The following is a 72,089-nucleotide window of genomic DNA, read 5'->3' on the forward strand; positions in this document are numbered from 1 at the left end:
TAACCCTATCAATATTGACTCGTAGATCTACCCGTTTCCCCCTCCATGTGCTGGCGGCAGCGCCGTCCGTGAGGGGGGCCACACCCAGAGACGTGTGCTGCCTCTTCAAACATGCCACCACACCGTACGACATGCATGAGGGCCCGGTGCGACGCTCCGGTGACATTGCTACCCCCCCCCCCCCCCCCCGCCCTAGGGCCCCCATCGCAACTAACCTTGGAGAGGTTGACCACGAGACCTAGCCCTTTGGCTTTCCCCATACGGGCTTTGATTATAGGACCTCTCCACCCGGTTGTGTTAGGTCAGCCCATAGGAACACTTGGGAGCAACGTCCGGGCCAAACCCACAGCAAGATCCCCTCCGTGTAGACCTGACGCGGTCGTTTCCCACCTCTAGGTGCCGGCGGCGGCGCCATCTGTGAGAGGGGCCACATCCCGGAGACGTATGCTGCCTCTTCAGACATGCCACCACACCGTACGGCATGTATAAGGGCCTGGTACGATGCTCTGATGGCATTGATACCCCACCAAGGCCCCCGTCCCAACTAACCAATGGCATCGGCTCTTGGGATCTCGTTTCTGAGCTCATCGTAGTATTTCGGATTGATGGCGGCGGCTCGTTTCCGAGCTCATGCGGCGGCTCTTGGGATCAGTGGAGTATAATGTTTCGCCTCTCTCATAATTCGGATTGATGGGTGAACTGATTTGGTGCATAAACTTGCAACCAACACTTTAGGGTTCAAAATCCAGTAAAATCCCTAAACAATTGCGGCATGCCCCCGCTTCAGCCGCCCACGTCATAAACTCGAAAGACTTTTGGAGTAATTGGTATAAGCATAAATTCAATATTCATCAATCACTATGATGTGAGAAATGCAGCACACATTGATTAGCTGAACTACTGTCACACACACTACCCTTCTCTTGGTGTCATCTCACTGTGTTGGATACTTCTCCAAGTTCATATCCGACGGACGGATGAACCATGCATGGTTCACGGGAGAAACAGCTCCATAATGCATGCATGCGCCTAACGCCCAACTGCTACAACTCTACTTTGGATTCCCTAACTTGCTTGCTTTCATGTTCGCCACTACCAGCTACTCCCTCCGTTCCAAAATAGATGATCTAATTTTATACTAACTTTGTACTAACTTTAGTATATCCAACACATATAGTATTTAGGAACGGAGGGAGTATTAGTTTATCATCTACCCACTCCGTTGTCCTTTCTGCTCTTCTCTTCCCCGGGTACCGTGGTGCAGAATCAATCAACACACTAATTACCATCACATATAGTATATCCAAGCAGCTGCTAGAACTGAATCAATCAATCATGCCCAAAGAACCCTCCCTAGGACTCACTGCCATTATGTTTACATATTCTTCACCTTACCACATGCAAAAAAAATAAAAAACTCCGTAGGCACTCCATGCAGCTACACTATTCATTGTTTTCTCTATCAGAAAACGAAAATTCACTGGCGTGCTCGTCCGCGCCTGCTCACGGTATCTCGGGGCGTTCGTTCGCGCTGGGATATGGATGGTCGCCGTAGTCAGAGGCGGGTACGCGGGACAGTTAATGCGTATGATCGTTTGGACGGTGAGCGTGAGTGCGTGACGGACGTCCAGGACATAGCAACGGGGTTAAGGTACTGTACCAACGTGTGTGCCGTAGGTGCAAACAGCAGACTACGGAATTATAAACGCAAGGATAGACATCGTGACGACAGCAGCACACATTGATCACTCGCAATCTGTACTATTCAAAGTGCCAAATGGCTACGGAGCCCTCAACAACACAACAGACTACAGATTTCTAAATGCAAATCTGCTCCAAAGTTGCATTCTCAACAACATGGAGCACAACTTATACAAATATATTAAGTTGGCTAAGCAAGCTTGCACGTCATTCATTTGAAGTATTGGGCGTCCTTGCTCTCTTTGCTTGACACCTGTTTACCTATATATGTACTGGTTCAACACTGCTTTTTGAATTCTTTTACGCCCTTATGATTTACGCGGTGATCATCACTATTTTCGTCAGAGCATGATTAATAATATAACCAGCTGCTGCCTATAGTATTTTGCCATGCCATCTGTAGTCAATGAAATAGTTAATATTTAATTTTGCCATGTCATCTGTAGTCAATGCAATATTTTTTTTACATATGACCCACCTTTCACTCATAAAATTTCCTGAAGCGCGTGCTACAGTCGGTTATAATATACAACCTGCTTCCCTTCTCTCTCCTATTCTCTCTATTTCAACTCAACAAAAACATTAAATTTAAATCCTTACTATTGTCATGTCATCTATAGTCAATGTAATAGTCAATATGTACAAGATTTCCGCAACAGAGAGTGGCGTTTTCGTACATGGGTGTGCGCGCTTCTGGTTTTTAAAATGTGTTTTAAACATATTTTTAAATGTCAACAAATTTCAAACAAAAACTTGGCGTGTACATTTTGATATTGTACAAGCTTACAAAGTTGTTTCGTGAAAAACCGACAACTTATGTGTTGCGTGTGAAAAAACTAAAATCCGGTGTTAAAAAATGCTTTTCACAATACATCATTTTGTCTTTTTTACACAAGCCACAAAAAATGTTGGTTTTCTCCGAAACTTAATGTGCACTTTGAAATATTCTTCCGTGTGCAGGAGCGCGCACTCCCAGGAGCACCAACGGATTTCCGCAACAAGGTAGTACTATATTTTTAACATATGACCCAGCTTTCACTCTCATAAAATTTTTTAGAGCGCGTGCTACAACCTGCTATAAACGTACAACATGCTTCTCTTCTCTCTGTTCCAACTTAGCAAAAACATAAAATTTAAATCCTTACACCCCACCTACATCACCTTATTATACTTATTCCCTCTCTCTCAGTTTATAAGGCGTGCGCGTACCCCTAGGTCGTCAATTTGACCAATCTAATAGAAGTCATATATTATAAAAAAACATACCATTATAAACTTCAGATGTTCTATTTTCAAACAGTATAACTTTTGTGTTATATAATTTATAATACGGTGATAAAATTGGCAACCTAGGTATACGCGTAGGACTTGTAAACTGAAACGGAGGGAGTACTCTTATTGCCACAAAGTTTCCCAAAGTTGCGTCATATATGTCTTTACTTTTTTCAACGCATATTACAATATTTTTTTTATGGCCACCATTTTGCAAAGTTTTGTTTTAACCTTGCAAAATAAGTATTTGCTTGCATGCTTTAGGCTGCGATGATTCTCTTCAGTTTGTTAATCGTAGTGATTAATTGGTGCAACCATATACTTCTTTTTATTTGTTCTGTTATTTCTGGAAAGAAAAACAACAGATTATGTGCTTCAACTATAGAAAATTTGTAAATGACAAAACATTATAGTTGCTATAATGCTATTTCCTATGGTAGACGGTGAATAAAGACTCTGCCTCTAGTTCCTAGCACATTAAATACATTGGAAATTTGTTAGCAATAATGATAGCATTACTTGATCATACTTCCCCACTTATGGACCAACTTATAGCTATTCTGCCTTGATTCCTCTGTCTGCCATGAACTAGACTTAATTCATGAAGGAGGCGACGTTAAAGGATATAAAAGGAGTCCTGTCAGTCCAAACTCAATTTCTACATGGATCTATGAATATAGGAGTATATATTGTGCTGAATTCTACTAACTAAGCTTCATTACGGTAGACTACAAGCTAATTATCAAAGTACAAGCACCTGGCCACATAATGCAATTCATCAAGACATTTGTGGCCGAAGCCGAAGAGATCCAGGTAAGGCAAACACCACCGTAGGATGTTCGGACGTCGACTACCATTTCATATTGGAGGGTTCGGTTAGATATGCACTAAAGGATCACCTAACTCTATTGGGTTTGCATGTGTTAAGAGAGATTTAGTCGATAAAATGCATTTTTTAAGTTCGGTTCATTCAAAACCAAATATGCAGTTTTTCACCGCGTGGGATTTTGTCTTCCACCAGGCATGGAGTTATGGTTGATTGAAATTGTATTGGCTTCTATTCTAACTTCTGACGAATACACATCATTTCTGAATTTTTGATGATTTTTTAGCAAATGAATGCTATCCACCGAAGTCATTTCAGTTTTAATGGTTATGTTATTTTTAGTTCCTCATAACTGCTGATAAGCTTCATGTTATTATATTACATATATCCAAACGTTTCTTTTCCATCATTTGTACTATTACCTTCCAACCAGACAATGTAACCCACCACTTTCTCATCATAGACTTACCATCTCCTCCACCCTTCGTATTCAATGCTTGCTTTACTCATTTTTTTTAAAAAATATCAACCAAATAAACCAACAACAGACCTAAGGACGGGCGCCGCGTGGCGTCGCTCCTCCACCTGCTAGTTAGGTTTATTGCAGGTGTTCTTCTTGTGTCCACCAACACCACAGTACGAGCATTTTGCTTCTTTCCTGTCCTTGCGAGGAAGATTACCCCTTTGCGGACACGTAGTACTCTTGTGACCTGCTCCACGGCATATACTACAGAAACGAGTACGCTTGCTTGTCCCACACCCATCAGTATCTTTTTCATCGGGTGGCTGTTTGCATTTTATGCACATTGCGCCTCGGTCATCATATGGAGGCTTGTCCCTGCTGATAGTCGGCCGTCCTAGTTTACGCTTTTGTTCTGGAGGCCGTAAGCCAGCAAAATTACCAATTGCACTTCCCACCGCATCAGTCCCTTCACCACTTGCAGTTTGATGTAGCAGAATTATTTCCTTTCCTTTTCCTTCATCCTATTGGATTTTCTCATAGAGCCCCATCCTATCGTGCACAGTGGCCATAGGTGTCAGTGTATTCATTGCTCTCTTCAGTATATCCATTGCACACTCATATGTCTCTCTGCATTGGCATCACCTAGACGGACAACATCAAGCGCATGGGTGTATAGATTTGTGTGTCTAAATGTTATTGAGTTGACACTAATATTATCCTTCTGGATATGTGCGAGATGATCTTGCAGCACATCCCTTGCATCCTTTGTCCAGCGCTTGAGAACGTGCTTTGCTGGTATCTGATCCATTCCAAGGAAATCAAGGCCCTGTACACAGTTCTTTGTATTGGTAGTTATGTTGTAGCAAGAATGCACGCAATATCAGATGCATGCCGTGCAATGCTTATTTATATTAGCTTCAGCACGTGGCAGCACAGCAAGCCCGCGTGTTCAAAAGTATATAACTCTGAACCATTTGTCGTGCTTCTCCGGGTGGTCTCGCCGCGCTATGTTTTCCATCTGGTTACTTCTTCTATCTTGTATTGGTCTGCTTCATACAGGACTTCACCAAATTTCTCAAGCATAGCTCTTGTGTATACACTGCTAGCGTGCATCTCAAGTGGTGTGTTCATTCTCATAACTGGTGAATTCTGTTTATGAAACGAGGCACAAAACCAATGTTACGCAAGTTCAGGTAGCAAGTACAGAAGCAATGTTGAGAATGCAAGCTAAATTATGAACGAAAGTAACAAACATAGTCTTGCGCTAAGGCACACCTGTTAGCAAGGTTTGTGGATGTTTGTCACCCATCATGCGGATAAACTCAGTGAACACCCATTGAAATGTTTCTGCTGTCTCATCCCTTACAATACTCCTACGAATATGACACTTTGGAAGTGGTTGTTGACTCCAACAAACAGCCCGAATGGCATATCATACATATTTGTATGGTATGTTGTATCGAAAGTTATTGCATCTCCAAAGTAATGGTACGATGCTCTGCTTGCCCCTGTTGACCACAACAGATTTCGTATGCGGCTGTCTGTGTCTGGTTGTACTCTGTAATACAAACCAGAATCTTTGGATTCCAACTCAGCAAACACTTCAATTTTCTTTCTGACATCATCATCTGATTGACCTCGGCTAATCTGTCCACAAAGCCCCCTTAATGCCCTCTTGCTGAAAGGCACGTTGCTCATGGAGCCAAAAAAATGATTAAAGAGTATGTGCAGAGATGATATTGGAATGAAGTACTCACGGAGCAGCCGCAAACTACTTCCTGCATACATTTTCTTCTCTTGATGTTCAGTCTGCTATTTCCGTATCTAACCCCCGAAACCAATTTTCTAAGAATATAGATTGTAATAGTCGCATGATTGTCCAACGGAATCAAAGTTATCTCCAACGGCATGTATTACGATGGTGTCCCTCACTTTCGTGGTGTCCTCTTCTTTTCTGCATAGCTAGTTAATGTTTTTTCAAGTGCACTTATTGTCCCAGCGTAGGGGGCGCTCAAGAGGTGCACGACCGACAGGGACTCTGTTCAAATAGAAGATGTGTCACTAATGCAGAAATTACATTCTCCTACACAAGTATTAAGCCAAGCCATACAAACATTGCACAAGTAGTAAGAATAATGCTTTAGCTTTTGGAGCAATGTGATTTTTTTTACTTCTATGGTAAATGAAGAGTGATTTGCTTTATTAATGCAGCAGTTGATACCTCTTGTCCAGCCAGGGTCCTCAGGGTCTTCTTTGCTGGTCGACTGCTCCGAGCTCGGCGCTGACAAAGTGAGGCCTTCGCTGCTGCTGTTCAGACCAGAGTTCGGGTGGTTGTGCAGACCAGAGTTCGGGTGGCTTCAGCTTCCATTATTGCCTCGCCGCCACCAAGATCCGGCAGGGGAATCTGCAAGAGGAGCGCCAACAGCAGCAAGTTCAGAGTCAAAATGAAAGCGGACAGTAATAGGCATCGCGAATCATAGAATAAGGAAGGTACCTATCAACGGGATCTGACACAAACTCGAATCTGCTGGGTATCGCCTCCGCCGGCGCTATTGCTCTGCTTTCTATTCTGCTAATGGGGGGCCGGTGCTAGCGAGAAGTGTCTTTTTTTTTCGTTGCTCGCTTGGGGGAGGTGGGGGATGAGAAGGACCCCAGGTGCCACGTACGCACATCACTCCAACAGATCGCCATTTGCCTGACGATCCGGGAAGGTGTGGACCGGTAGTCTCGTCATGTACTGTTGGAACATGTAAACCCTGCCATGACGGGATCGTTATGTCAAGCGACGGGGATCACCGTACATTACTGTTCCAAGCTACGTACGTCTGCTTTGGCCCTTCGCTCGCATTCAATGCCCCGTAACACTTGCCATCGTTTGATTCGTACACTTACCGTGAGCAGGCGAGGCCGTGTGCACCATCGCCGTTCTCGTCAGAAAAGCTCATTAATGCCAACGATATATAACACACGAGTACTCGTCTTTGCCTGATATAGGACAACACATATTAGAGCCTTTGGTTAGCTCCACTACCATAGTACCATCAAGGGCCTGCACTGCATGACGCATGCAATTGTAATGTAATGAAGCTGAGCAGCAGGATGAAGAGCTATCAACAGCGCCGGTTAGTCTCCCTCACACCTGCATAGTAAATGAATTAAAAAAATTACTCTATGCATGCATATGGCCGTCTAATTAAAGAATGACATAACCGATTAGCAAACAGGGCGCGCTCCAAGGGTCGGAGCGTAGAATAAGCACAATGCGCTCTGGCTCACTTTAGCGCATATATATGGATCATACTAATATGAATTGGGAACTAAATAAATGGACTTACGAACTGAATACCAAAATAGTACAAAGGAACAACATCTCGTCAGTCTACTCCCGGCTAGCTATAGCTAGGCAGCCGGATCGATGGAAAACACCGGCCGGCGAGGAGGTAAGGGCAACTCGTGTATTTTGCATGCATTGCAATGTGATGTGATGTAGTACATGGTGGCGGCCATGAGGAAACACAACTCTTGATGTGATGTAGTACAAGGTGGGCACCGGATACCTACTTTGTGACGCAGACTAGCTTTGTTCTGGATGCTGGTTAGTGTTTACCTTTTGACTTTTTTTCCGTTATCTTGATAATGGAATCGGTGCTGGCCGGTGATTGCTTGCAAAAAGGGTTACTCCACCAGACAAAAGACGGAAAAGACACCAAGGCCATTTTATATAGTTCTAAACAGCCACAGGTTTCCTTCACCATTCCCTCGGCTTGAGGCCTCCTTTCCCCAAATTCGGCTGCAAAACCACCATCTTTCCTCCCCCCGGTCTTGATCTAAACATGTACCACCGTCATGCCAAGCGCCACCGCGACAGCCCCGACGAAGCGCTCCCAACCCCCAAGCAGCCCCTGACGACGACCACGACCCACTCTTTCGCCTCCTCCTCTTCCCCTGGCGTGCACTTCTTCGTGCGCGCCACCGACTCCAAGACCATCGTGATGCACACTGCGCGGGCCCATACCGTCGCCGTCGTGCTCGATAACTTTGTCGACTGTGGCTACGGCCCGGACTTGCACCTCCTCTATGCGGGAAGGCGGCTACAGCCAGAGGCCACCATCGCGTCGCTCGGCCTCCTGCCCGACTCCACTCTCCACCTCAACAACGGCATCACCGACACCCCGCATCACTTCATGGCCTGGCAGGTAGCGTCACGCATTGCCAAGGCCACCACCAGCTCTATTGAGATTCTCGACATGCAGGTAATGGAGTACATCGCTTTCTTTGATCCCAGGTGCCAGCGAAACCGGCATCATCGTGCCGAGGATTACATCCAAATATTCCTTGAGTCGGGCGCTGCCATCACGCTTGTTGACCTCTACCTCTCAGATGTCTCTTTATCCCACACGCAGGCCGAGCGTGCCATCAGATGCTTTCTCAGCATGGACCCTGCATCCTTACCGTCTACTGTAACCCTCATGACGGGCTCGGACCCTGCATCCTTACCGCCTAGTGTAATGTTCGCGACGGTGCCTGTGCTGCTCGAATTCTGCCGCTTGCTTTCTTCAGCCGCGGGAAATGGGGATTCCCTCTACAAGTCATGCCGTTACACACTTGCATCAATACTCTGCTTGCCCTTCTCCATGCTCACTTCCACGAAATCGCCAACCAGGGTCAGAGTCCTCCCGTTTGCCAGAGAAGTAGTTGAACTGGTGCTGAATGGACTTGCGTCAGAGTCCATGATGGTGTCAAGGACAGACCTTGAAGAGCTCTCAAACTTCTTTAAAGTGCTGTGCCCAGTGATGCCCGACGGGCTAATGCCAAATAATATTTACAACATCTCTCATAAGCGTGGTGACACATGGATATGGGAGTTACACGAAATGTCTATGAACTTGTTGAAAATATTGGATGAGTGTCTCTGGAGGCTGGAGATGAATCTTCCATCATCGTCATCCGAGAGTAGGGGTTTCATAGAAAGTCAACCAATCTGGGCCAATCGATTACATATCCTTGCCGTATTGGAAGAACTGAATTTCATCTCCTCGAAATTCGAGGATGTGGCGCACAGCCTACGGTTCGTGTTGCTGGTACACAAAGCACCTCTCAATGCACTCGTGCGTTGTTCCAAGAGGAACGAGCATCTTCACTGGCTCGTGAAGCATAAGGATCTGCTTTGCTTCGAAGCAAGAAGGAACTTCGTCTTAATGTTGTTTCCTGAGGGGGAGGAAGACTACGGGGTGCCGCATGAGATGTTGATCGACCGGTCACGTTTACTAGATGAGTCCTTCGAGTATATCACATGGGAAATCCTAGCGAGCTTCACAGTGGTCTGTTTATCGAGTTCAAGAATGAGAAGGCTACTGGCCGTGGCGTTCTGAGGGAGTGGTTCTGCATGGTTAGTCAGGCTCTCTTCAGCCCACAGCAAGTTCTCTTCTTGCCTTGTCCTAATGATCAACGGAGGTTCTACTTGAATGGAAGTAAGTTCCCTCGGTATTACCTTACCATTTTATATCCAGCTATACTGGAGTAGCTCGCAGGTTGACCAGTTTCTTTTCTTACATCTGGGGGTATATGTTTTTCTGGATAAATGGTGATTTTACCAACTCAAGATTTAGCATCGAACGGATAGAAAGCATGATGAGTAATATACCGGGTATACTAATCACTCCATGTTTAGTGTATTTTTTTTCTTGGAACTTGCATTCGGTATATATGACTGCCCACTACATACGGGTTCCCCAGCTCGCTTTGACGGATCTAGGTTCAATTCCCCATAGTATACAAGGGCCATATTCTTCTATAATGTCGGATGTCCTTGAAGGGACATATTCTTCTCAATTTAGAAGAACCAATGATCGCAATCGGTCTTTTAAAACAGTCGCTTAGTATTTGGAAAATAATGTTACTATAGAAGGTCTGCGAATCATATGGCTGCTTATTGGGCTACATTTTCACAAAAATAATGGACGGTTGTTATTTTACCAAATATGTACCAGTTGGCACGCAGCATGCATGCTACCGATCGCAATCGGTCTTTTAAAACGTTATTGACACTACACTGGTGTCAAAAACGTTCTTATATTATGGGACAGAGGGAGTAATTAACATACAAAACCACTAGACCACTTGTTCGAGTATATTAAGGAGATGCTGCACTAACTTTAGCGTGTCTGTCCCTATTAGCACATATGTATGTGCTGGTATAAGTTATCCCAGTGTGCCCTAGTCTAGTCATGGCCAACTTTTATAGCGCATGTCAGGTGTGGAGAAGTCCATATATAGTGCCGAGGGTGTAGACAGTTTTTGTAAAACAATTGTGCCAACTGTTTCTTCCTTACTGTTAAAAAAGGTTTATTCATATCTAGCAAGTAGTCTTTTTTAATATCCAATGTACAGATACCTAAATAATCTAATAACAAAGATATCCAATGATATTTGTTTTGTTAGGGCATGTTAAATGCTTTTAGACCGGAGGCTCTAGATGAGCCCAACTTTAAACTTGCAAAGCCCTCAACCGGCAAGGACACAACAACCAACACACTTATCACCAAGAAAAAAATGGGGGTTACCCCCCAAACGACCGATACATGCATTGTGCTAATAGAACAGCTCACAGGACAAATACAACACATGAAAAATTGAAACAAAAACTTAAACATATCCTGAAACATCAAGGTCGTCATCCACCAGAACCACTCGCATCAATGAAGCCACACCAATCTTAGGGGAGGCATAATTTTATTAGGAACAAGCCCCGGTCCACTCTGATTGGATGCCCCTAGACCAAATGCCATTAGTCTCCGCCGCAGAAAAAGGTTAGTGACTTCTCGTCTTGGATCAAAGAATGCAAAGTAGTTCACCCTAGAACCTAAATGAGCCATTTTCGACTACGTTGCCTAGGGAAGGGAAGACAAACCACCCATCACACAAATCGTGCTATACTCGAAACCAACCTTCGCCCACAGCATAGTCACGCGGAAGACGAACATTGCCAGATGAATTCGTAAGCCTAAGAAGACAAAGAGCACTGGGCTCTCGCCATCCTTGAAGCACTATTGAAGCCGGCGAGGAGAATAATTTTCTCTCTCACCTTGTCTCAAAGGCAACAAACCAAAGGCTTACAGGGCCTCAAGTTGGAAAGAACACCAGTATCCAGAACCAGTCGGATAAGAAGTAGGGCACTACATCAAAACTCGCAATAATGAAACCACCACCACTAGCCACAAAAGCCATGTCATCTCAACTACCACGATACCCCTGCGGTCCACAAACGGTGCCTCAGGGAGGTGTAATATGTCATAGCACAAGCATCGCCCAAAGCAGGACCAAGGTTTTCACCCATGAACAGGGGAGGAAACCTCAACGGCGCCTCGAAGGAGGGGGCGAAACCTGCAACATCATCATTGTCGTTGTCTCTTTGGCCTATCAAGGGTTTCCTCCCGGCCCTGAGAACCTCACTTGTCCTTTGAGTCTTTGACCACCATTAGGATTCGGTGAGAATGGACATGCCAACCTCCATATTCATTGGATAGGATGAGAAATATGTGGATATCAACTTGTCTTCTAAAACATGACACAATGGCGAGCCCGACGGCCGCAACCTCCATCCATCAGACCCACACCACCCAAGCAAGCCACGGAAACCGACCGAGTAGCCGTGATGTGCATTGTGACGGTGCCGCCATCTCTATATGGGCCGTCGCCCCGGTGTCTCATACGCTTCCCATTAGAGTGAAACAATGAAAGAATCACCACATCTTCCTCAAAGTTGGGAGAGCAGGAGAGAGGGGCAAAGTGGCGGTTTTAGTGTTGGCCGCCGAGTCACCACAAAAGGTCGACACGCGAGCCAAGGGGGTCACTCTAGCACATGTTCAAAACATGAGCTAAATCAATAACCCTTTTATCCACAGATCCTATATCCTTTGATCAATGACTTGCATTTAAAATTCCTATTAAGAGAAAGATTATCATTCTGCTCTCTACCTTGAACCTTGCACGGCGGCACCCAGAGGATATTTCTGTTAGCAACTGTGTGAAATAACACTAACCATACAGGTTAGTACAGAGTTGTCCCTTGTCATTAAAATTATTCATTAGACTGTGTGAAATAACAATAACCATATAGATTAGTACAGAGCTGTCCCTTGTCATTAAAATTATTTTCTATTGGGATTTAAGATAGCAAACCGCTGTTTTATAGCGAGTTAATTCCCCTAGTGCTTAAATACAATAGAGGTAATCTCCCACTGGAATCAAAACCATATGAAAGTGATTATCTGGTTAAACTAACAGTCCCTCCATTTTAGATATAAGGTGTATCAGTTTTTGTGCAAATCAAACATGTTTATGTTTGACCAAGACTATAGAATAAATATCACGTCTACAATAATAGAAAAATATGAAAATACCTTTCGTGACGGCTCTAATGCTACAAATTTGGTACTGTAAATATTTGTAATTTTTTTTCTAAAAACTTGGTCAAACATACACGTGTTTGACGTTTGAAAAAACTAATACACTTTATATTTCGAAACCAAGGGTGTATCAACCAAGTTTTTTACCATGTAGACATATACTCCCTTCATTTCTAAGCGTAAGTCTTTTTAGAGCTTTTAGTATGGACTATATACAGATGTATATCAATATATTTTAGAGTGTATATTCACTCATTTTTCTTTGTATGTACTCCATGTTGGAATATCTAAAAAGATTTATAATTCGTCTATTTATTTTGAAAGGCAAAATAGTACTATACTCCGTTAACCTATTTCCATTGGGGTGATCAAGGACTCTAACGTTGCCGAATTTGCCTGTCAGAGTCAGATATCAATAGTTCAGCTTTTTTTTGTGCAAGCAAGTCCTTGGATACATTTTTGTTCTTTTGAGCCCTCAGCTACCAGTTTTAGCTTTGGTTGTCTAGGCCCTTTTGCCTACTCGATTAAAGAATTGAGGGCATGACTATAAAGAGTTCTAAATATGGACTGCTAACTATTGCTGAAACTTTTAACATGTTTTCAAAATATTATTTGTACTGATATTAGGTTTTTTATTTAAACGTTTTTGTTGTTGCTAATTTACTGTTTTGGTGGAAGCTTAGTAAAGAACATCCACAACTCCAATACTTTATCCTTATAAATTTCATTATGAATACTCGTTGCTGAAATAAAGCCCATATGGTAGATACATTGGTTATAATGAGGATGTAACTAAATATTCTTTAGCAGTGGATTAATTACAACAAAAGTAAACCGTACAAACAATAATTAATAGTTAGTAAAAACAATCCTCTGTTTCTTTTTTTCTACTTTTTGTGGGGCCTTTCTTTGTTCTTTTTAATTGTGGTTCTCATGCATTCAATATCGATGCAAAAATAATAGTTATGTCTGGCAAGCAAGATGGTATTGACTGAGTATGTGCTTTGCAGCATCTGCTATGGACCCACTCCACCTGGAATACTTCATTTTTTCAGGGCGATTAATTGGATTAGCATTGATGCATAAAGTGCAAGTAGGAATTGTTTTGGACCGCACATTATTCTTGCATCTTGCTGGGAGAAGTATTACATTGGAAGATATTGCAACTGCAGACCCTATCACGTATGCAAGCTGTAAAAAGATTCTAAGATGGGTGCTGCTGATATTGATGATTTAACTCTCACATTTTCCCGAGATGTTCATATCTTAGGGACTCAAAGGAATGTTGATATTTGTGCAGGAGGGCAGGATATCTCTGTGAACATCAGTAACATAGATTATTACATTGATCTTCTTATTAAAAATATCTTTGTTGACTCTATTTCTAATCAGCTAGCTAAGTTTGCAAAAGGATTTAGTGACATATTGGCCAATCCGGAACTCAAGAAGGTATTTTTTGGGTGTTTGGATCAAGAAGACTTTGACCGAATGCTTGGGGGAAACAACAACAGTATAAATCTGAAAGATTGGGGATCACATACTCAATATAATGGCTACAAAGAAAAAGATCGCCATGTTAACTGGTTCTGGAAGGTATATCGTGTATCTCTGTATACATGCACTAAGTCATGAATTTTCATTTGGTTTTAGCCATGCCATGAAATGCTTTAATCCGGGGAGTCCCCCCTTTTCAAAAAAAAATGAAATGCTTTAATCATCTGCTCATCCCACAATCTCAATTTCTCATGGGCAATATACAACCTCTGACTTTAATTCCATTTAGACGTAGGACGAAACATTGATACCGTGATCATAGATTAACCCATGTTCTCGATTTCTCATGCGCAACATACCATCTCTTACTTTAATTCCATGTAGATCTAGGAGGAAACATTGACACCATGATCGCAGATTAATAGGTGAGGTATATATTTGTGGTACATGTGCACAAGAGATGTACGGTCACAATCATAATATCCATGTGTCCCTTAAGATCAATTCCACTTTGTGATACCCAGAATTTTGTATGTGTCATCCTGTATATTATGTTCCCAACGAAAATGGTTGAACTCCTTCTATCATTGCTAATTTTTTTCTCCTTTTGGGTCCAAATGTGATTTCGTGACCGAGGCAAGTGGGTGAACAGAGTCCGGCCAGCCTTGGCGGTTGGTACAAATAACTGATGTGATCTTGTGGCACTGAAGTGCCATTGTGAATGCATCGTATTTCTAGCTTATTGGAGTTACACAACAACCACAGTACTCATTCTAAAAAGAGAACTGTTTTACTCAACGAAAAATGTCAATAGCTTGTTACTTGGTACAATTAATCCATGTGCGCTGTTATTTTGTGTAATGAGATGAGTACAACTACCCCTGTCTGTGTCGACTGTTATATTTCACGTGTGTTAAAAATTTCAGTTCAAATTTGTTTATCTTGTATGTTATGATTAGCAAAGTTATCTATTCACACTGCAGGCTGTCGAGAGCATGCCAGTTGAGCAGCAGAGGCAACTTCTCTTCTTTTGGACTTCAGTGAAATATTTGCCCTCCGAAGGTTTTGGTGGACTGAGCTCAAAACTGTACATACACAACACATTTGAGTCAGCTGACCATCTCCCATCCTCGCATACATGCTTCTACCACCTTGGCCTCCCTCCATATCCAACCCTCAAGGTGATGCATAACCAGCTGCAGAAGATCACACAAGAGCATGTGAGCTGCAGCTTTGGTACGGGTTAGATGCTTCGTTGTGGAATCCAAACTGGTATATTTTGTACATATATACTTCCTCTGTCCCATGATGTTATTACATCCGATATACTTGTATATCTGTTTCAATGACATCTTATATTATGGGACAAAGTGAGTACATCTGAGATAGTGCCAATCATATGTATCTCATTAAATCATATCTATTATTAACCACTTGGCATGGTTGGTAAGCTATATAAAAAACAATAAACAATGAATAAAAAACATGTATGTTATTAGAGCTTAAGAATAGTGTGTCATGGCTTGATTTGTATGTATGGAAAGTTAGCGTTCTGGGTTGACTTCTGCTGACTCAACGGTGGATACTAAAGCACAACCCTTTTTGTGCATGGTAATACGTGTCTTATTCATGTATCATAAGGATTCTAGTACAAGCCACATCCTTGAAAATAAAAAAAATAGTACAAGCCACATACACACTGACATGATAAAACTAAAAAACAACAAAACACCAGTCTTTGCACAAAGGAACAACAGTTAAGAAGTAAAATAACAAACAAGACCGAAAAATCCTCTGAGCTTGACACCAACGCCCGTCAACTGCCTCTGACACCACCACAGCAGACAACAAAATAAAAAGATGAGGATCACCTGCATAACCGAGCTCGACGCGGCTCTATCACTGATATGCAGCTTTGTAGACCTTCAAGGTGGCTTTCCAAGGCAAAACCATAATCATCAAGTGAAGGAGACCGGGGCAATACTCCGGACATGCCATCAAACTCCAAATCTAATACCCCCACATGACTAAGACATCGGAGGAGGAAACCATACATGCGTCCATGAACCACGAACCCATCACATGATCCACCATCTTACAGATGTCTTCGATACAGACCATAATTTGCAGCCGCTCCTGGACTGCCTTCCAAGCTCTGGGCCGGCGCTGGAGCGCAAACGCCGTCGCAACGGCCCGAGGAACAAACGTCCACCATGAGGATGCCGCCTCAACCATGCTTCAATACACCTCCCTTATATCTATTCATTTACTTTGTGTTCTATGTACGACATCACGTATGTTTGGTTTCTTTTTAACACATGCATTCCACTTTGTCTAACCCTAGGCCGCGTCTTCTGCTCGAATTCTTTTCTCCCTGTCACCTTTCTCCGCCACCGCCGACTCTTCTACGCACCGTAGTACGGACGTCGCCGATGCTTCTCCACGTCGTACTGCCGCCATTCTTTCTTCTGCACCAACATGTCGCTGTTTCTCCAAGTCGTACTACCGCCTCCGCTTCTTCGCGTCATACTACCACTACTTCTGGACGACGCCACGGAGATGGATGTTGAAGTAGTGGAGATGGAGCAAGCCAATGACTGGGAGAGGGTGGCCAATATGTTTTATTTTCCCCATGGGCGGAGCCAGAGTGATGCTCCATTAATAAAAAGTTAGATCAGGAAAGAAGAGTGCCGTGCATTGTGCATTATCAGCTATTCGGCAGACTATTTGGGACTGAAAGACAACTAATAATGTAGCTAGCTGCATGTCTTACTAAGGACTATTTGTGATTTCTTTATTCTTTCAGTTGGTTGCTGTAACCCGAGGAAAGAATCTGCAAGGAAAAATGGCAGTGAGTGAGTTTTGTATGTTTCTCCATGATTCACTTGTGCCTTTTATATTATTCAGTTGGCTGTCCTTACTCTGCTTGAAGAGGAGGAGAAGAGAAGAGCAAAATCTGGAATAAGCACTGTAGAGTGAAGTGTGTTTTGCGAGAGTTGATGAGGAAGTCTAGTTTTGTTTTGTTTTGTTTTGTGTAATAAGAAGCATTGTCCCTTCAGCCACCAACCATGAAGCAGGAGCTCATGGCATTTGCAATGTCCGTCCGAGCCACAGCCGACCCCGGGCGCAGGCTCCCTGGAGCAAAGGATGTAGCGGAGCCAAATGAATGCTGCTACTTGAATTAAAAGCTAGGTCGGCTAAACAAAACATATATCATGATGTTGGCAGCAAACAAGTTATGGTGTAGCTGCATGGAGGCTGAAAACTATTTGTGATTTCTATCCTAATTCAGTTGCTTGCTGTAACCTAAAGAATTTCCAGACATAATATGCACTAGGCGAGTCATGTATGTTTATACAAGGCAGGTGCTTGGGCCTCATTTCATTGTAGCCTTAGTTCTGAATATTGGTCGTAATAGTGCTATTAGCTCTCAGCAATTTTTAGAGAAGAGAGAGATGACTGGCAGTACGTCGAGAGTGTCTTGTGGCAGTTCAAGTTCAACTGATCGTTTTGGCTGTACCACGACAAGTCAAATTGATAGGCTTCATTGATCGCAACATTGGCACCTGGAACTGTTGTGCCTACTTTATTTTGTACCCTGCCAAGTTGTTGCAGAAGAGGACTGAACGGAGGTGAATGCATGAAGTTGTCCCTACTTAGAGAAAGCATCCTCCAGAAATTTAGACTAGTGATCTAACATCAGAACAAAATCAAGGCTTGAAAAACTCACAGGCATCATAATGAACTTCCGCTTCATGCACAACCAAGGAAGAAGGTTCTACAAACATAGAGTCACAGGCCAGGTGCTATGGTTGCTGCTCTGCTCCCCAAAAGGATTAATGCCATCTGCGCTTAGACCAAACCATACGCTCCTTGCGTCATCTGCAAACTCCTTCCCGTACTTTCTTTCGATTTTTCTCCACTGCGACCCGTCAGCGGGTACTCTCAACTTTCCGTCTTTCTTACAGTCTTCTCTGTGCCATCGCATCGCCTTGGCATGCTCTTTGTTTTGGAACAAATGTTTCAACCGTGGTATTATAGGAGAATACCACATCACCTTGGCAGGAATCTTCTTCCTGGGGCGCTCGCCCTCGACATCACCAGGCTCATCGCGGCTGATCTTATAGCGCAATGCACCACATACCGGGCAAGCGTTCAAATCCTCGTACTCACCGCGGTAGAGGATGCAATCATTAGGGCATGCATGTATCTTCTGCACCTCTAACCCTAGAGGGCAGACAGCCTTCTTTGCTTCGTACGTACTCTCGGGCAATTCGTTGTCCTTTGGAAGCATATTCTTTATCATTACGAGCAACTTTCCAAATCCCTTGTCAGATACACCATTCTCTGCCTTCCATTGCAGCAATTCTAGTGTGGTGCCCAGCTTTTTCTTGTCACCTACGCAATTCGGGTACAACAATTTTTTGTGATCCTCTAACATGCGCTGCAACTTCTTCTTCTCCAAATCACTTGCGCAGTTTCTCTTTGCATCGGCAATGGCCCGACCTAGATCATCAACGGGCTCATCTGATGCCTCTTCTTCAGCTTCTTCCCGCATTGCCGTCTCAGCTTCTTCCCGCATTACCGGCTCAGCTTCTTCCCCCATTGTTGTATCATCGTATTCAGGGAACCCATGGCCAGGATAGCTGTCTCGTCCTCTTCTTCTTCATTGTCTTCCATCATAACCCCTCTTTCTCCGTGCTTGGTCCAAACATTATAGTGGGGCATGAAACCGGACTCCAACAGGTGGACGTGAATGGTTCTTGACATAGAGTAATTGTGACCATTCTTACAGCCAGCACATGGACAAGGCATAAAACCATCTGCCCGCTTGTTTGCCTCAGCCGCAAGCAGAAAAGTATGCACGCCCTCAACGAACTGGGGAGAGCATCGGTCATTGTACATCCATTGCCGGCTCATCTTCATTACACAACACCGAATAGACCAAATTAATACAAGTTCATACATAAAGTTCATACAACACTTAAATGCAACAAACAAATAACTCTCTAGCTAAAGCATTTAAATGCAACAACAAATGCGATCAAGATCGCAACTAAGGTAACAATTGATCCAACAGCATAATGATACCAAGCCTCACTATCGATGGCATATTTTCTAATCTTTCTATTCTTCAAGCGCATTTTCTCCATATTGATCTTGTGATCATCGACGACATCGGCAACATGCAACTCCAATTCCATCTTCTCCCCCTCAATTCTTTTCAATTTTTCTTTCAAGTACTCGTTTTCTCTTTCAACTAAATTTAACCTCTCGACAATAGGGTCGATTGGAATTTCCGATTCACATACCTCCTAGATAAAAATATCTATGTCAACTTGATGGGCATAATTTGTCATAAACACGAAATGCAACAAATAGTTTTAAAAGAGAATATACCACATCCGAATCATAACAAGGACGAGGGCCGACGGGGACGGATATCAAAACCATGGCACTATGTATAACAAACAACGTACGGGTAAGATAATTATTACATGATTAACTATATATCCAAATCACACAAACATCAAATTTTTATATAAAATTTCATGAACAAGAGGCTCACCACAAGGTGGTGCCGGCGACGGGACGGTGCGGGCGATCGACGGTGGTTACGACGGAAATTTAGAAGGCACTAAGTAAACCACACCTACATATGCAAACTAAGTGTTATTTTTGACCTCAAATTGCATATAAATCAAATACTAGCACATATATATATTTCCTTCCAAATTACTAAACTCACAAATTAGTAACTATATAAAGCATTGCAAGAGCTAATCTAGCAATGAGAGATGAAAGGACAAAGTTGCTAACCTTTGTGATCACTTGAATGGATGGGGGCCTTCAAATCTTGACAAATTTTGGGCAAAATGTGTGATGAGCTCGAGGGGAGAAGAGGAAGAACAGAGAGGAGAGGAGAGGGGAAAGGGGGAAGAACAGAGCGAGCTGGACGAAGGGTTTATATGCAGGAGGACCTTTAGTACCGGTTCGTGCCACGAACCGGTACTAAAGGTGCTGGAGGGGGCCCAGACTGACAACATCCTGCCACCATCCTCATTAGTACCGGTTCGTGGCACGAACCGGTGCTAAAGGTTAGCCACGAACCGGTACTAATGAGAGCGGCCCGGCTAGCCATTGGAACCGGCACTAATGTATGCATTAGTGCCGGCTCTATTACAAACTGGCACTAATGTGCTTCACGTTTGACCCTTTTTCTACTAGTGTCAGGGCCATCTCCTCCATCAAGGCCACCAGGGCTAGGTGGCTTGTCCAAAGGGGGAGCAGAATCCACATTGAAGTAAATCAGATACAGTTCTTTCTCAATCTCAATCAGTCTTTCCTTTGGAATCTTGGAAACATCTCTAACTGCAATCTGAACCTTAATTTTTTCATAGAAACTCCTGAAGATCTCATGCCAGTCAACATTAACCAAGATACCAAGAATGGGAGCTACCTGAGAAATGACTTTCCAAGTAATTTCGTTGGCAGGAACTCCAATCACAGAAACCCAGACTTCCTGCAGCTCAGCATAGGAGACTTCCATCCCATCCCACTTGTCAAAGGAAACAGTGACTCCTTTTTTCCTGAGATTTATTGAAGGCAACTCCACCAGATCCTTGACCTTTTTATGTGGGGGAATCTATCCAAGAACTGCTTGTCAGATAATTGCCTCATTTGCCAAGGCCAGTTTGTTTTCTAGATTTCAGAAAAGTTCTGCTTTAGCTCTTGCAGAGTAATAGTTCCCTCCTCAATAACAACAATAGACACATTGGATAGGTTCAACCATTTACTAGCATCATTGTCCTCAGCTTAAATATGGAAGAAACCCAAACCAGAATTGGCACTCCCATAGAAGTGAGTAGCCTGAGGCTTAAATCATTCAACACAGTTATCATGTGGTGCCTTGTTTTTGGCATATGAAGCATCTCCTTGGAACCAAACAAGTCCCAACATAGTGAGAAGGCTCACCACAGTTGTAGAAGATCACATCTTTGAGCTTAGGATCATAATTCACCACCATCTCTTCATTCCTGGCTTGACCACCATCAGTTTTATCAGAACTGCCAGCTCTTTCCTGATGTTCTTTCTGTGAGGAGACACTTTTGCGGTTCTTCTTCTTTGGCTGAGCCAGGGGAGGCTGCTGTTGTTGGGAGCTAGATTGGCCTTCACCATACCCTTGGATAAACTGTGTCCCTCCCAGGAATTGACCAGGTGCAATGTCAAACTGTTGCTGCTGCTGCTGGTGTTGAGGATGCATAGGTTGCAGGCTTTGCATAGGCATAGGGGGAAGATATTGAAGTGGCCACTGGCTGAACTGCTGGAACTGACCTCCTTGCCATGGTGGTTGCAGACCCGGGAAGCCTCCCTGGCCCCCAAACTGCTGCATATGCGGAAAGAAGCCCGCACCAGCAGATCCATTCTACCCCGGCGGCCCCTGCTGCTGTTGCTGTTGTCCCCCCATCTGGACAGGGATTTGACCGCCCGTGGCTGGAGGGGGAAGATGGGTTTGTCCACCAGCGGGGCGATGAACTCCATCACCACGGCCTTGCCCACCTCCACCGCGGCGGCCTCCACCCCTGCTGCCAGCCATCTTCCTCACAATGTCAGCGTACGTCTCTCTGCCCGCGCTCCCTCTCCACAGATCTCTCGAGAAGCTAATCTGCTTAGGAATTGGCAGCCTATCTGATCTTCCCACTGGGTGACAATCCTCAGCAGTAAAATTCTAAGCAAGGAACAACTCCTTCTTAACCTAGAACAGGGAGGAGGAGGACGGAACCCTAACCCTAGGTTTTGGGGAGGGGATCGACCAGAGTTGCCCATATATCTCCACAACTTCATCGTCATCTACCTTAGAAGGCGTTAGACCCGAATACGCTTCCACCGACACATCCTGACCCTTCCCGAGCCCATCCAACGCACCCAGGGAAGCGCGTGCCACCCTCAGACTGCCAGGTGGGCCACACCTCCTCTGCATCAGGCCATCTCCATCGGTCATGGTGAGCGCCCGCCGGCATGGCGGCTTCCTCGCAGAAAGCCGGAAAGGCGACGGCCGGCACAGCGAGGCATCCAGCTGGGGCGCCCTCCTGGCTCCTCCCAGAGGAACCCGCATGCGCCCGACCACCACCTCACCAAGCGGGGAAATCTCCCCCCAAGTCACCACTGAGCTCGTCGGAACGGCCTCCATCTCGCCCGCTGGATCCTTGAGGTTGACGATGCTTCCGCCGCCGCCCAATCCAGGACCTGGTCTGGATCTAGCGACTGACTCTGCCAGAACAGACGATTGCTCTCTTCCTCGTTAATGTATTTCAAAATCCTCTCGACCAGGACCGATTTGGCCTCCTCCGCCCTCGCCGCTGCCCTCACTGCCGCCTTCTCCGCCCTGGCTTCCGCCTTGACCAGAGCCTCTAGCTCCTCGACCGACGGCGCCCCTTCGCGCGCCCCGTGGTTCATCAATCAGATGTGGGGATTGAACTCCGTGGAGCACAACCCCCAGCCCTATTCCTCGCGTCGCGGGGGGTGCCCACGAGGTGAACCTCGAGAGGGAAGCACCAGGAGTCGCGACGCCGGCGAATCTAGCCGTCGAAGATCGGAGGTGGGGTGGGGTAGTGGGGGAGCGAGCCGGAGGCGTCGCGGGAGCGGTCATGCGGGAGCGGTCCAATCTAGAGATGATGAAAAGGTGATCATCAGTTTTTCTTCTTCATCGGCGGTGAGGGAATCGCATTTGTGTACGAGTCTAACCCTGAAAGAAGTCTTGGAGATATACAGCTCAATTTGCTATGGAACCAATCCGACTCAACCTGGAACTTATGGTTAGCCTGTGACGTGCCCTACATCTATACACATATATGCGTCGACAGAGATTTCGATCGAAACCTTACCAAGCGTGGTACGTCCGGCGCCGACAGGGATTTCATGTCGAACGGAGAAGAAGGAGGAGGTGAGCATCAAGGCCAAGGCGGAGGGGGCTCATCAAGATCATGTCGAACGAAACGGGCGTCGGCCCATGTGGGGTACTGAAGCAGCAACATGTAGCAGTGCTGGACATGTTGGGCGTAACGGGCGGTTCCTATTTGGCGCCGCCTTTTTCTTTCCTGTTATAAGTCATCTTGCAAACGGGCGTTTGATGTGCTGCGAGTTGGGCCGGCCAATTTGGCATTTTTCTTTTATCTGTTTAAAGTAAAAAAAGTTGTGTGTGGGAGATGGATAGAACATGAGACCTTTCTGTGCAGAGCGCGCCCACACTTGTACTCCCTCTGTTCCGAATTACTTGTCGCACATATGGATGTATCTAGATATATTTTAGTTCTATATACATCCATTTCAGCGACGAGTAATTTAGAACGGAGGGAGTATTTAATAACTTCTTTCGTTCTTTTATTCCTTCTCTAGTTCTCGTTTCTTTTACTTACTTATTTTTTTCTATTTATTTCTTTTTCTTAAATGCATGATTTTAAATCGATGAAAACTTTCTTTGAAATCCATGAATTTGTTTCCGAAAATCCATGATCTTCTATCCATATCAATGAATTTTTTCCAAATTTGTGATTTTTTTAAAACATTTGAATGAACTTTTTAAAAATATGTGATTTTTTAGAAATCGATTATATTTTTTCGTATTGAACGATTTTTTTTTCCAAAAATGATGAACTTTTTGCAGATTTGATGAACTTTTTCCTAATTGGTTAACACTTTTGGAAATTTATGAACTTTTTTTTTCGAATTCTTGCACTTCTTCAAAATTCATGAACTTGTTTTCAAATTTACATTTACTTTTTTCAGACAATTTATGTTGGGTAATCGCTAACGTCTTGCTAAGTGAAAGATAAACTAGTACAATTTTCTTGAAATAGAGAACAGAAATAATATGGCCTAGTTTATCAAAGTTCCTGTGGTGGGTTGAATTCCCAGCAATCCCTCTTCCTATTGGATTAATATATCTTTTGTTCTTCACCTTTTCTTCTGCAAACGGGTGCTACAGGTGCGTTAGTTGGGCTTGGCACATTACTTTCGTTCCCAACCAGTCCTCCCCAGCCCAGCCTGCCTGTTTCGAAAGGATGGATGTGCGACAACCACCAGACTACTAACCGGCCCCTCAAAAAAAAAAAACAGACTACTAGCCCGCTTGAGCTCTGTTCCTTCGTTTATCTATTTGTTTGTCAATTTTTTTTGTTCTTGTTCTTTTCCCTACTTCTTTTTTTTATTTTTTTCATATATGCGCAGTTTTTTAGTTTTTGAACTTTTTTGAAAAGGTATAAACTTTTTTAAATTAGCTGAACTAATTTATCAAATATGATGAATTTTTTTCAAAATCAATGAACTTCGGAAAATCGAATAAACCTTTTTTCAAATGGATGAACATTTTTTAAAAATCCATGATTTTTTTAAAAAGATGTGTGAACTTTTTTCCAATTAGATGTACTATTTTTCAAAATCGATTAATTTTTTTCAAATCCAATGCACTTTTTTTCCAAATCGATGAACTTCTTTCAAATTCGATCATCTTTTTTCATAAATTGATGAACTGCCTTTTCAGAATCATTGATTAAAAAAAGATAAACTTTTTTTCAAATTCTTCTACTTTTTGATATTTAACGAACTTTTTTTCATTAAAAAATAGACATTTTCCAAATTGTTTTGAATAACTCAAAAATCTCAATGCGGCTTCAGTAGTTGTAAAACAATTCATGTTGCTTTTGTTCACTAGCATTCAGAAGCTCTAGTGGTTGAGTTATGCAATTATAGGGATGTTCCGCCTGAGACTGATTCCCCATACCGCCAATTCCTCAATAAGATGCCAGAGATATTTTCAGGGAATTAGCTCGCTGTTAACACGCAAGTTGAAGTCCAATGTAATTCCAATAGAGGTGAGGTCGTGAAGCCAAAGTCTTGCTTGCTCTGTTTCCTCTGTTATTCTGTTATTATAAAGCTGCTTGCTCATATGGTATTCATGCACAAAATTTAAGTCACATACATTTGCAGTATGCTCTTGCTGCTCTGTCAGGACAAAATCTAAGTCACATACATTTGCAATGTGCTCTAACTTTGTTTCCAAGTTAGACCATCTTGAGTTTGACCGGTTGCAGAAAACAATAAAAAAATTATGCTAGTATCAACAATTCTTAAGTATATTTCTGATTCAATGATCATTTTTTGAGATTCATTACTATTTTTAAAATGTGTGATATTTTTTTTAAATTCATAGACATTTTAAAATTTGTTTGTATTTGAAAAATTCATGGAAATTTCTAGAAATCCGTGAAGATTCTTTATATTCATGAATATTTTACTTGCGGGTGATAATCAACAATATTTTTAACGGACGAATTGTTTTGTAAAACCCATGAAAGATTTTACGAATTCCTGAACATTTTTACATATTCACAAACACCTTTTATAATTAATAAACCTTTTCAAAATTCATTCACATTTTTTCGAATTGCAAACATTTTGAAATTATCATAAACATTAAAAATGAAACATTCTAACAATCAGTAAAAGATAAAGATGAGATGGTTTTCTGTGAAGCCGAGCCAACATACTGGGCTATTGGTGAATCCCGTTTTTCTGTGTATTATTGTAGCTAGCCGTGCAGGATGCTTAATGGCTGGCCCACTTAGCGTTCTTTTTAGCTTCTTTTATTCTTCCTTCCTTTTTTCATATACTTTTATTTTTATTTTTTCATTTCCTTTTGTTTTAGCATTTTCTGTTTCCTTTTTGTTTATTTAAAAGATTCTCTTTTGAGAAAATACATGATTTTTTTAAAATTTGCGGGCACTTTTCTAAAACTACATGAATGTTTGTAGAAATTAATGCTTTGTGGTATCTTGTAGAATAATAATCAAGAAGACTTCCCTTCATATCTTGTAGAAAGACAGTATGGTTACAATATTAATGTGTGTGGTAATATATGCAACGATTTAAAATTAAAGCGAAAATGTGTGACCAAGGGAAGGCATCTTATACTACGAAGGAGAAAATAGCCATCTCTTAGGCGTACCATTCACAAAGTGAAGCAAACTTTATTTTTTCTTAGTCTCTATATTTCATCCAACTCAGCAAAATAAAAATCCACCTCAAACAAAAGACTGAAATTCATTGTGGTTGTGGATACTTTTTTTCTTTCTTTCAATATACTCCCTCTATAAACTAATATAAGAGCGTCTAGATCACTATTTTAGTATTCTAAACGTTGTTATATTAGTTTACGGAGGTTGTACTTGATTTCAATGGCTATTGATTAGCGACATTGGCGGAGAAGCCATTTCAAGCTCCCAATTCCAAATAAATTTTATTTTACTTTGAACTGCAAGTCCAGGGCATTGCCGGGGAAGCCATTTTTCTTAGGAAAATGATTGATCAACTTGTTGTAATTCAAGCAGGCAGCCAAACTTGAACTATATATAAAATACTAGCTTCATTTTCCTTCCTGGGTCCCAGTAAGTATAAATAGCAGCATTTTTAATTTGTGTGCAGTTTCAGTTGTGAGGTGGGAGATTGTTCTTTTTTCCTTTCAACGAAAATTTGAGCATGGATGATATGGCAATATACTATATATAAAATAAAATCATCTCAGATTGTATATCCTATAATGAAACATTGCTAAACCCTAACTGAAAAGTAACAAGACACCCATCTCAAACTGCATGCTGCAGCAAATGGCACCCTCCCCTCCTGTGTTCTTTCCTAACTGACGCTGATGATGGAACTTCATTGACACTCCGACAATGCCAGCATGACGCCGGTCTTCGTCGGACTCCCCCGCCTGCCGGCAGCGTCTGTCTTCCGCCCATAGCCCCAGCCACCGCCAGTTTGCCGTCCCGCCCCTTTCTTTTACGACTGTACCCGCATTTGTTCCAACACCCAGCGACAATGCAAGTCCAGGATGTAACATATGCTCAAGGCTTCAAGAAAGCCTTCTCCTCTCTTCTTTTCAAGAGAAGACGCACTGACCATTCCACCTGTAGTACGTAGCTTCCACAAGTGCTGGCTGGCAAAGGGGCCAGGGCACCCGTAAGTACTCCAACAGGTTCACGCTCAAGCTTTGAAGCAGGCCTTCTCTGGTTGACAAGGAAATAGCTTCGGCATGTGCTGGCAAAGGGGACAACCATTCCACTCCAACATACGGTCGTATTATGCATCTATACCTGCACATATATACCATGTGAAGGTGACAGCAGAGGTATATCTAGCTAGTCTGAAGTTGTGGGCAGTTAAGTACCTTATTACTAAGGAGTAATAGCACGATAACTTGTGCATCACTCACTTGGAGAGCGGTTTTTCCTAACTGGGGCTCCGCGGTACCTTCTATCTCAGCCTTTCATTCGTGCCCATGTTTCATTGAGATATGTGCACATGGTAGTTGGTGCCAGACGCTTAATCGTTAATCTTCTACCGCGAAGTCTACGAATTTTTGGCCTTATTAGGCAACTGTTCACGACATGAATTGACATGCACAGCTACAGTTGTCTTGGCCCGCTCACCGCTTTACTCCCCTGCCTTTCGCACGCGAGCCTGCCAACGCGGGACTTCCCAACGCGCGATGGAGACGCGAGGAAGTAACCCGACCAGGTGGGGGCCCAAATAGGAAGGGGCACACCACGTGCAGTACCCCACGTTGCATGCGATTAGTTTCCTTTTAAATCTCCACGATGCATGCTACTCTTTCCTCTCTAATTTCTTATTAAAGGCTTCATCTAATCTCAGCCCCCTGATTTCAAGGGTGGGACCTCCTTAAATTCCTATTAAGCCTCATCTAATCTTTGCCCCCCGATGGCAGTGGTGGGCCTTTGTAATTTCCTATTAAACAAATGTGCTAATTTTGTGTTAAGCCTCCACGTAATATTGAAGGAACAAGGCCCGCGCATTAGCCATTCCCATCGATTAGAATAGTTTCGCCGGCTGTGCGGATGGACCCCGAGACCGAGACGGGGACAGCGCTGGCAGACTAGGGGTGACGGGACAGCGACGGGTGTGGCACTTAATACCTACGAGGAAATCAATCCATTGTTTATGTAGCCTTGCCTTTTTCAGACTAATCACACTGTGGCAATACTGCACTAGCACACATCTCAATACGGCGACCAACGGCACAGATAAGGGGCACCGCGTAGGACGAGCTACAAAGAAACTTTGCGCTCACTTGAAATGCAAATCATGTCCAGGGCTGCATGCATGCATGGTGCTTTTTACCATGATAAAAGATTGATAAGAGATCTGCATGCAAAGCATGACATGGCAAACGACCGAAGCATGCAGCAGTGGCACCACAAACTCCGAATCAAGTGGACGTACTTGGAGGCTGAGAGACCGAAACAAGGCCAGCATATATAATGCATGTACACGACCAATGCAAGAAGAGCGCTGCACCTGCACGTACGGTACATCAAAGTGAGTGAGTGGCTTTTTCTGGGGAAAATCGTAGGTGCAAAGCAAAGAAGCAAAAGTGTTTGTTACCTTAGGAAGGATTAGTTAGTTAGTCTCTGATTATTGGAATGATTCCTTTCAACTTGCGGCACTGCCTCATTAGCTCCTCGCTGTTTCCACCAAATTGGACATCTAACACTTGCAGTGAGTCTGGGAGGCCGTGACTGGGCAGTGATTTCAGGGCAGGACATTCATTGATGCTTAATTTTTCCAGAGAAGAGGGGAGACCATCCTTGGGTAGCGATTTCAGCGAAGGACATGCAATGATGAATAAAAATTGCAAAGATGTTGGGAGGCCGTCCTTGGGCAGCGATTTGATGGCCTCACAATACTGAATACACAATGTCTTGAGGCTAGAAAGTCTATGTAGCCCTGCCGGGAGGCACTGCAGCTTGCCGCACTTTAGAAAACTGAGGTCCTGGAGGGAGGTGAGGAGCTGAAGGGCATCCTCTTGCTCCTTAGTGAAGCGCTCCACCTCATGAATGTGATTAAAGCTTAAGCTGGTGATGGAGGAGGAGAGGAGGCTGCAGATGGGCACAGAAAGGAAGCCTATGATGTCGTCTGTGTTTACACCCTGAAGTTTGCAGGCTGTGGGCTCTCTGTTTTGCGTCCGTGGGGGCTCCAAACCGGCAAAGAATTTGTGGGTCTCATATACGGCTAAATCTGTGAGGCAAGGAGAGGCCATACGCATGAGGAAAGGAACTTGGGGCACTCAGCTATGTTGAGTGAGCGGAGGCCTTGGAGCGAACTGGCGAGTAGGCTCAGCTCAAAGCAATCCCAGATCCTCAAACTCTGTAGATGGGGAGACGAGAGCAAAAGTCCACCTTCTTCTCCTGCTGCTAACGCTATTTCCTCCTCTCCTCTTGTCACCTGCTGCTGCTGTTGCTCCACCACACCAACCCTTGTTATCTTTTCACAACCAACTATTGCCAACTCGCTGAGATCTGGGAAATGAGAGAGCAACTGTGTCAATTCCTTCTCACCAGAACCACAATACTCGATCGAGAGGCATTCGATTGGTATCTTGTATATGACATCACTCTCACTGTCGGTCGGCGACAGGACATTACTCGGATTTTTTATTTCAAGGGACTTCAGTGATGTTAACTTCTGGAGATGATGCATTGGCAAAGGAGGGCAATGCATCAAGCGCCGCTCGTTGAGATCAGCTAGATTAGAGAATGCTAACATATTCCAGAACATGCCATCTTGACCACCCTTCCCCGTAATACTCAATCTCAATAGTTTAGACCACTGTTCTTTTGAGTAACTCAGCTCCTCAAAACCAGATCCAACCCCCATTATCTCGGCAGAGCATGGACCAAGAGTCCAAGGGATAGGAGGCAATGACAGCAGTTTCGGGCAGTCCATAATCTCGAGCTTCTGTAATCTGGGAAACCAAGTCATGTTTGCAGCTTCTTGCTCTGATTGACAGCGTGAAAATGGCAGCTCCACAAGGTCAGAGCAACCTTTAACAATGAGCACTTCTAGCTGAGAGAACAAACGACAAGTGCTGTTTTCAACCCATTTTCTCAACCTTGGTATCTTAACTAATTCTAGCCTTTTCAGATTTTCAAAGCTTTGACCTGGGATACAACTTTGACGCTCTTCACCAAGCTCACCAACAGACCACAACTCTCCTAGGGGTGGAAGAGTTTTCCAACCTATATCATGCAAACAAAGAGATTCCAAATTTTTAACCGAGAGGTTCCCACCTAGCCACGACGGGCAAGCAGCACCTCTATGCCCTTCAATGTGCAGATCTAGGAGATTGCTATGTGGTTTTAGACTTTCGAGAACCTGTTCTTGCACAGAATTTGCGTTGTCCCCATAAACACCCCATTGCAATATTAGCTTCTCTAAGTGGTTTTTGTGTATCAAGTTTGCTTTGTTCGCTTCTTCCTTTCGTTCAACATTCTCAATATTACGGATTCTCAGCAACCCACCAAGCTCTGCTAACTGTGCTATCTGCTTTAATTCAAAACTGATGTCCTCGACAAGAAAATGCCGCAATTTTACAAGGTTGCTTATTGCTCTGAGAGGACCAAGGTTGACATTGCATTGTTGAAAATTAAGGACCCTTAGATGATAAAATCTTGAGATATTGCTGTTCAAACTTAATTTTGCACAATCTCCTGCAATTATCCTTAGGTAGCGAAGATGGAAAAATCTCCAAATGCTGCGGAACACATCCTCCAACTTATAACCATAAGATGCTTCAGACAAAAGAATAACGCGAAGGGCTTTCGCTTCTGCAAACAAATCACCAAAAGTCTTTGCAAAGCTTCCATGGTATTTTCCAAATAGCATCACAGTTTGTAGCTTTTCAACCTTCAACTTTGTATATAATGCACTCAAGTCGCTCTTAAAATCATCAAAGGTCACTCTGTCGTTGACATCGCGCTCATTTACAATGATAGACAAGTGACGTACAGATAGGGAAGAGTGTACATATCTCACATTAGAACTTGATATGCTAAGACACTCTGATGATGAAACCTTCACTGCCAAGTTATGCAGTAGGTCATGAACAACATAACAATGGCTGCCATCATCTTTTTCGGTCTTCTTGAGAAAACCGCTATTAACCAAGTCATTTAAATATCGCAACCCAACATCTTCAATTGTTTTCCTTCCATCACATGAATCTAAAAAATCAAGCCCTATCCATAAGTGAACCAACTCTTTGCTACCAAACTCATAATCTTCGGGGAACAAACCACAATAGGAAAAACACTGCTGAAGATAGAAAGGGAGGTAATCATAGCTTAGCTTCAGAGCTGGCATAATGTCATAGTCGCTAGTTTGTAACTCCCATTCTTTGCTTTCTAAAACTCTTGTCCAATGGTCCAATGTAAGTTGGTTTCTCAGTAATCTACCTACAGTTTTTGCTGCAAGTGGGAAACCCTTCAAATTGACCACTATTTCTTTACCAACATCAAGCAATTTAGGATGATCTTTCCATGCCTCTTGGTGGCCAAATACATATTTTTCAAATAAATGCATAAAATCATCAGCTCCTAACCGAGTCAGATCTACCGGATAATCAACTGTTTTTACCATTGCTGTTGTCTCTGGAATTCTGGTAGTGACAATAACCATATTACCTCTTTCATGTCCTTTTTCAAACGGAGCTAACAGTTTTTTCCACTCATACTCATTATATGTCCACATATCATCCAAGACGAGCAAAAATCTCTTATGTCTTAACCTCTGCTCAATAAGCTCTTCTGCAACAGCATTTTCCGTTTCACCATTAACCTTAGGGATGTTTTGCACAATCTCTTGTGTCAGCCTATTTGCATTGAAACTCAGAGACACACATACCCAAATCATAACATCAAAAGAGCTCTTCACTTCTCGATAAACGTGTTGTATGAAAGTCGTCTTCCCAATACCCCCCGGGCCAACAACTGGAAGCACGGTGAGCCCATCAGCACAATATTTTCCATTGTTAATGCCATCTATAATGTCATTTTTCTCAGCATCCCTCCCAAATAACTCAACCTCTATTATTGCTGGGGTGGTTGTGGGTCTGTTTCCAGCAATGCTGCCTTGGGTAGGTTTGCGGAGCTCCAGATCAAGGATGTCCTTCACCTCAGCGCACATTGGATCCAGCTGTTGTACAATTTCTGCCATCTTCTTAGACATTTCCACACGATGAAACTTAATTTTTTCTCCAACTACTTGTGGTGCCTTCAAGGATTCTGACATGCCTGTCTGAGTAGCAACAACATGGCCGGCAACATGAGCAGCGCTAGAGACTCCCTTGGGTATGCATCCACTGCCAACAACATGCTTCCCGCCGCATGTGCGGACAACAGATAGGCATCGTTGTTTTGCATCATCTTCTTGGGAGTCAAGATCGTCGCCATTAGCATCACGCCAGCACGGGGAAATCTTGAATTTATTGGCAAAAAAAGCACTGGCAGTGTGCCGCACATTCAGGTTGAGGTTGTGGATGCAGCCCCCGGGATGGTTATCAGCGTCGTAGGTGCTGTCGAGTTTGTCCTGGATGCGGAAGTATTCCAGCTCATCGAGCACGTCGTTCGCCTCGTCCGCCAGCTGCCGCAGTATGTGCAGCTGGTCCCTGAGCGCAGGGTTGGTGATGTCCCTGCCATGCGCGGTGTATAGTATCCCCTGCGCATGAAGCAATTTCCTCTTAAGGGTGCTCATGTTGGGGCCGAGACTGTCGCAGGCCGCCCAGTTCTCCAGTAAGCCATCCGAAACAGGGGCCAGCGCCTTGCCTACCACCCACACTGCTGCGCTGATGGCCGTGTCCATCCTCAACTAGCAAATAGATGTGCTCGAGATAGATGCTGCACACAGGAAGATCGAGGAATGTTCACTTACACTAGCAAATAGCTACGATAGAAACTAATTCTCCCCCAAAAAGGGAAAAATAAGAGCCCATGGGAGATGAAAAGTTCACTTACACTAGGTGCCAGAGAGATGCATGGGATTGCAGTCAATCAGAGATTGTGGAATTAATACAGCAGACGAGTGTATAGACAGAGAATTCGGCATCCAGCCCCCATTTTTAGCTAGCTAGGAGCTGCAAAGCCCAATCATAGACGAGCAACCAAGTTCAGTACACTCACACTTTTTGATCGACATACATACTACTAGGTGATCAATACGTACCTGCCGCTATTACTCGAAGAAGGTTGGTGGTTGGCGTCGGCAGAGAGATGTGCAGTGGAGGAGAGCCGAGCAGAATGGCCAAGGGATTATTTCTGACCAAAGGAAGGAAAAAAGGATTCTGCTTGCAGTTAGTCACTGGCAAGTAGCAGTTCAACAACTGGAGCAAATCACGAGAGCACTTGCCATCTCTGATCTTAAAAGGAAAGGAAAATACATACAGATCCGGCCCGGAGGAAAAGAAAGGTTCTTCACCCACCTACACTAGTTGTTGAGACTTGAGATCTTGGTGCAGAGCAGAGAGGCTATGTTTCTTCTAGCTAGGAGATGCAAAACCCATTGGCATCTGCAGGAGGCAGCAGTGGAACCAAGTTCATGTTCGCATTGGTCCATGACAAACAGTGCAATTTTGATCTCATCATTCAACCAAGTTCAACGCAGGGTGTACGTACCTGCTGCTGCTGCTTCTATCCGAAGATGACTGGCGCAGATGTGTGGGGAGCTGCCGCAGTGAGGAAGAAGATAATAGGCGGAGATGAGCAGGTTGTGTGAAACAAACTCCGAAAAGATGGGGGGTGGGCAATGGCAATGGGGGTTAGGAGTATGCCATCTGTGTGAGATGTTGACACGCACATGTCATGTTGTGTGCACTGCAGGCAACCAAGGACCGGACCGCCGCAGTTATTGCGCTGAATGATTGCTTCCAGTAATTCAGAAGAGGACACCGGCCTGTGATATCTCAGCAGCTGCTGTTTTATCCTCTAGGCATAGTAGTATCTCGCAAGAGGTAAATAATTTCATTCAGATGAGAGGAACCTAAACTGTAGTCCAGAGTGTAAAAAAAGAGTGATGACGAGATCCAAATGGTTCCAGAAACATAGTACTACATACAATCTACCAAGTATGTAGTTACTAAAAAGGAAGCATATTAGTATATCGTCAATTGAACTCTCAACGCAAGAGGTGAATAGATCGTCTCAACCCTTTACTTGTACTTGAGTGATTAAAACATTATGCTTCAAAACCTGCGACTGAATGAAACCACACCACACCACAGCACACAGTCTGGCAAACCCAAACCAAACCAAACCCAACCCTTGTGTCGGTACGGTTGGGTGTGAACATTGGAGACCCTTGGAATGAATAATGACACCAGCGGTCCATGTTGCACAACAAGACAGCTGAACCGACTGCCTCATTCTGAGTCCATGTCTCCTCAGAGAGAGAGAGGACATGTTTCATTCATTCACAGTGACAGGAACCTACCTACCGAGTTGGAAAAGTGTACATAGTGAGTGATAATGATTTAAATGATTCCAGCGGCATACTGTTGGTTAGGTTAGCATCTATAGCATTTGGTACTGTCAATTTAACTCTCATAATTAAGTTTGTGGACCTTGCAGTTGGTTCTCTCAATTATTTGCTTTGCATAATGAAGGACACTAGTGCCATTAGTACCATACAAGAGAGTTGAAGAAGCAATCATGTTTGCTGCTGTGGCACCTCTGCGTCATCAAAATGAGAGAAACCTACGAGTTCAAAGTGTTGAGAATGATTCAAATAATTTCTCCTCAAACATATTGCCAACTGGAGCATAAAAACGTTGTAATTACCCCCCCCCCCCCCCCCACACACACACACACACTCTGTAAATTGTGAAATAAATATGACGCAATCTTGTGTTGTCTCACCACTGAATCTTGAAGACAAGACACATGATTGCTCCGTTGCCGCGGGCGTTTGTCGCCCTGTAAACCTCGTATTCTTGTGATCGTCCGTCGATCCTCGGTTCCAACATTTGGTATTCAGAGCCTCAAGATTCGGGGCAGTGGCGCGCGGTGAGTCCGCGGCGGAGGCCGTTGCGGCGTGGCGAGGAGGCCGCGGAGGTCCTGCGTGGTGGTGCGGAGGCCGCGACACGGCGTGGTGGCATGGAGATGCGTCCGGGAAGACTTGCTCTTGAGTGCGATGGCATCGACGGCGTTTGTCGCCAAGGGACGCCAGGCGTGTGTCGCCGGCGGCGACCGGCGTCAATGCGCCAGGTCTGGTCCGTGGCGGTGCGACCGGCGTCGGTGTGCCAGGTCGGGTCCGCGGGCTGGGTCACGACGACAATTGGAGCAGCAGCGCCAACTCCGGCGACGGCAAGTAGGTTGCACGTCAAAGTGTCGGGCGGAGGCAGCCATGGCGACGTCGACGACGATGAGCCAGAGAGGTCATGGTTTAGGGGAAGAGTGTTAGCAATAAACCGCACAGTGTATGGGCATTCTCCGACTTGTGTCTAGCCATGTGTGTAGCAGCGTGGCTGTAGGGATTAGTTGAGTTTGTTAGATGGTTGTGACTAGCCCGCGTCATGCGCTGAGCGTGGCAGGGGTGGCATGCGGATCGCGCGCAGCCGGGCGAGAGGTGGACAGTGGCGGGTGTGCGTGCGCCTTGGTGAGCCGGCATGTATAAATCTCTCCCCCGTGTACTCTTGTAAGCTGAGGCGAAAGGAAGAAACACAAGAGAGAATAAGGCCCCGGCGTTCGTCGACGGGGAGGGCGTCCATCACAGCGGGCGTTTGTCGCCCGATAAAATGGACTCCTCGTATTCTTGTGATCATTCGTCGATCTTCGATTCCAACATTTGGTATTCAGAGCCTCAATATTCAGGGCCATGGCGCGCGGTGAGTTCGTGGCGGAGGTCATTACGGCGTGGCGAGGAGGCTGCAGAGGTCCTGCGTGGTGGTGCGGAGTTCGCGAGACGGCGTGGCGGCATGGAGATGCGGCGCGTCGGCGGAGGCCGCAGCAGCGCGGTGCTACGCCATGAAGCAGCGTCCCGGAAGACTTGTGTTTGAGCATGATGGCATCGACGGCGTTTGCCGCTGAGGGACGCTAGGCGTGTGTCCCCGGCGGAGAAGGAGCTCAGCATATGTCACTGGACTTATGACGGAGAACGGTGCGACCGGCGTCAATGCGCCAGGTCTGGTCCGTGGTGGTGCGACCGGCGTCGGTGTGCCAGGTCGGGTCCGCGGGCTGGGTCACGACGACAATTGGAGCAGCAGCGCCAACTCCGGCGACGGCGAGTAGGTTGCACGTCAAAGTGTGGGGAAGCTCGGGACGACGACGACGACGCGCGCAGCGTGGCGACGCCGGACGGCGGCAACAGGCGTGGCCGCTGCTACAAGTGCGGTGAACGCGGGCACTTCAAACGCGATTGCCCGGAGATGCGGAAGGCGCCGGCGGCGGAGCGGGCGCTGCTGGCGGACGCTGGAATCGAGGACGACGGACTCCACTAGGCGCCACGGTTTAGGGGGAGTGTGTTGGGAATAACCCGTGGCGAGCCCGGCGTGTGGTGCGCGCGAGCGCGTGCTGTGGACGCGTCGGACTTGTGCCAGGGCAAGGTTGGGTGCGTGCGTGCATGCCCAAGTGTAGGCGTGCGTGTGTGCGTGTGTCAGCGCGTGTGTGCGTGTGTCAGCGCGTGTGTGCGCTGGGTAGCTAGCGAGGGATCGGGAGGAGTGGACCGCGTCGGGCGCGTGCGTAGCCGCGGTGATCGCGTGCATGCGCGATCGGAGTGCGCGAGCCGGTGCGCGCGGGATGTGGCGAGTGGCAAGCGGGAGCGTTCGTGCGCGGCCCGGCATGTCGGAGATCGCGGGTATAAAGTCCACTCCCTCCCCGTGTAATCGCTGAGGCAATCGAGTTCGAGCTCGAGGTGAAATACAGAAAAACCCGTACGTGCGGGAGGGCGTTCGAGCGCCGGAAAAACTTCTGTGTACTTCTTCCTCCCCTCCGGTAGTGTCTCCGATGATCACCGTCGAGTGCCGCAGGCCACGGAGCCAACACTGCTCTACGAGCTTATCATGCATGGCCTGTCGACGGGAACCACCCCGATCGAGGGCGTGAAGTCATATCATCTGCGAAGTCAACAGGCTGAGGCTCGGTGGCGAATGGCCAAGCACCCGCCTGCTAGTGCGGAAATGCACAAGTCATTGGTATGTCAGACGCAGATTTGTCTACAGATGGCGCCAAACATCCCTCTCTGACTGCAACCATTTCAACGAGAAGGAGGTAGCGAGCGAAAGAAATATCGACTGGCTAAATGGAGTGTGCTTTGCTGTCCTAAAGACAAGGCGGGTTGCACATTCATGACCTTAAGGTTAAGAATAGGCCTCTCATCGGCAAATGATTCTTTAAATTAGTGACGTAAGATGGTGTGGCAAACCCTCCCGAAAAGGAAATATGTGGGTTTCAAGGCGGTATCCCACGTATACAGGAAGCCTGAAGATTCTCACTTTAGGGCTGGTCTAATGGACGTGAAGAAATATTTCTTCTCCTATGGATCCTCCTCAATTAAGGACGGATTGAAAATTAGATTCTGGGAGGGCAAGTGGCCAAGAAATGCCAAACGCCGAAAACAGTATCCGACTCTGTAACATTGTGCGCCACAAGTGTGATACTATCGCCAAGGTAATGGAATTATTTCTGCCAAATGTGACGTTCAGAAGAGATTTAATTGAACCCAGACTCCAATCGTGGTACATCCTGCTCCAACGGTTGTCCACGATGCAATTGTCACATGGGTGTGATGTACTTCGATGGATCCGACATGGGAATGGACAATTCTAAGTGGAGTCTACGTATAGTGCGTTAATACAATCTAATGTGCCAGTTGATCATATATAATAGGAAGATCTGGAAGTTGAAGATACCTTTTAAGAATAAAATATTTGCATGGTAACTTCGTTGCGGAGTCATTATTACTAAGATAACCTTATGAAGAGGAATTAATATGGAAGTCCGCAATGTGTTTTTTTTTTCATAATGATGAGACAATAAAACATTTATCATTTCATTGCAAATTGGCTCGGTCTATATGGTTAGTCATCCAGATAGCATCTGGCTTGTTTCCTCCTTGTAGTGTTGCTAATGTATTTGGCAACTAGTTACATGAGATTGATCACAGATTTAGAACTCTTCTTAAGGAGGGAGCACTTGCCATTATTTGTTCACTTCGGCTATGTAGAGATGATATGGTTTTTAACAATAAAAGTACTTCTCTAATGCATGTTATCTACAGATGTACCGGGACTCTTCGTTTATGGTCCTCTCTATAATGTGTGGAAAATTGAGACCTATTTACGGAGCTGTGTATATGATTGAAAGATACGGCGGGGGATACTTTTATCCAACATGAGTGGTAGCATGATCTTAGGATCGGCACACCTTCGCTTTAGACGTTATACGTATATACATGTTTCTTTGTATTTCATCATTATTTGACTGTGTGAATTTTAATTATGCAGAGGCCGGATGTACTACTTAAACCTTTTAAGTAATAAAGTCTCCATTTTCAGAACCAGCTCCACTAGACCGGAGCCGAACTAAACAGCTATTAGTACAAACCCAGTAAGTAACAAACTAGGACAAAGACAGACACACAGAAACCCCATTGATATTTGTTTATAACAAGACGCCAAACTGCAGTAGGTGGCATCATGGGTTCCTTCCTTCCTAACGAAGGTGCCTTCCTCTCTGACAATGTCAGCGTGAGTGCCACCTGAATTTGTCAACAGAGGGCATCCCTCCGTTTCTAAATATAAGCCTTTCAATATGGACTACATACTAATGTATATAGACATATTTTAAAATGTAGGTTCACTTATTGTGCTCTGTATATAGTCCATATTAGAATCTCTAAAAAGGGTTATATTAGGAAACGGAGGCAGTACTAAACAGATCGAACCTGTTATATCCTTCCTCTGTACGTTTTTGGGAAACAGAGGAATAAGAGAAAGATATTTGTTTATCGCCTTCGAGAACATCTCAATCTGCAGTAAATGGCAGTTTGTGGCGACAGCCTTCATTCTCCACAAGCACCCCAGAGGAGGATTGGCTAGGTTCGAGTTTTCATTCATGGGATTTTGGATCAAAGATTGAATGAGTAGGCTCAGGGAGTCAAGATACATTCGGTTCACTGCAGACATGGAGTAGAATGGTGCACATGTCAATAAGCATATCACAGGGTGAGGGATTGCACATACGCATCACAATACATGTATACTTGTGAGCATATTACATCATAGGTTTTCATTACTGAGGGGTTGCCTATTACATCACAGATGTCCAATTTTCGCTTAGGAACAAAAGTAGGAACTCGCAAAAGTCCACTAAATAAGCTTTCCCCACTTTATAGATAATAAGCATAGTCCAAAGCTTCATACAAGGCATGTCCAAAGCAGAAGGAAAGAGCACTACCCCTAAAAGTAAGCACTCATGTCTGGCAGAGTAGTGGAAAGGCGACTCACTAAGGCGCTCAGCTCGGCAGCGGAATGAGATATCACACCCATATCCCGAGCACTACTCAGTGGCCTCTGCTGCTACAAAAAAGAAAGACATGATATATAAGCCATCAATAACATTGCTGATACAGGTATCCTCAGTGACCATTTTGTTAATAATGTCCAAAGCTTCAAGCTCCAACTCACTTTAGTTGGCGATGCTGCCCCACGGTGTCCCCAGACCACCATGTGTTCTTGTGTGTTTCCCAACTATATAGGACACCTCGGAAAATATTGGGCTCTTGAAGTGTGTTAGCTGTGAAAGAAAAAAGTAATGGGACCGATTAGGTAGCGAGCTTAGTAAAAAGAAAACGAAGCTCCTAAAAAGAAGAGATGGGTAAAGAAAACAGTATTAATTTCTCCATAATTATACTGCTGTGTGTATGTTTTATGATGAGCAGTACGTACGTGTAATGAGGGGCTGTTAGGATGGTCCCTGAGAACGTGTCTGAATGCCGCAGTGGCCTCCTTGAAGAAGCCCGGATTGCTCGCACGCATCATATAGACTGTGACTTCCTCAAGACAAGGGAGGCTCCCAATGCTAGAACAGATCTTCTGCATGGCCTGCGGCGTCTCGAGCCAATAGAAAACACGTTCAAGGCTAGGCATGGCTCTCGGTAAAAATGTGAGTGTCGCATTCGTGTGGAGACATCTCAACTTGGGGAACGCACCGGCACCAATGACAAGGTCGGCAAGCTCAATACCGTCGTGATGACCAATTGAGAAATTGAGGTCAATGAGCTCAGTGAACCTCCCCAGGATCTCCATGCCTTGCGCCTCCACAACCTTAAGCCTCAAACTCAGTTGGGTAAGGTGCGGGAGACAAGAAGAATCAATCCACGCAGGCATCCTTGGAAAAACGACACCATAAAGGGTCAGACGCCGGAGGCCTCGGGGAGGCACGTAGTCTTTAGAACCCGCCCACTTAAGTAGCAATACAGCACCCCGTGAATAATCAGAATCAACTTTCACAGCCTGGAGTATCCGCATGTTTCCTATAGACTCCATTAGATCCTTGAACGACTCATCATCAAATTCCTCAAAAGTAGCATTGAACTCTCTCAGCTCTCTCAGCTTGCCTAGTTGTTTTATAGATCTTGGGGAGACTTTGACAAATGATAGATCTTCCAGCGATGTTAGGCTCCCAATCCAATCAGAAACTATACCGTCGAAGCTCAGGCACTTTAGTTGCCCTAGTAGACCAACACTTTGCGGCAACTCCTCTATATGTGTTCTCCTTATGTTCAACGTCTGCAAGAATTTTAGAACCCCTATTTCTGCTGGGAGATCAGTAATGGGTATGTCCAAGAGCCCTAGGTACCTCAGCTGAAGCAACATCCCGATATTCTTGAGATAATGAAGACAACCCTCTCTAAAGGTACACCCTTCCAAAGCCAAGACACGCAATGCTTGGAAGCTTGAAAGTGATATCATCATACCAAGATGACACGTGGTGGCAATAAATAACCTCATTCGTCGCATGTGCATGTTAGCCAAAATGGGAACTTGTCCATGCTCGGATGAGACTTTCTTTTGGGTGATGGCTAACCTACGCGTCTTGCTTTGCGGAAAGGTGCCTTGCTCAGGGTCATGAAATGTAGTAATGAACTTTTCTTCCTTTGACAAGGAAATAATCATATCGAGAACTAAATCATGGACACGACATGCATGTATGGTGTCCTCATACACCAAACTTATTGGTTCGATCAGGCTTCTATTTACAAGCTCGTTAAAGCAACTCTCTCCCGACGCAAACAACCCCTTCTCACAATCCTTATTGATAAAACCTTCTGCTGCCCACTTCCATATCAAATCATTTTTCTCAATTTCAGAATCCTCAGGAAATATGCTCAGATGCAAGAGACAAGTCCGCAAATGGTATGGTAGATCATAGTAGCTAAATAACAATATATTCCTTGTGTTATCGACATGTATGCTATTTCCATGGCGAAAACCAATAGAGTTGTACACCTCAGGCCAATCTGCCCTTGGTTTACCGGCCAATAAACTAGCTATTGTGATGATAGCTAGTGGTACACCACCACATTTTCGTAAAATCTTTTCAGATACCTCAGCTGAGTGATCATATGAGCTTCTGTCCTTACTAATTGATAATCTTTTATTGAATAGTTCTCTAGAATTCTCACTAGAAAGTGGCTTATGCTTGTATACATGGCCTGCCTCTTCAGCAACTTCTAGAATACGAGTAGTTGTGATGATTACACTTCCATGGTTACTATCAACCCAAGCACATTTGATTACTTCCCATGAATTTATAGCCCATATATCATCAATAACGATAAGGTACCTGAGATGGCATCGTGAGATCCATGCACTGGTAAAATAGTGCATGTAAAGTATATAACAGAGAAACAAAGTATAGTAATTCAATTCATGTTATTAAGTTCTGATAATTTAAAATCCAATTTATCTGTACGATAGAAATCTAGTTTAAGTTCTTACTCTGAATTAAAACTTACTCCCGATAGGTGCAAAGTCATTTGGAGGTGTGGACAAATGCCTAGGACCAAAATATTAGCAAAGGACGTGGGTTGACCTTTTTAATAGTCTTTTATTTCAATATCATGTAAGAATGTACATAAAATCCAAATCCTATTGTTAAACATCTCCAAATATGAATAACAATGCATGTCTCATTCTTGTATAGGTTCCACAAAATATTTTCCAACTAAAACATGTACTCAATTGGTGTATTGGCCAATCCAGTGTTTCGTTGTTATTCGAATTTATTTGGGATGGTGTTGAGATAAATTTCGTGAGCATGAATATTATGATACTTGCATGCGATCTACGTACCTCCTGTTGTCAAGCAATGCTCGAAGTTTCCAGATGAGCTGCCACTCATCCATCATTGTTATGTTCGAACCAGAGCTCTCACCAAGTTGAAGTAGAATATCCATCAATACTTTCTTCACATCAGGATTTTGACCCACAGGGACAAAAGCCCTAAGATCAAATCCATGTAGCTTGTCATACACTGCTTTGGCAAGAGTTGTCTTGCCGAGTCCACCAAATCCAAAGATGGAGAGCATCCTGAGCGGCTGCTCGGTGTTGGAAATACCGTCATCACCATCTGTAAGCCTCTTTATAAGATCGTCTCTTGCATCCTTGATACCAACGATCTCTCTCTTATCTTTGAATAGAGCTAGCATGCGAGGATCAATTATGTTTGCGGAAACTTGAATACCAACAATATCATCAACCTTGTACCTGTCACGCCGGGAGGCCACCTCATGGACCTGTTCCTTAATGTCTTTGATTGCATCAGCAACGTGTTGGTGGGTCTTGCGCTTCCTAAACAAACTTACCACCCTATTCACGAACCCTCTGAAGATATCTGGATCCGGAGCTGTCTCAGATGCCTCCATGTGAACGAAGAACCTATCAACGACGTCTTCCATCTCATATGATAATTCCTTGACATCGTCTGCCCAGATGTTGACCTGCTCTTCAAGCTGGTCACGTCGCACCCTCGCCACCTTACGGAGGGCTGCGTCTATGCTCCTCATCTCCTTTTCGAGAAACTCGACGTCTTTCCTCACCCCTGCCTGCAGTTTGTACTCCTTCTTTAGGAGCTGGACCAGCTTGGGGAGCAGGGCGCTCATGGCACCCGTCGCGAGGTCCATGACGATCTCAGTCGACCGCATATCTCTCTGTCAGTTCTTCCCTGCCTTCCTGTTTGTTTAGTTCACAAGTACTAGCTTTGCTTGTTGTTTGTATAGTTTACATGCGCATAAATAGGCAACAATCCAGCATAGTGGGTGTCGATTGTGCGGAGGCTGCGAGGTCGATCGGCCGGCCAGGCAGAAAACATTATAAGGCGTGTCACTGCAGCTGTGCGTTGCTTTGGCTAATTAACCACGCCCCCATTGATTAAGTTAATTCACAATGCCAGCTTTAATTAATTGTGTCACAAAATGGTAAAGTACACTGATTTCTCTAATCATCTGAGTGTGCACACAGCTATCCAAGACTCGACTACAACAGCTATTTTCTGGACATGCTACACATGGTCCCTTGGACTTCACACGCTGTGGAAAAATCCGGAAATTACGAGGGTGAAGGCGAACCTTCCCATGCCAGTTCAATGGCATCATCCTCTGCTCCCTGCTTCATGACAAAACCTTCCGGTAATTTTGGTTTCTCCGCTGACAGTTTTTCCAAGGTAGGGTGGCGAACCTTCCATGCCAGTTCACGGCAAAATCTTCCCGTAATTTTTGGTTTCTCCGCAGACAGTTTTTTCAAGGTCGGTGGTGTTTCTATTGAAAATGAAAGAATCGGAAATCTGAAACATCATGGATATTGTCCAAACAGTTTTTGATCATTTTGCTTCTGGATTTTTTTTTGTAAAGTTGCTTATATAGACCCTGACACCATACTTTTTCTTCTTCATGTCGCCCCCATTATGGACTGTTGCTCTTTTAGCGCCTTTTTTTTTCTCCAACACCATACTACCTGCATACACCCGTCAGCAAATCTATATCTATACTTACTTCTATATCTATACTTCTATAATAAGGCAAGGTGCGTTTCATCGATTTTTTCATCCATTCACCGCCGAAAAGAATTTTTTTCTATCCGAGGTGGTACTAAATTTTTATCGTTTGCCTGGTCCAAAAAAAAAGACTTTTCTAGAATTTCATACATGGGCCACGAGTTGTGTCCCAGCGAAGCCAGCCCACTTATCTTTCTACCCACGCAGCTGGGAAAATTCTATTTTCCGTACAGGGTGACAATTACTCGGAGCTTCGCACAGGACAACCGGTAATGGGCTGGCCCAGTTTTCTTTTTTCTGTGTTTTACTTCTATTTTTATTCTCCTACCCCCATCTCTTTTTTCCCTTTCGAGTTTACTTTTCTTATAAAATTCATATCATAAATTCGAAATTGTCAAATAATGTTTAGAATTAAAAAAATCAAATTATAAAAAATGTTCTGAATTTTAACATTTTGTTGCAATTTTGAGAAATATTCGGAACTTCAAAAAGTTTCCCATTTTATCAAAAACTTTTATTGTTTTTAGAAATTGTTCAAGATTTCTAAAAATAAAATGGAATTTTAGAAAATGATCCAAATTCCAAAAATATTCTTGTTTTAGTGAAATTTTCGCAATTCAAAATAATGTAAAAAGGTACACATTTTGAAAAATCTTATGAATTTTCAATACATGTTCCCGTGGGAAAAAAGTTTACAAATTCAAATAACCTCATGTTTTTATTAAAAAAAGTTGCTGTTTTCAAAAATGTTTGTGAATTTTAAAATATTTTCATGTTTCAAATTTTGTTCGCATTTTTGTACAATTCAAAATAGTGTTAAAAGATATACACTTTTGAAAAATGTTATGAATTTTCAACACATGTTCCCGTGCTAAAAAATGTTCACGAATTCAAACAATGTTCTTGTTTTTATAAAAAAAAGTTGGTGTTTTAAAAAATGTTTGTGAATTTTAGAAGATATTCCTGTTTTACCTTTTGTTCGCATTGTTTTGAAAGTGTACCTAATTATCAAAAAAAAGGATTTAAAAAAGGTTCATGTTTCCTAATTCAGAAACTTCATACCTTAAAGTCTCCTCGATTGAAAGAAAAATTAGATTGAATAGTTAATGGGCCTTCTCTGGCGTCCGATGACATAATAAAACTCTTAAATATCCTCGATCGATGAATGGAAAAGTAGCGGATTGAGTACTTCACACCGGGCATAACCGAGAAGCTAAATATTCCTTTTTCACGTGCACATAGAGTTTTGCTTGCATATATAATTCGCACTAATTTTAAATGTATGCTATTTTTTCTTCCCTTGCAACGCACGGGCATATGTGCTAGTACTACCTATATATGGCATTTACATTTACATTATGGACTTAGTTGATTTTCGTGTCAGACTTGGAGGTTCAGTTATATCTTGGAGGTTCAGGAATTCATTCTACATCCGACAGCAAGCAATTAAGGGAACAAACATTTCGACAGTGCAGTGTGACTGTACCGCTCCGAACATTTCAACAGGTGGGTCGTTCACCAGAACAAACATTGCAGCATACAACACCTTGTTCAGCATCTGCTCTGCTCCCATGGTTTCTGCTTACTAATGTTGTGGATGTCTCTGTCATGGAAACGAAACAATATCCGCTGAATCCTTCTCATGGGCTGCATCCAGCAAATGCTCATAGAATCAATTTCACTTGAGTTGGTGCAGAGGGTTATAGGCCTTGACTGAACCTACTATCACCTTGCTCAGGTCCAATTACCAAGTTTTTTTTTTGTTTGGCACGAAATGCCACTGTCAGAATAGCATTTCTGTACCAACAACTGGACATCGCAACTGGAGCAATTACCCGAGATGTGGTGGGCATGACTACTACTGGAGCCAGCAATTGAAGGAACGGTATGTGCGTCTATGACGAGGAGGGCGGCCGGGAAGTAGAAACGCCGGTGGTGGAGATTCTGAGGCTAATTGGTTTGATGTCAATAATTGGCATGCCAATTATTGGCAAGTCGAAAAATTTGGCTCTCAATTGGTTGGTTACCAATAGGTTCTTGCCTACCTCTCAAAAAGTTGCCAACTTTTGGCAACTTTTGGTTTTGCCAAATGTTGGCTTGCCAAATATTGGCAATGCCAAACTTTGGCAGCGAACCAATTAGCCTGGGGGTGTCAATTTCTTTTGATTTCATGGCAGCATGTCCATGTGTATGGCACTGATCTAGCGTTACTGCGAGGATGGTGATCTATATTGGATTCTTATGTTGTCAGGCTTTTTTTTCCGAAAAGGGGATACCCCGGCCTCTGCATCAGCATGATGCATATGGCCCTCTTATTAATAAAATAAAGTAGTATCAATATGGTTCCAAAGGTCCTCAAAATTGAAAAAAGAAAAAAGAAGCAAAACAAGCTCACACAGAGCCCGGATAAGCTAGATACATCAAACTAGCCACATCAATATGCCACAACCGGCTGGGCAAACTAGATAGGAATACTAAATGTCTATCCTATTACATGACTGCCATCCAAACCGGTTGAAGATATCCCGAGCTACCATCTCCCAACGGATAGACCCAGTAACCAAATGCTCCCTGACCTCCGTCTGGGTGAGTAGCGACCACGAACGAATCAGAGCCGTAGTTCGGAATAAAACCTGCAAAAAATGTATACATGATAATCTATTAAAGACCAAATCGTTTCTGCAGTTCCAGATGGTCCACAGCAAAGCACAAACCCCCACCCGAATATGTCTCCCTAAGTTGGGCTCAATCCCATTAAGCCATGACCCAAATAAAGCATTAACAGAATTCGGTGGTTTGATGTTGAAAGCAATGCGGACCATCTTCCATAGTACCTTTGCAAGCGGGCAATCAAAAAAGAGGTGTTTAATAGTCTCATCCCGATCACAGAAACTACACCTAGTAGGTCCTGTCCAATTGCGCTTCTTCAAGTTATCCTTAGTTAAAATTACTTGTTTATGAACAAACCACATAAACACTTTTATTTTCAAAGGAACTTTGACATCCCAAACATGTTTGGACGTAGGAATGGAGCTCGAATTAATAACATCAATATACATTGATTTAACCGTGAAGCCTCCAGACTTAGTCAACTTCCAGCGCAATTCATCAGGTTGTTGAGAAAGCTGGATATCCATCAGCCTCCTAACTAGATGGAGCCATTGTTCCCAACGATTGCCCGCTAGCACTCGTCTGAACTGAATATTAAGGGGGGTAGATTGAAAAACCGAAGCAATGACCACCTCCTTTCGTTGAACAATACGATACAAGGAGGGATATTGGATGGCCAGGGGTGCGTCACCAAGCCAAGTGTCCTCCCAGAAACGTGTGCTCGTGCCGTTTCCGACAACAAACTTTGTCCTATTAACGAAAGCCTGCTTGACCTTCATGAGACCCTTCCAGAAAGGTGAGTCAGTCGGCCTTACAGAGACTTGCGACAAAGTTTTTGACTGGAGGTACTTGCCGCGAAGGATCTGTGCCCACACAGCATCCGTCTCCGACGAGAGCTTCCACAGCCACTTGCTAAGAAGGCATTTATTCTTAATTTCGAGATTCTCAATACCTAGACCCCCTTGGTCCTTCGGTCTACAAATAATGTCCCACTTAGCAAGTCTGTATTTTCTTTTCAGCTCATCACCCTGCCAGAAGAACCGCGATCTATAGAAGTCCGGTCTCTTCCTAACACCAACTGGTACCTCAAAGAATGAAAGAAGAAACATCGGCAAACTTGTGAGTACCGAATTAATTAGGATTAACCGGCCTCCATAAGATAAGAGCTTGCCCTTCCAGCAGCTCAGTTTCTTCTCAAATCGGTCCTCAATGCACTTCCATTCTCTGTTCGTTAGCCTACGATGGTGGATAGGAATCCCTAAGTATGAGAAAGGTAACTGTCCCAACTCACACCCAAACAATTGCCTATAGGCTTCCTGTTCATCTTTGGCCCTACCAAAGCAGAACAACTCGCTCTTATGAAAGTTTATCTTCAATCCGGTCAATTGTTCAAATAGGCATAAAACCAGCTTCATATTTCTAGCCTTAACCAAGTCATGCTCCATAAAGATGATCGTATCATCAGCGTATTGTAGGATAGAGATGCCTCCATCAACCAGATGAGGCACCAATCCACCTACTTGACCATTTTCTTTAGCCCGTCCTATCAGAAGTGCCAACATATCAACCACAATGTTGAACAAGATAGGGGACATCGGGTCTCCTTGTCGTAGGCCTTTATGTGTCTGGAAGTAATGACCTATATCATCATTAACTTTAATTCCCACACTACCTTTTTGCGTAAATGATTGCACCTGCCTTCGCCAGGCTTCATCAAACCCTTTCATACGCAAAGATTGTTGGAGAAATGGCCACTTAATCTTATCATACGCTTTCTCGAAATCCACTTTAAAAATCACTCCATCCAATTTTTTGGAGTGGATTTCATGGAGCGTTTCATGCAGGACTACCACCCCTTCTAGGATGTTTCTGTCTGGCATGAACGCGGTTTGGGATGAAGCACCACAGAATGCGCAATCTGTGTGAGCCTGTTGGTCCCGACCTTTGTGAAGATTTTGAAACTAACATTTAGGAGACAGATCGGCCTGAATTGCTCAATTCTGACCGCATCCGTCTTCTTAGGTAGTAATGTGATAGTCCCAAAATTCAGGTGGAATAATTGAAGCTGTCCAGTGAATAGATCATGAAACATAGGTAGTAAATCCCCCTTAATAATGTGCCAGCACTTCTTATAGAACTCGGCCGGGAAACCATCCGGACCGGGAGTCTTATTATTTTTCATTTGTGCAATTGCCTCAAAAACCTCCTTCTCCGAGAACGGGGCAAGCAGTATGTCATTATCAGCATCCGAAAGCTGAGGTACATCCTCAGTTCTTGGCTCATCAAGGGACACCGTATTCTCCTCCGGTGGACCAAATAACTGCTTATAATAATCAGTGATATATGTTTTTAGGTTATCCTGACCTAAAATCGTACCCTCGTCCTATTCTAGCTGAAAGATTCGCTTCTTTCTGTGCTTGCCATTAGCAATTAAATGAAAGAACTGAGTATTCGCGTCCCCCTGGACCACTCTACGTACCTTAGCACGTAAAGCCCACTTCAGTTCTTCTTCGCGTAGTAGTTCTTTCAACCGCTTTTCCGCCTCATTTTTAACCTGAAGCTCTGCGGGGACTAAAACATTAGACTCGGCTTTTACGTCCAAGTCATGTACAAGAGAAAGGAGTCTATCCTTTTCAATCTTATACACACCACTAAGATTCTTAGCCCAACCCCTCAAGAAGCATCTCAAATTCCTGATCTTATTCTGCCATCGCTCAATGGGTGTTTTACCGCGAACCTCTTTAGCCCATTCCCTGGAGATTAAGTCTAAGAACCCCTCACGTTCGAACCATGACGTCTCAAATGAGAAGGTGTTCTTATTACCCACGTGGTTCGGCTCCCCCGAGTCCACGAACAATGGGGTATGATCAGATATTCCCCTCGAAAGGGGTTGCACCGTGACCAACGGGAATTTTTGTTCCCACTCCACGCTTGCAAGAACCCGATCAAGTTTTTCGTAAGTTGGGTTTGGCATAGCGTTGGCCCATGTAAACTTTCGACCCGAGAGTTCTATCTCTCTCAGATCCAAGCTTTCAATAATGGTGTTGAACATGAAGGACCATCTGCCGTCAAAGTTGTCATTGTTCTTCTCCTCCCGCCTCCGGATGGTATTGAAATCACCACCAACTAAAATCGGTAGTTGTTCTGACCCACAAATTCGAACTAGGTCTGCTAGAAACTCCGCTTTAAACTCAGGCTGCGCGGCACCATATACCGCCACCAAAGCCCAGTTAAAGCCATCAATCTTAGACCTAACTCGAAACTTTACGGCGAAGTCACCCATCACTACACTACGGACTTCAAGTGAATCGCATCTCACACCTAGTAAGATGCCCCCCGATCTTCCTCGCAGAGGTAAGCAATGCCAATCGAAATCAATACCACCAACTAGTGAGGAGAGAAACTGTGGTGCAAAGTTATCTCTACCCGTCTCTGATAGAGCAACAAAATCTAGCTTCTGCTCAATAGATGTCTCAGCCAGGAATCTTCTTTTAGCCAAGTCCTTAAGACCTCTGCTATTCCAAAAAATTCCTCTCATAGTTCATCATGGAATTTTTTTGTGGTTCGAATCCTAGCACTCCTACGAACTGCGGAGTTGGGATAAATCTTTCGTTTCCACTTACGCTTAGGTTTATTAAGCTCGTGTCCCCGTTCCTCATGACCGGGTTCTGAAATATTGCTACCGTCATTCTATAGGGGCACATCTTCTTCGTTAGCCTCATGGTTAGCGGGTGCGAGATCCTCACACAGGCTATCAAGCACGCTAACTCCTAACGCATTTATCTCATCATCATTCATTGGTTTAACTGCTGCAAGATTACGAATAGTCTCTAAAGCCCGTTCCGCTTCCAGGTCTAAAATATCATTCACCGATTTGGTAATTTCACTATCCGTAGCACCTAGTGAAACACCTAATTGGTTTGCATTATTTATAATGTCCTCATTAGAAAAATGCAATAAGGAATTAGACAAGTCAACGGACATACCCGATGAAAAAGCAGCCTCCTGAAGCTTGGCCGCCCTCATAGCGCACCGCTGCTGCATATCATCAACCTCCGGGACGTCGAGGATGCGAGCACTCATCCGTCTGCCCTCGGAAGTAGGGTCCGGGATCCCACCAAATGCGATCACCTCCTCCCTAGTATAACCTGGTATCGTAACTCCAGGTGGTGCCGAGGTCACTAGCGAAGGCATCTGCGGGCTCCCGATCCCCTTGGACGAGTGTCCCACCGCAGGCAATGGGGAGGAGTGAACGACCGGGGCCTCCTGCCCGCCGTCTCCTCCCGCCCCAACCTGCGGCTCAGACGGAGAAGCCCTCGGAGAGGTGGTCCGCCTGACCACCGGAGCAGAGGGTGGAGACTGGGCCACCTGCCCTGGCGTCCCCCCTCCCGCAGCAGTAGCCACAGTGGTTGCCACCACCGTCGTGGAAGTCGTCGAGGCCGCCTGCCTCGAGGATCCTCCAGCAGCTGGAACCGACCCCCTAGGGGTCGAACCCACCGAAGATACCTGCACCGTCCTCGGGACGGGGGGAGAGTGGACTCCAGGTCCCGCACCCCCTCCCCCACAACCCCTCGGCCCCGCGCTCGCTGACACCGAAGTCACTCCCACGGAAGTCAGCAATCCAGTAGGGCTATCACTGTGCGTGCAGTCCGCATCACCTCCCAAAGAACTCCCCCGAAGAGCAACAGACACACCAACCTCCCTCTCAAACTCCAGTGAAGGAAGCGTGTGCTCAAGAGCATCGTCCGACTCCACCCTATCACTCCAAAGCCTGGGAGGTGCCGAAGCTGGCTCGAAAGAGCCGAAACGCAAAGTAGCCATGGGTACCGCCGGTGAGACTGTGGGCTCAGCCTCCGATCCATTCCCGGCCGACTGAGCGTGAGACCCGTTGGATCCCTCTCGCATGGTCTCATCTGACGGTGCCCCCTTAGTCCCAGCACCACCCTCACGGTCGTGCATGTCAACATCATTGCCGTTAACCGCATCGTCAAATAAGTCGGTGTCCTCAAACTCAATATCTAGCGGGAAGACCTCGCCCTTATAGGTCCAGTTGACCTTATCAGGCACATACTCAATATCCAAAATGCTCACAAGAATCCGGGCAATCCCATTGGCAAGAGTGAAAGCCATGTCTACTTTTTCAGTTTTTCCAACCAGGATGCCCAAACTAGCCACAACACGAGCGTCCTGCAGAGGCTTAGATGGAGCCCCCAAAAACCTCAGCCATACCTGTGTAAGCGGTTTTCCTTTAGGCTCAACCTGTTTCCACTCATTAAACTCCAGAATACACTTAGTACCGGGAACTTTACACAAGCCAAAACTTAACAATTTCTGCAGGTCCTCGACAGATGGGAAATCAACCTTAAAAACTCTGTCCTCAATGGGCACTAACTCCCAAACAAAATCACCGGGAGCTAACTCCTGCAACCTCCTCACAATCTGTGCCTCAGTCACCTCGCCCTGTGTTGCTCTAACAATCCCAGTAGTCGAAGTGTGGTTATCCTCCGGGACCTCTCTCGCCTCCGGGGACTCAAAAAACATGAGCTCAGCACAGTAAACTCCATAGATGTTCAGAGTCGGAGGTAAGTCACGCAAAATCGGGCACTCACCCGACTCATGTGCAAGCTTGCCACATGACTCACACAATTGGGCCACACACTCAGCAATGAAGTGGCCCTTGTCCCCACATCGATAGCAAATCATCCTCTCTTTCTTACGGGCATACTTGGAAGCCCTCTCTGCATCAAACCTGTCGGTAGCCTCATCCACCGTCCCAGCCTCAGAAACATCAACACTGGCCAACTCCTTGACCACCTCCATCGCCTGTGGAGGTAGCTCTGAGGACCGCTGACTCTCATCCGTAGCATCAGCATGAACTGTCACCCTGGGTGGTTGTGGGCGACGAAATCTCCCACGACCCTAGCTCCGACCACCTCGGTTACCATGAAAACCTCCTCTCTGACGATGATCCGGGCCGGATGCCCCCTCAACAAACCCGCCGGCCGTCCCTAGAAAGGGTCTCTCGGCCGACCCGTCACTCTGCCAAGCGTAACCACGCCCTCCTCCCGTCGACGAGGAACCGCGGTGTTGTCCCTCACCGTATGCATCGTATCCGTCGTCCCCCCCACTGGCCTCGGGAAGGAGCATTAGACTGAGTGGACCTGTTTTGCACCGGCCTAGCAACATAGTGCGGTGGTGGTTTTCCCGTGGTTGCCGGCACACCTCCAGCCTGCCGTTGTCCAGCGTCGCGGCCAGCCGGCCCATCGCCAGCAGTGCTCGGCACCGGGGGTCTCGGTCCCCCTCGACCCGCAGCCTGTGTAGCAAGGGGCGGCGCCGCTGTAGCTCTCCCGACCCCCCGGCCGCAGAATTCGCCGCGGGCGCCGAGACCGGAGCCGTCGTCCTCATGCCACCCTTCCCAAGAGCCGGCTGCGGATGGGATGGCCCCGGCGGCGGCGCTCCCCCGAGGGGTGCACCTCGTCCCGCGACCCCAGCCGCACCGCCACCTCCCGCCGGCGGCCTCTGGCCGTTCTGCGTCTGACCTCCACGTCCGGCGGTCGCTGCCGGCGGTGGAGCCACCCCACCCCGACCTGCAGCGCCCGACAAGGGTCGTTTCGCCGGCGGAGGAGCATCCCCTCGACCTGCCATGGCCGGCCAGGGCTGGATGCGCCTCGCTCGTCGATCTCCGCAAGACGGGAACCCCCTCGTACCTGATTTGCGGACCCTAGACGGCGGCAAGCGAGAGAAAGACACAACGCGATCGATGTTCATGCATGCGCCTTCCACAGGCCGAATCGACCGGACGCCGCACTCCTGGGCCACATACCCATTGGAGGCCGCACGTTCCAGGCCCGCATCTGCACCCCCATGATGGGCCTCATGCCCATACATGTTCTGGACACCGGCCCACACCCTACCGGCCCACTCAGAGCCAAGTAGCGAATACAAACGATCGGACCTGGCCGCCCTGATCCCGTCGGCCGCCCTGGTCGCCGGCGGCGGAGGTGCTGGATCTGGCCTCCCTCCCTTCTTCCTCCTCTTCCGAATAACCATGTTCCAATCCTCTTGAGGAAAATAATCGGACAAAGTAATTGGTTGAATGCGTACCTTAGGCAAAGTCCCTTTCCATGGTCGGATCGCCGTCACCGCCGTCCTCCGGTGTATAATCCGGCGAACCACCTCCACTCGATCGGTAGAACGCAGACCTAGCCGCGCCGGATCCTCTCCCGGCACGAGTTCATCTACCAACGCAGCGACATCTTCCTCCGAATATCCAGGATTGAACGCCTCGCAGATCACGTCGGATGGTGTTGGCGAGTAATCCGGCACCGGATCGTCTTCGTCCTCCTCATCTTCCGAGTCCGCTAGCGCCCAGAAACGACCCCCCACGCGTGCTTCGATCAGATCCGGCGACTTCCGCCGGTGGCCGGCGACGGTCGCCACGGGATCGCGGCGAGTCGCCCCGCGAGTCGCCCGCATCACCCCGACATGCCTCATAGACGAAGAAGGCCGGCTCACTGCAATGGCCGCGGGCGCCTCCCACATCGCCTCGTGCGTCGTCGTCAAATCGATCACTTCGATCTCCTCTCTGTGAACCTCCTGCAAACATGACAACACATGGACATCGAAGTCATCTAAAATAAAACGCATCCCTACCTCGATCTGAACGTCCGCCGCCAGGTAGTCGCCGGCAAGGATGTCGTTATCCATATCACGAAGTGACGTCCAGCGCGATGACGGAGAATGCTGTAGCCGTCCCTCGATCCATCCGCGGATCGGATGGGAGAAACAAACCACCCACTGATCCGCCATGACCCGAATCTCGTCATCCCCGGTGATGTCCTCTGAGATCACCGGCGGAGGTGATGGAGTCTGCCGCGCGACTGGCGGCCGAAGCGCGCCGGTCAGCTGTGTGCCCGGCAGCCGAAATGCGCCGGTCGGCTGCGCGCCCGGCGGTAGCGCGTCAGGCGGCCTTGCGTCGCCGCCCAAGACGTCTCCTTTCATCATTATGTTGTCAGGCTGAGTTTGTATTAACCTAACTAATACTATGCCTTTTTCTCAAAAACATTTGAATCATCTGAATGACAGTTAAAGAGCTCGCAGGTTTTCTCTCATCTAAATAACAAGACAGCAGCGGCAGAGACATGACAGGCTGTGACTTCACATGGCTTTCGACCATATATAGGTGTTACAATATTATGGTCAGGATGGACCATGTCACACCGAAATATTATTGTAAGTACATTATAATATTTTGTGGTACATGCTAAGTTCTCGAAGCAAAGTATGCAGTGTGCAGCATGTGCTCCACTTGGAAATGCTGGCTTTTCCTTCAGGCATGCTACAACCTGCATATAGATTACGCGTTTGTCGTATCTAAAGTTGGTGAGTTAATCTCTTGAGAGTCCAGTTGACAATATACTAGTAATATGTTTCCTTTCTACATACTATACTGCCTCATCTTTTGGGAGTTGGTAAAGCCACTCCATCCTTCCAGAGTTAGCTTCAGATACAGCCACTTCATCTGCTCTCCAGCCAGGCCACATGCATCCAACCCCCAAACGTTAACCTCTTCGCCCTCCAACCCTCGAGCTACATGTGTTAGTTTCTTCTGAATCATTTTGATTTCTTGACACCCTGTCCATGTGACCATGTGCGTGGCGCAAAGTAACCATGGATGCGAGGATGGTGTTATACATTAGATTATTATGTGTCGTCAGTGTGAGCTTATCCTTCCCCTGAATGAAGGGTTTGGAGTTGCAAGCTTCAGTTCAGTTCACAAGCTTTTATTCCAACTTGTGAGATTTAGTTATTATCCAGAGTGAAGAGTTTGTACTAACCTAACTAATATGTCGCTGTCTTCGAAATCATTTGAATCATCACTCTTTACATTTAAAGAGCTCGCTGGTTTTCTCTCATCTGCATAAGACAGCAGCTGAGCAGAGACATGGCAGGCTGTGACATGAGCTGGTCTGATTCAGCTTTCTTCTTCTGTGTACCGTTGGTTTGCTAATTGTGAGGATGAACCATGTAACGCCTATATATTACTGTAAGTACATTACATTTTTCTTTAGGACCTGCTTCAGCTTTCTTCTTCTGTGTACCATTGGTTAGTACTCCCTCCGTCCGAAAAAACTTACCCCAACCTTGTTCCTCAAATGAATGTATCTAGCACTAACTTGGTGCTAGATACATCCATTTGAGAGACAACTTTTTTCGGACGGAGGGAGTACTAGACAGGCAAGTTCCTCCTCTTCAAGGTACATAGAAAACAGAGTTACTCTGTACGACAAACCTCATAAAGTTCTTGAAGCAAGTAAAGTAATAATGCAGGACTGAAAACATATTTATTGTGCATAAAGTTCTTGAAGCAAGTTAAGTATGCAGCTTGCAGCTGCACTCCACATGGAAATTCTGTCTTTTTCTTCAGTCCTGCTCCCTCCTGCATATAGAATACGCGTTTGTCGTACCCAAAGTTGGTGAGTTAATTTCTTTGAAGTACAATTGGCGATATAATATGTTTCCTTTGTACACACTATACGCCCTCAGCTCTTGAGAGTTGGTGAAGCCCGCGCCCTCTGACCTAGTGTTGGAGGTGTCAATTTCTTTTGATTTCATGGCAGCATGTCCATGTGTATGGCACTGATCTAGCGTTACTGCGAGGATGGTGATCTATATTGGATTCTTATGTTGTCAGGCTGAGTTTATTCTTCTTGTCCACCATCTGGTAGCATTTGGGTGGGTGGGTGGGTACGTCAAGCTCAGGCTTCAAGAAAGGGTTTGGTTGTCTATATAAACGTAGCATAGTGTCCATGAACTGATGAACATCCAACACTCATAATTCCCCCCAAAAAAGCACATCCACAACTCAATTGATATAGAAAGGCAGAGAGGTAGCATCTATGAATTTATGCACTGCACTAGCGAGCAGGGTAGTAAAGGCCACATCAGCAGCATCTCATGCTGTTATCAGATGTGATGCAGAGCTTCGCCGTGCTAGAAGAGTAGTTGATGCTACTGGCAGTGATGATGCAGCAGCATTGGCAGCTCTAGATGCTTCTGTCCGATGTGATGCTGCATCTTTGGCAGCTCTACAAGCTGCTACCCGCTATGAAGCATTAGCTCAAGGAGCTAATGCAAACCATAGCGCAGACGCAACTACACCAGCTCAACTAGCTCGAGAAGCTGCTGCGAGCTGTGATGTGGATGGTGCTGCTGCAGCATCCTGAGCAGCAAATGCCTTTGCTGACAGCTGTGCTGCGGCATGTGGCGATGCAGAAAGATTAACATTGGCGGCTGGAGAAGCTGCTGCCCGCTGTGTTCTGGCACGTGACGACGCGGCAACAGCATTATTGGTAGCTCGATAGGCTACTATAACTACAAGGCGCCATCTCAAGGCATTCAGAGAATCTGCCGACTCCCATAAGGAAGCACGTAAAGATGCAGTCGCAGCAGCGTTGGCTGTTCGAGAAAGCGCGGTTCGCTGTGCCGCGGCAAGTCGCCGTGCTGTGTTAGCAGCTTCGACAGCTCGAAAGATCGCTTCCCGCTGTGAGGCAGCAGGTGGTGACGAAGCTATGGCGGTGGCGAGAACAGCTCGAGGAGCTGCTGACCGTTGTGTTGCAGCGCGTGCCGATGCAGCCGCAGCTGGCGACGATGTTGCCGATGCTGCGGCCGGCCTCGCCCTGCCCCTTGCGGAAGCACCCGTAGCTGTCCTTGCTGTGCCGCTTGCACCAGCAGCAGCTGGTGCCGACCAGCCTCGCAAAGCCTCCGCCGACCTCGCTGTGCCCCTTGCGGAAGCGCCCTCAGCTGTCCTTGCTGTGCCGCTTGCACCAGCAGCAGCTGGTGCCAACCGGCCTGGCAAAGCCGCCGCCGACCTCGCTGTGGCCCTTGCCGAAGCTGGCCTTGCTGTGCCGCTTGCCCATGCAGCAGCTTCGAAAGCTAGAGAAGCTGCCGCCGGTTGCGATTTGGCACTTGCCGATGCAATAGAAGATGTTGATAAAGAGTTTGTGGACAAGATGCGTGGTTGGCTCATGACGGTGGCCACGCTCTTTGTGGGCATAGCATTCCAGGCATTGCTGCATCCGCCAGACGGGATGTCCTTTGACAGCATACTAGTAAGTAAAAACGCTGGGAATTGGAAGGCAGATCCTGGTGCTCCTTCACCTGCTCCCAATCTCGCTCCATCTTCTGCATCAACTGTGGTCAATGCCACGTCGCTCTATGAATCTATAAGAGCGTGTTTATACTTGACTTTCAATACGTCTATTATGGTGTTGGCACTCATAGTGCTGGTATCGCTTCTGACCATGAAAAAGGTCATGTCTTCAAATAGCCTCCGTCACATAAAAGCTATCGCAATGACCCTCGCCACTGCTGTTGTCGGTTCCGTGGTCACCGGTACATCGAGAAACCTGAGCGTTCAACTAGGAATCCTTGTTATCTTCGGCATATACGTCTTTGTATTCTTACTCATTCCATCAATATTTATATCCTGAGGTGTTTGACCTCTAGTGATTGAATTGGTGCATATGGTAATCACCAGTCACCACTGCGTCAGGAGCTGGTTCTAGTCCATCCTTAATGTTGTCCATGTCGAATTGTCGATTACCTTGTAAGCTCTCAAATGTCATGTAATGTTTCAATTACTAATTTAAATTCTTTTCTTTATACACATCACTCTTCGTAACCATGTGCTGGTCATCAGTGCTAATTATCGGCACTTTGTCTTTGACCCGCGCCACAGCGTGGTTGCACACCCACTCAACCAATGGGGCGCGCGCGGTGGCAGATCAAGTCCCACCACCCTATCGACCAAGGTATCCACGCCATCGGCAACCAAGGAGAAATCATTTCGTGGCTGCTTCTGCCAAACGCTACAGTCGCTATAGCACACAATGGTGTGGCCAAACGCCTTAATAGCGTGAGTTTCGACCGCGATTTTACTGTTTGATCTTAAGTACAAATCTGTGCCGAGGTGAAATCCCTAATTTTAACACAAGTACTCCTTACGTTTCATAATGTAGTGCATATAGACTTTCTGAAAAGCCAATTTTTACAAACTTTGACTAAGTATATAGAGAAAAATATTTATATCTACAGTACCAACATTTTTTTCATCCCTTCACCGTCAAAAATATTTTTTTCTATCCAAGGTGGTACTAATTTTTTATGCGTTTGTCTGCTAGAAAAAGATTTTCCATATGTGGGCCGCGCGGTATGGCCCAGCGAAGCCAGCCCACATATTTTTCGGCCCACGCAACTGGGAAACTCTATTTTCCACACATGGCAACAAATAGTTGAGTTTCGCATAGGAAAACTAATATTAGGCTGGCCCATTTTTCTTTGTTTCTGTGTTTTACCTTTATTTTTAATCTTATATTACTATCTCTTTTCCCCATACAAGTTTATTTTTCTTTTTGAATTTACGTCTTAAATTAAAAATTCTCAAAAAACGTTCAGAATTAAAATATTTTTGGAAAATGTTCAGAATTCCAAAACTTTGTTGCTATTTCGAAAAAAATCGGAACTTGCAAAATGCTTATCATTTTTTCAAAAAAAATATTTTTTTCAAAATTGTTCGAGCTGTATACAAAGAAAATGGAATTTCAAAAAAGATTCACGTTTTAGTGATATTTTCACAACTAAAAATAATTTTTGTCTATAAAAGATACATGTTTTCTAAAAATCTTATGAATTTTCAACACATATTCCCGTTACACAGGTTTCAAATAATTATCATGGTTTTAGTCAGAGTTTTGCACAGGACAATTTCAAATAATTATCATGGTTTTAGTCGGAGTTTTGCACAGGACAATCAATATTGGGCTGGCCCAATTTTCTTTGTTTCTGTGTTTTACTTCTATTTTTATACTCTTTTCTCTATCTCTTTTTTCCCTTTCAAGTTTATTTTACTTTTATAATTTATTTCATAAACTAAAAATTCTAAAAATGTTCAGACTGAAGAAAAACAATTTTTTTGAATATTTTAAAAATTCCAAAATTTTGTTGCTATTTCGAAAAATATTCGGAATGTGCAAAAAATTTCCAATTTTTTCAAACAAAATTATTGTTTTTGAGAATAGTTCCACATGTCTAAAAAGAAAATGGCATTTAAAAAATGCTCCAAATTGGAAAAAAAATTGTGAAATTTGTACAATTTAAAATTATGTTTTTATAAAAGATACACATTTTCTAAAAATCTTATGAATTTTCAACACATGTTTCTGCTTTTAAAAAATGTTAACAAAGTCCATTAATATTTTTCTAAAAAGAATTTTTTTGTGAATTTAAAAACTTGTTCCCTTTCATATTTTGTTTGTGGTTTCTAAAAGTGTATATGATTTTCAAAAAATGGTTCTGGATTTAAAAAATTGTTCATGTTTCCTCGAATATTCAGAAACCTCAAACCTTAAAATCACCGTGATTGAAAGGATTGAAAGGAAAAGTAGATTCAATAACGCATGGGCCTTCTCTCACGTACGATGACGTAACAAAACTGTTAAATGCCCTCGATCAATAAACGAAAAAATATCGGATTGTTTCCTTCACACGCTGCGAACCGAGAAGCTAAATGTACCTTTTTTTGAAGTGCACATAGGGTTTTGCTTGCACATATAATTTTAGACTTTAAATGCATATTATTTCATCTCCCGTTGCAAGCACGGGCATATGTGCTAGTCTCTGTCTCTACTATATATATATATATATATATATATATATATATATAATATAATAAAGAGAATTGGGTTTCTGCCGTACGTCATAAAAACTACCCTCGAAGTTGCCCTAAATTACCCACTATGCCACCTATAAGTGAAAAAAACGTTTCAGTTTTTTTTTCTTGAAGGCCGCCGCGGAGTTTGATTATTAAATAGTTGTACCCTAATAAATCACAAGCAGAAGAGTGCCGTGCTGGTCTGTGCTTTGACACATCATGTGGGAGACCTTTGTGCGATCCCCGGTTTGCCCCTTTTCTCTTTTTTTTTCTGCAAGGGGTCGTCCTTCTCCCGCACATGTTACAGGTGTGATGTCTCCATTCTGTTTTCTTTTCCTTTTTTGTACCTTTTTTCCTTCTTATTTCTGTTATGTTTTTCTCTTTTAAGTTCAACAGAAAAATTCCAAAATTTAAAAGGTTGTGAGTTGAATTTTGTATAGAAATCGCAAAATGTTCGCGAACTCAGAAAATGGTAGAGAAATCATTAAATAGATAAGATTAAGAAACTGTTTGCATAGTATAAAAACATTATTTCAAAACAAATATTCATGATTTTTAAAAGGTGATCGTGAATTCAAAACATATTCAACAATTCAAAAATTATGTCCATAAAATTTTAGAAAATGTTTGCAAAAATTCAAACAGATACGTAAATAACGAAAAGACAAACCATCACTTAAATACTTTTTAGGGGATACATAGAGGTTGTTTTATGATTTTATTTAGTCCATGACGCATCGGATAAAAAAGGGGTTTTGTGTCCTATACAATGCTTGCTCCCAGAAAAATTGACACAACTTTCTATGGTGCAATGCTAGGTCAAGATGAGACGTAGTTTATGACACGACATTTTAAAAGTCCTTATCTCATCCTGACATAGTCTAATTGTTTTTTCCCATTGCAACGCATGGGCATATTTGCTATATCTCTACCTAATAGAGGATAAGCGGCAACACAAATATGATATCTCGCGAAAATAAAGGAGCTGGACCTATTGTGATCTTGAGTGATGGTTGTTGGGTTAAGAGCATGTATTATGTTTTCTCTTCCGTTGCAACGCACGGGCTCTTTTGCTAGTATATACTCCCTACGTTCCTAAATATTTGTCTTTCTAGAGATTTTCAACAAGTGACTACATACAAAGCAAAATGAGTGAATCTACACTCTGAAATATGTCTACATACATCCATATGGTGTGTCCATTTAAAATGCCTAGAAAGACAAGTATTTTGAAATGGAGAGAGTACAATGCTAAAGTATGTTTTGTGATCTATCTAATTATATGCGTGGTGGCACTTGCACACCCACCCAACCAAAAGGTGGCGCGATGGCAGATCAAGTCCCACCACGCTACAGACCAAGGTCTCCACGCTATCGACCAAGGTCTCGCCACCGGCAACCAAGGAGAAATCTTTTCGTGGCTGCTTTTCCGAAGCGCTACGGCCGTTATACTACGCTAAGACTGGTTGTAATGGTAGTATCATAGCTAGTATCATGCATGCCAACTAGGCAATTTTGATGAGGTGTCGTAGCATTAAATGAAGAAAGAGAGGGTGTAGTATCATATCATGATACCGTATCATATTAAATGTTATGCTACTTTGTGTCATGCATGGCAATAAATAGAGTACTACATGATACTAATATATGATATTATGCATTAGGGAGGTAGTATCATACACTAGTATCATATGCATGATACTAGTATATAATACTCCCCATTACAACCAGCCTAATAGTGCGCGCTAAACGCCTTGACAGCGTGAGTTTTGCCCGTGATTTTAATGTTTCATCTTAGGTAGAAATTTGTGCCGAGGTGAAATCCCTAATTTTAATACAGTACCGATTTTCTAATAGCATCAAGTTCATAGTTATAGATAAGGTCACTGTCACTTACGTTAATAAAAACACTTTTAACCACAAAACAAAACACTTTTGCTTTAATACACCCACATAAACACGAGGAGGGTTGAGATTGCCCGATACCCCTTCATAATGAAGGGCATGATGGTCTTATTTAAAGAAGACTCCATACACCCATCCGTGCCCATACGCCCACCGTGTATGTATGAACACACGCCGTACGTATGCCGTGACACGGCGTGGCAGTCCGGCCCGTTGCGCCAACTCGTTCTATCGCTAAGACTGGTTACGCCACTACAGAATGGTTGTCGCCGGCTCCCGAGGCCTCCATTGATGGCGGGTCTTGACAGCCCTTGTGGCCGCCCTTGATGACGGGTCCCCTCGACCACTGGCCACCCCGGTGCACCTCATCTATAAATAGCCATGTCCGCCGCATTGCTAACGCACAACCTCAGCCTTAGATCCAACCCGTCTCACCCACACAGAGGCAAGGATGTCAAACGACGGGGCGGCAATCGGAGCGGGGCGGCGCCAATGGGGTCCTAGCCCTAATGCATACGGTGGACCAGGCCGATGACCTCGCCTGATATGGCATCTTCGTGCCCCCGGCTCACTAGTAGAAAATTGACCTTTCATCCGAAGCACTAGTCCCGGTCGTGTTTGAGCCCGGAAATAATGTGAGCACTAGTCCTAGTTTCAACGGCTAGGAGAGGACGGGGACACGACTAGGATTAGTCCCGATTCAAATAGGACCTCTAGTCCGCGGCAGGCTGGCGCTCATGCGAGCCCCTTTAGTCCCGGTTGGTATCACCCACCGAGACTAAAGATAGACCTTTAGTCCCGCTTGGTATATCCAATCGGGACTAAAGTCTTTCCCATATAAAGATGCTTCGTCCAGCCCGAGTCCAAACTTTCTCTCCTCTCTGTTTCCTTCCCTAAACTGAAGTTCATTCTCCATTTTTGCCAAGATTGGAGGCACCCCATCTATTCAAGGGTTCTAAGAGGTTAGCAACTTCACCCATTCATCTCTCATTGCTAGTTGAGCTCGTTTCATGCTCTATAAGTATAGTGATTTATGGCTTTTAGTTTGGGAGTAATTATGTGAGAGTTTACTTTATTTATATGCAATTTGAGACCAAATTAACTTCTTAGTTTGCATATGTGTAGGTGTGGTTTATTTAGTGCCTTCTGCTACTTGTGATCCACGTTAGTAAATTCCCAGAAGAGGAGGGGATAATGCACACAGCAGCGGTAAGTATTTTCCTCAGTTATGAAACCAAAGTTATCAATCCAGTAGGAGAATTAAGCAACACTATGTAAACAACACTTGTACATAAACAACAAATTCTCGCAAGCCAACGCGTAGAGCGGTTTTCCCTCCAAGGTATTGAAATATGATAAATAGATAGATTAATAGATGCAAATAAGATAAAAGCAAATAAAACATAGCAAAGTATTTTTGTATTTTTGGTCTGAAAATATATTATAGGAAATAGACCAGGGGCCGTAGTGGATTCTCTCGAGAATATATTATACGGTGAGTAAACTAATTACTGTTGAGCAGTTGATAGAAGAGCAAATAATTATGATGATATCCAAGACAGTGATCATTGTTAGGAATAAACAGCGACGTCGTGTGTGCCCGTGGTGACTAATGTGTGTGCGCGCAAGATGTGTGTGTGTTGAATGCATCAGTGGAGTGAGTCTCCGGGTACTTAGAGCATCTCCAGCCGCGCCCCCAGGAAGGCTTCCCCAGGCGTTTTTTCGCGCCGGTGCTGAAAAAACGGCCCAATCGCGCCTCAGGAGCCCGATTTTCGCTCGCCTGGGCCGAAATCAGCGCCGGCGGACCCAGACCGAACCCGGCGCGCTGGGGGGCGCCTGGGGGCGCCGGGGCGAGTGGTTTTGGCGCAAAAAAGCCGCGGGCCAGCCGCATCAGCGACACCGCGCCTCGTCTTCACCAGACGCCTCGTTTCCCGTGGGGAATCAATGGCAAGGCTTCCGCCGCCGGTCAGCCTTGCCATTGATTCCTCACGGGCGGCGTGTCACGGGACGGCGCGCCGATGCCTTCCCTCCCTCGCGCGCATACACACGGGTGCGACGCGGCTATATAAGCCGATGGCCTCGCCCGCCTGTGGCCACACCAACCCAGCCCTCGCCGCCGAGCTATACCTCTCCCGAGCGCTGCCGAGCCTTCCCTCTCCCTCTCCCGAGCGCCGCCGCCCAGCCCCTCCCTCTCCCTCCCCTCCCCGATGGCCGAGCGTTTCCCCGGAGACTAGGCGGCGGCCAACGGCTTCAGCCGCCGTTCGCTCCGCGAACAGGAGTCCTGGCTCCTGTTCCAGGTGAACATCCCGGCGCCGCCGGACATGCGCGCTGGGCCAACGGGCTGGAGGCTCAGCAATGGGGGAGTGCCCATTCTCCCATTGCCCGACGCCGTCACCAAGCCATCGTACTTCGCCGACGTGGTCGAGATCGCGCGCGCCTCCCTCACGGACGCCGAGCTCTCCTAGTACGCCGCCGACAACACCGCGGCTTGGGCGGCATACTTCGAGCGCCGCCAGCAGTAGCGGTTGGCGTCCACCAACGGGGCGCCGGTGGTTGGCGGCCTGAAGAACAGCGAGGGGCGCTACCTCTGGTGGGGCGTCCCCGGCCGCACCCTCGACGGCGTGCTGACGCACATTGAGGGCGGCAACAACCCACCGTTGGCGTACCCCCCGGCAAGGACGGTCGCCCCGGCGCACTGCCGACGCGACGGGCAATGGGCGCCAAGGAGGTTCGGCTCCTACTCCTCTTCTTCCTCGTCGCGTTCTTCCTCCCAATCCTCCGGCACTCCATCGCTGCTCGGCGTCAAGGCCGAGCCCGCGGCGGAGACGCCGCTCGGCCGGCGTACACGCAACATCGGCATCGTCATCAGCGAGGGCGACTGGCGCGCCTCCTTGTTGGCTCCTCACCCGCGCTTCATCAAGCCGAAGACGGAGCCGGGTCTCACGCTGGTGAAGACGGAGCCGGGGCTGGCTCTGGTGAAGATGGAGACGTGGCTGCTGGCGCCGGTGAAGACGAAGCACTGCGAGGTCGAGCTCGACGACGACGCGACCCTTGAATGGGCACGCCAATACTCCCTGAAGATGGCGAGGGAGCGCCAGTGCGCCGCCCTGCAGTGCTTCGCGCAGCGCCGCCGAGGCCGCGACGAAGGCGATGTCGTCATCATCGACGACAGCGACGACGACGATGACGCGCCGCCGCCGCCGCCACCAGCCGGGGAGGGCTCCAGCAGGGGCGCCCGAGTCAAGGAGGAGAAGGCCGAGGATGGCGGCGATGACGGCGACTTCTCGGCTTCAACAAATTTTTTTGACTAGTTTTTATATGTAATGGCGTGTTTTAGCACAAGTTTGCGAATATAAAAGCCCAAGTTCGCCGAAAATTGGCGTGTTTCAGCCCAAGTTTGTCTAAATTTTTTCCCCCATGCCTGGGGCCGCCCTGGGGGCCAACTCGCCCCCAGGCCTACTTTTTGCGCCGGGTCACCCCCAGACGGCGATTTTAGGCGCCCCCTGGGGTCCAACAGCTGGAGATGCTCTTAGTTGCATGCTTAGGTAGTGGAGCCTAAAATCGCTGTCCTTCGAGCTACCAGCTGCTCCTCTACCTAACCATTATATTGAAGGAGAATAGATTTCCATGAACATCAATGAGAACATTATATTGAAGATCAAGAAGAGAGAAAAAGTCATCTAGCTACTAACTACGAACCCGTAGGTCTGTGCTAAACTACTCACGCATCATCGGAGGAGCACCAATGAGGATGATGAACCCCTCTGTGATCGTGTTCCTCTCCGGCGGAGTACCGGAAAAGGCCTCTAGATTGGATCTCATGGTAATGGAACTTGCGGTGGCTGAAACAATTTTTCGTCGACTCCCATAGGGTTTCTAGAATATTGTGGTATTTATAGAGCTGAACGTCGGTGGAGAAGGGCACCATGGGCCCCACAAGGCACCAGGGCGCGCCTGGGCCTTCTGGCGTGTCCTTGTGTCTTGTGGGCCCCATGGGCCTCCTCTGGTACACCTCCTAGGCTCGCTGGGTCTCTTCTGGGTAAAAAAAATCTCCAAAAAGTTCCGTTGCATTTGGACTCCATTTGTTACTGATATTCGGCAAAGTAAAAAAACAGCAATTGGCACCGGGCACCATGTCAATAGGTTAGTACCAAAAAATGATATAAAGTTGCTAGAAAATGTATGTGAAAGATCCAAAATTGACAATACAACAACATGGAACAATAAAAAATTATAGATACCTTGGAGGCGTATCACCTTCCCGTCCCCGTCCTCACAGCCATCGATCGCCCGTGCCGTCCCGTCGCCGGCACTACCTTGATGAGCCTCTTGTTCTTATCCTTTTTGTAAGAAAAATCTTATTTATATGATTTAGATAGTTACTTGTGAAAGCTTCTTACTTGTATGATTGTTTGTTATATATAGTGTCATGGTTTTGATATATGTTCCCGCCGGCCCTCGTCCGGTTTATGATTCGGATGTGGTATATTATCTTTTATAACTATTTGTTCAATTCGTGTTTATGACAATTATGCCCATCAAGTTGACATGGATATTTTTATCTAGGAAGTATGAGAACAGGTAATAGCAACCGACCCTCTTGTCAAGAAGTTAAATTTTCTTGAAACAGAAAATGATTATTTGAAAGAAAAATTGAAAAGAATTGAGGAAGAGAAGATGAAATTGGAGTTGTTTGTTTTCGACGTCGTCGATGATCACAAGATCAAGATGGATGCAATGCGCTTGGAGATTAGAAAGATTAGAAAATATGGCATTAATAAAGAGGCTTGGTATCATTATGATGTTGGATCAATTATTACCTTAGTTGCAATTTTGATCGCATTTGTTGTTGCATTTAATTGCTTTAGATAGTTGTATGTTGTTTTATGATAAGTATGTATGAACTTTATGTATATATTTTTGCAGTAATAACATTTGGTCCCTACTACTCTACTGTGGTTTTAATGTGATGAACTTGTATTAATTTGGTCACTTCAATGTTGTGTAATGAAGATGAGCCGGTAATGGACGTACAATGACCGATGATGTCCCAGTTCATTAATGGCCTGCATAATTTTATGCGTGTGGATGAGGCAAACAAGCGGAATGGTTTTATGTGTTGTCAATGTGGTGTCTGTAAGAATAATAAGGATTACTCTACCTCAAAAATCCTTCATAGCCACCTGCTTCAGTCCGGTTTCATGTCCGGCTATAATAGTTAGACCAAGCACGGAGAAAGAGGGGTCATATTGGAAGACAATGAAAAAGAAGAGGGTGATGACAACTATCCTTGGTTCCCTTAGTACGATGGTACTACAATGAGGGAAGCTGAAGAAGAGGCATCAGATGAGCCCGTTGATGATCTTGGTCGGGCCATTGTTGATGCAAACAAAATTCGTGAAAGTGAAAAACAGAGGTTGAAGTTGGAGCGCATGTGATGTCTGCTAGAACTACGTCGGTATTTTCCCAAAGAGGAAGGGATGATGCAGCACAACAACGGTAGGTATTTCTCTTAGTGATGAGACCAAGATTATCGAACCAGTAGGAGAACCAAGAAACACTACGTAAACAACACCTGCACACAAATAACAAATACTCGCAACCCGATGTGTTAAAGGGGTTGTCAATCCCTTTCGGGTAACGGCGCCAAAAATTGGCAAATGGACGTGAGAAAGTTGTAATAATTTGATAGATCGAACGCCAAATAAAATAAAGTGCACCAAGGTATTTTTGTATTTTTTGTTTAATAGATCTGAAAATAAAAACAAATAAAAATAGATTGTAAAGGCAAATATAATAAAGAAGAGACCCGGGGGCCGTAGGTTTTGCTAGAGAAAAATAGCAAACGATGGGTGAACAAATTACTGTTGGGCAATTGATAGAACTTCAAATAATCATGACAATATCCAGGCAATGATCATTATATAGGAATCACGTCCAACATTAGTAGACCGACTCCTGCCTGGATCTACTACTATTACTCCACACAACGACCGCTATCCAGCATGCATCTAGTGTATTAAGTTCATGGAAAAACGGAGTAATGCAATAAGAATGATGACATGATGTAGACAAGATCTATTTATGTAGAAATAGACCCCATCTTGTTATACTTAATGGCAACGATACATACGTGTCGGTTCCCCTTCTGTCACTGGAATCAAGCACCGTAAGATCGAACCCATCACAAAGCACCTCTTCCCATTGCAAGATAAATAGATCAAGTTGGCCAAAGAAAACCCAAATATCGAAGAAGAAATACGAGGCTATAAGCAATCATGCATATAAGAGATCAGAGAAGACTTAAATAATTTTCATGGATAAAAAGATAAACTCAAAGTGCATCGGATCCCAACAAACACACCGCAAAAAGAGTTACATCATATGGATCTCCAAGAGACCATTGTATTGAGAATCAAAGAGAGAGAGAGGAAGCCATCTAGCTACTAACTACGGACCCGTAGGTCTACAAAGAACTAATCACGCATCATCAGATAGGCACCAATGGGCATGATGAACCCCTCTGTAATGGTGTCTAGATTGGATCTGGTGTTTTTGGAACTTGCGGCGGCTGGAATTGATTTTTGTCGACTCCCCTAGGGTTTCTGGAATATTGGGGTATTTACAGAGCAAAGAGGCGGTGCGAGAGGCCACCGAGGTGGGCACAACCCACCTGGGCGCGCCGTGGTGGGTTGTGCCCCCTCGGGACACCCCCAGGTGCTTCTCCGGCCCACTGGATGTCTTCTGGTCCATAAAAAATCCACAAAAAGTTTCACTGCATTTGGACTCTGTTTGATATGATTTCCTGTGATGTAAAAAACATACAGAAAACAACAACTGACACTGGGCACTATGTCAATAGGTTAGTACCAAAAAATGATATAAAATGACTATAAACTGATTGTAAAACATCCAACATGATAATTTAACAGCATGGAACAATCAAAAATTATAGATACGTTGGAGACGTATCAGTATGTTAGAGGATCACAAAATGTTGTACAATTTGCGAAGATGACAAGAAAAAGCTGGGTACCACACTGGAATTGCTGCAATGCATGGCATAGAATGGTGTATCCGACAAGGGATTTGAAAAGTTGTTGAAAATGATAAAGAAGATGCTTCCAAAGGATAACAAATTGCCTGACAGTACGTGCGAAGCAAAGAAGGTTCTCTGCTCTCTAGGTGCATTCCCTGATGACTGCATCCTCTACCGTGGTGAGGAGTACGAGAATTTGCATAAATGCTCGGTATGCATTGCATTGCGTTATAAGATCAGCCACGATGACCCTGGTGATATTGAGGGTGAGCGCCCTAGGAAGAGGGTTCATGCCAAGGTGATGTGGTATGCTCCTATAATACCACGGTTGGAACGTTTGTTCCAAAACATAGAACAAGCCAAGTTTTTGCGATGGCAGAAAGAAGACCGTACTGTTAAGTTGCAGTAGCGCCTTCCTATAACCGGCGATACTGATAAGACTCCACGTATAAGGTTTTCCCTAGTAGTGTCGGCATATAATGGTGAAGTCATTGATCCACCCGGATCCCAAGTTATATCAAAGCCAATTTTCATTAACAATGATTTGTAATTTAGTAATGAGCACAAAGCAACATATATCCTGCAATGACCAAGTCTAACTCTCTTCCTATGCGTCGGCATGTCATAAAAGAAAAATTCATGCACGCAAAGTAAAGGTTGATACATAGCATAAATAGTTTCTTGAAATTTTATTGTGTTGGAAACATAGAGAAGTTGAGACGTAGTTCCTCTCTCGTGATAGTTGCAATGGTTGAACACAACCCATCAATATAGTCCTTAATAAGAGCAAAGTTCTCTGATATAGTATAGTTGGGAGAATTCAAAAAGATAATAGGACTATCATGTGCGGCTGCAGTAGAGACAATTTCATTCTTAACATAAGGAACTATAGCAAGTTCATCTCCATAAGCATAATTCATATTGGCATCTTGACCACAAGCATAGCAAGCATCAATTTCATCAAAAAGGGATATTTCAAATGAATCCAAGGGATCATAGAATTCATCCTTCGGTAAGCATGAATGGAAATTAAACAATGTATGACTTGAAGGGTTAATCTCATTAGAAGGTGAGCACGGGTGATCAATCCGCTCTTCCTCCTTTTGTTCTTCGCTCTCCTTCACATCTTTTTCATGCTGTGAGCTCACAGCAAAAAGGCTCCTATTTAGCCAATCCTTTCTTGTTTGGGACCATGTTCATGGGCAGATTGATTGCCGGGAAGTCCTCTATATGCCCTGTATCATAAGACTGCCGGGAAAAGACAATGTGCCAGGAATATTTGCAACTGCCGGCAAAGGTTTGACCATGCAGGTCAGAGCATCTGCCGGAAATTCTTGTAACTGCCGGGAATTATTTTTCCCGATAGGACTTTCAAGGGCAGTTCGTAACTGCCGGCAAAAATCATTCCCGACAGATATTCTGCCTCCATTGACTCGTTTTCCCAGCAAATATGGTGCCTGTCGGTGTCAAAACCGGCGGATCTCGGGTAGGGGGTCCCGAACTGTGCATCTAGGCGGATGGTAACAGGAGACAAGGGACACGATGTTTTTACCCAGGTTCGGGCCCTCTCGATGGAGGTAAAACCCTACTCCTGCTTGATTGATATTGATGATATGGGTAGTACAAGAGTGGATCTACCACGAGATCAAGGAAGCTAAACCCTAGAAGCTAGCCTATGGTATGATTGTTGTAATGGTTGTTGTCCTACGGATTAAAACCCTCCGGTTTATATAGACACCGGGGAGGGCTAGGGTTACACAGTGTCGGTTACAATGGTAGGAGATCTACATATCCGTATTGCCAAGCTTGCCTTCCACGCCAAGGAAGTCCCATCTGGACACGGGATGGAGTCTTCAATCTTGTATCTTCATAGTCTTGGAGTCCGGTCGATGATGATAGTCCGGCTATCCGGACACCCCCTAGTCCAGGACTCCCTCAGTAGCCCCCGAACCAGGCTTCAATGACGATAAGTCCAGCGCGTATGTAGTCTTCGGCGTTGCAAGGCAGGTTCTCCTTTAAGTTCCATGTACCTGCCGAACAGTGTCCGGCTTCCTTATCAATGTCGCGCTTCTTGGCTTCCACGCCCAATAATGGCCTTCTTCCACGCGTCGCACGAATGCGAAAAGCCAGGGTATCTTTTATGTTTTACCCCCTAGCTGCGCAAATAATCTGCCTATAAGAGAGGCAAGAATCCAGATCCAAATCACACCATCCTCCTTCCGCGAGTACTCATCGGAGCGCTTCTGACAAAAAATCCATTCCATCATGGACCGTCGACGCGACTCCTCTTCTCGCGCTCCCAGCCCTCTCCCAGGAGACTGGAGGAGATGTTCTGTCCCGCACAACGAGTTGGTGACGCTCCAAGCGGAGGGATATCTCTCTCCGGCCTTCATGGTTCCCGTTCGAGCCGGGCTGGCCACCTACCAAGGTGGGAAGCAAGCGGAGGCTACCCCAAGTCCCAACAAAGGGGAGCGGGTATGCTTCGTCCCCTATCTGATAAGGGGGCTCGGATTTCCTGTACATCCGTTCCTCCGCGGGCTCCTGGAGTTCTACGGACTCCAGCTCCATCACCTCACGCCCGCCTCTATCCTGCATATTGCGGGTTACGTAGCTCTTTGCGAGCTATTTCTAGGCGTCGAGCCCCATTTTGCGCTGTGGAAGAGGTTGTTCTGCCTTATACCCCGCTCTCACGAGGGGTCCATATATCAAGTGGGCGGTGCCGAAATATGGCGCATCGCCGGGACCGGATATCCATCCGGAACC

At 45.2% G+C, this 72,089-nt stretch overlaps 2 pseudogenes; one reads left to right on the forward strand and one right to left on the reverse strand.

Moving 5' to 3' along the window:
• The first annotated feature begins 8,084 nt into the window (after positions 1-8,084).
• On the forward strand, positions 8,085-17,349 carry LOC123158811 (E3 ubiquitin-protein ligase UPL5-like; annotated as a pseudogene).
• A 10,789-nt stretch (positions 17,350-28,138) lies between these two features.
• On the reverse strand, positions 28,139-33,890 carry LOC123162267 (putative disease resistance protein RGA1; annotated as a pseudogene).
• Between the last annotated feature and the right edge of the window lie 38,199 nt (positions 33,891-72,089).

Source organism: Triticum aestivum, chromosome 7B (assembly GCF_018294505.1).
Source record: "Triticum aestivum cultivar Chinese Spring chromosome 7B, IWGSC CS RefSeq v2.1, whole genome shotgun sequence".
NCBI lineage: Eukaryota > Viridiplantae > Streptophyta > Magnoliopsida > Poales > Poaceae > Triticum > Triticum aestivum.